The following is a 71,942-nucleotide window of genomic DNA, read 5'->3' on the forward strand; positions in this document are numbered from 1 at the left end:
GAAAAGTGCGGCCTGTGTGGCCAAACGGCGCCGACCTTCGACGGAGTCAAGGCGCCGCATGAATGTACTCTGTCCTGTGTAGTCTGTGGGCAAGCCCATGCTACCAACTCCCGCGACCACGCCGGAAAATTCCGGCAGCTCAAGGTGCATGGCCCCAAGGCTAAACGGCCAGAGGTGCCAAAAAACCAGCGACCTGGCAAGCAGCCAAGTCATTCCAAATCAGGTGCCGGCGGCGGAACGCCGCGTGGTGCTCACGGCGCCGACCAGAAGACATCGTCACCTTCTTCACCGTCGGTGAAGCCAGCGCCCGGGAAGAAGACGACGCCTCCACCGCCCAGCGGCAGAGACATTGGCCACTTCCCGGCTAGCAAGACGATTGGAGCTGCCGACGCCCAGGCATCAGCGCCTCAGCACAAGGTGAGCAGCTGGGCTGAGATCGCCTCCTCTTCCTCCCATCCCTCACCCTCCCCCGTAACCGTCTCCGCACTCGACGCGGAATAAAAAAACAAGTAGACCTGCTCCGGGCACAGAATGAGCTTTTGCTCAACAAAATTCAAAATTTAGAGTCAAAATTGGCGTCCGCCGCACCGAGCCCGCAGAACTCGGACGGAATTGAGAGCGACGTGGTGATCTCGCCAGCCCTCGCGACAGCCATCTCTGCGATGGAGGAGCGCTTAACCTCTAAATTGCGATATATGATCGAGACCGGCATAGACCAGATCTTGACAAAGGTCATATCTGCCGTCCCCGCGGTCGTCTCAAAACACATCTCGGACCACCCCCGCCTCCTCCGTCGGACGGGGCCCATTAGGGACGTATCCCGCCCTTAAAAAATCAACCGTCTGATTATTGATTCGGACAATGAGGACGGCTGCCCCGCTCCTTCCGTCATCACCCCCTTGATGGCGCAAGTAGCTGGCTCTGAGGCAGCCAATCCCTCTTCCTCCCCCCCAAGAATTTTAAATCATGGCGAGACACATTAATCAAAGGAGTTCCGCCATCTCCAATTCGGTCATGTCATCTTCAATGACACAGTGGAACTGTAGAGGATTTAAGGACCGCACTAAGCGGGCCAATTGCCGCCTCTACCTTGAAACTTTCCAGTCCTTACCAGCCGTGGTTGCCCTCCAAGAGCCAGGCCTGGGCGCCACAATTTCAAATTACACGACGTTCCAACAGGATCCCTCGTCTTGTCTTCTCGTTCACAAAGACTACACAGCCAACCTTGTGGATCTCGACCTCCAACTAGAGTACACTTATGTAATGGTGACCCTCCTACCAGTCCGCCGCAGGGACCCACCGTTGCATATACTCAACGTGTACTGCTCTCCCAAACTAAAGCGAGTGACTTTTGCGGACCTCTTTAGCCGCGCGCTAATAGTAGCGGGCCGCGATTCCCTGCTGATTGTGGGCGACTTTAACGCTCCCAGTCAGCTGTGGGGGCATCGCAAGGAGGAGTCGCGCGAGCGTAAGCTGGCGGAGCTTGCGTCCACGTTGGGCCTCACCCTCCACACGGACCCTGTCCACCCAACCCGGCTAGGAAATTCCGTGACACGGGATACGTGTCCGGACTTAACCTTCACTCGCAACATACGACACGCAGACTGGCTCAACACCTAGGAGACCCTCGGTAGCGACCACTGCATCCTTAACACTACAATAAGCACATGCCCCCTCAAGCATCTCAGAACAAAAGCCCGTATCCCAGATTGGACGAAATTCAGGTAAAATTTTCACTCACTTGATAACACACCCATTTTCGAGCAAGGCTACCCAGCATGGTCCCAACAGCTGCTGAAACACCTTTTCACGCACGAAACTCAGATCCAGCTCTCAGAGGCGGCCACGGCCGTGGATAATCACCTTCTACACCTCTGGGAAGCCCGTCGCAGCCTCGTCCGCCGTTGGCAACGCCAAATACATAACAGAAAGCTTAAAGTTCGAATTTCCGAGCTTTCCCAGAAAGCGGCAGAGTACGCGGCTCAACTCGTCGACTCCAAATGGGTGGATAGATGTAACACGGCCGCGCGACAAATGTCCAGCCGCAACACATGGCGTCTCTTTAGTGGCCTACTCGACCCAACCCAAACACGAACCGAAACACAAAAACATTTGCAGCGAGCCATTCACGCTTTCCCTGGCAACACAACTCAACTGGCACAGAAACTTCGGGACCAGTATCTGTGTACAGCCCAAGACCCCCGTGGATCTGCGTACTCTTATGCAGGCAGAGAGAACACGGAGCTGGATCAACCTTTCCAGCTCTATGATCTGCGGGCGGCTCTTGCCAAAATGAAACGGGGCACTGCGCCAGGAAGGGATAAGGTCACCGTCAAGCCTTTGACGATCCTGACCGACTTGGCATACCAGTCCCTCCACGACTACATCAATGCAATTTGGCGCTGGGACACCCCCCTGCCAATTGACTGGAAAACGGCTCTGGTCACATTTATTCCTAAAGCAGGCAAACCAATTGACACAGATAACCTTCGCCCCATCTCTCTCACCTCTTCTGTGGGCAAACTAATGGAGACGATGATGCGGGATAGGTTATCTGCATATCTTGAACAGAAGCATGTTTTTGCGAGCACCATGTTAGGATTCCGCCCACACAGATCCGCACAGGATGTCCTCCTGCAACTTAATCGGGAAATCCTTGACCCCCTCGAATGCCCCCATAATGACCGGGTAGTACTGGCCTTGGATCTTAAAGGGGCATTTGACAATGTAACACACGAGATCACACTCACTAACCTAAGCCAGACCGACTGTGGTCTCAACACATTCCGATACATAAGCCAATTTTTCATGGATCGTCTATCCTACATCCGAATACAAGATACAGAGCACGGCCCCTACCTACTCGGCACGGGGGGAGCCCCCCAAGGGGCGTTACTTTCCCCGCTGCTCTTCAGTCTGGCTATGATGCACCTGCCGGCACAGCTGGAGGGTGTTGCCGGCGTGCAGCACGCCCGGTACGCCGATGTCATCACCCTGTGGGCCACGCAGGGTAGCACAGGGGACATTGAAACCAGCCTGCAAACAGCGGCGACGATAGTAGACCGCTACGCCCGTCGCTGCGGTCTTCAATGTTCCCCTCAAAAATCAGAATTTGGGCACCTCCGGCCCTCGCAGAAGTGCACAACTAAATTCTCTCTTTCTCTTGAGAATGGTCCCATGCGCGAACGTGACGAGATACGGGTACTAGGACGCTACATCCACAAACACAGGCGGCCAGACACTACACTGGCCAAACTACGTAAGGTGCGGGACCAGGTGGGCCGCATGGTGCGCCGGGTTTCCAACAAACGCGGGGTTTACGAAGTAAGGATGCCTTGCGGCTGGCAAACGCCTTTGTAAGCAGTCGAATTCTCTATTTGACTCCTTATCTCCACCTACGGAAACAAGATGAGGATGCGCTTGAGGTCATCCTTCGCAAAATTATTAAGCGTGCCCTTGACCTCCCCATCACTACTTCGAACAACTGGCTTATGGCTCTAGGGGTGGTGAATACTTTCCGGGAGCTCCGGGAGGCGCACCTTACAAACCAATACACGCGCTTGTCGCTAACGGAGTCGGGTCGCCGCCTTTTTGCTCGACTCCATATCCAACACACCCGTCCAATGGAAGACAGGTTTCGCATCCCAGAACTGTGGAGACGTGCCCTCCACGTGCGGCCTCCTCCAGCAAACATGTCACACGAAGACCATAATGGCCGGCGCAATGCACGAGCGGAAGCGCTAGCCCGACATTATGGCAACAAAACAGGTGTATACTACGTGGACGCCTCCGGTCCTCACCACGGAGGATGGTATACGGCCGCGGTAGTTCACAACAGCAACACAGTTAACGGCCTCACCTTCAGAACCCGTAGTGCAACACAAGCAAAAGACGTCGCGATTCCTCTCGCGACCTCACATTCTGATTCAAAATACATAATCACCGACTCGCGAGGGGCCTGTCGGAACGTCGAACAAGCCTGCACTCCCTTCCTAGCCTACGAATCTACCAATATTGCATACGGGATACGGACTCCGCACACCGTTACTTCATGTGGGCCCCTGCTCATCAGGAGTTGGCAGGAAACGAGGCAGCAGACACAGCCACCCGCGCGCTCTCTCTCCGGGCTGTTTTCTCCTCCCCATCCGATCAGGAACCCGATTTTAATCCGGTCTATACATTCGACGATATTACAACATATTATCAAAATTGTCATCACCTTTACCCTAGCCCATGTAAAGGCTTAAAGAAGGCGGATGAGCGGCTCCTTCACCGCCTTGTCACCAATACATTGCTGTGCCCGGCAGCGCTAAAACAATTTGAACCCTCCTTTAGCGGCAGCTGCCCACACTGTAGTGCAGTGTCTTCTGACACCTATCACATGGTTTGGGCCTGCCCCTCCAACCGCGCTATTCCCCCCATCCCCAACCCAACCCGGGAGGGCTGGGAGGCGACCCTGCTCGGCTGCCACGACTTACAGGCCCAACAAGCCTTAGTCGGGCGCGCCCGGGCGGCGGCAACCGCCACTGAGGTCCCATACTAGGGACCTCCACCTAGTGTTTGTAACGATCGGTTCCTTACGGGCTGATCCAAACATGCCTCCTCTTCATTCTTGATAAATGTTTTCACCACCCCCACTCACTCTCCTACTTTTCCTCGGTGGATCTATGGTCCGGATACTGCATTTCTAACTTACTAAGCTCAGCCTTTAGCTTCAGTAATTTTGCTTCATTCTCACGTTCACGCTCACGCCTCTTTTCCTCTTTTTCCCGCTCTTCCTACTGTCTGAGCTGCTCTTTTTCCTGCTCTTTCTGCTGTCTGAGCCGCTCTTTTTCTTGCTCGTTTTGCTGTATGAGCTGCTCTTCCTGCTGTCTGAGCTGCTCTTCCTTTTTTTGTTCGATGAGGCTCCACGCTTCCCTGAGCTCCTCCTCATCTGCCCCCAAATCCGTAATTGCCTGAATGATCACGGGTTTTTGTGCCAAACCCCTCGTATAAATCCCCAATACCTCACATAACAGCAACAGGTCCGGCTTCTGCAGTTTCTGTAGGTCCATGATAGTTATGAGTCTGAGCTATTCCCAAAACGACTATGCAAAAATACCAAACCACTAGGATTTAAGCACAGGTGTCTACCAGTTCTAAATTTTAACACTCTTTTAGAACCTGGTCCACATCAGAGGAAAAGCCAAGCACTCACCCACACACGTGATCATGTCCCAAGACAGCTGCACTCTTGCTGGCCGACCGTTGTTGTCGCTTGTGGCTTCATATTCCCATCGCTGATCCACAGATGTTCGGTCTTCGTATCCCAACGCTGCCAACCAGTTGTTATATCTCGTGTAGCATGGCCAGTTGTTTGCATCACCAGGGGGGCTCGTCCGGGATGAGGAAACGGTCTGAAGCTTCGAAGGTTGGGGATACGAAAACAAGCAGATTTAATGGCACTTTTTTTAGACACTTATTTACATAATGAAGAAAAGGCAGAATAGCAAGGAAACAAAAAACAAAAATTAAGAGTTCAAAGCGTCGAGCGACCGGATGAGCCTCTTACCCAAGGCCCAAAGCCACTGCATGAACCTATTACCGAAGGTTAAGAGTCTCTGGATGAACCTATTACCCAAGGTTCAGAGGGTTCGTGCTCACTTTGGGCGCCGGTTAAATAGGCCAAGGCTCCGCCCTTTCACGAGGCGGCAATTCATCGCGACACAAAGATCGGCACTACACAACACAGAAAACGAAGACACCTGTTGTAGAGTCCACCCGTGGGAACTGGCGAGGAGGAAACATAAGTCTGCAGCTCTTTTCCACTGAGATGCAACCATACTGTCAGCAGCTCGTGACCATCGAACACAGGTGTGGCAAGATGGCGCCGCAGCCGCAGCTGCGCTGGCTTCCTCTGATTCGTTCCGGGTCTTTTCAGACGAGGTGAATTCTTTTCTTCCCTTGTCGTAACGTCGGTCGCTTCTAGAAGGGAAGGTCGCTGGCACTGAGTCGAGCGTGGGAAGAGCTCCCTTGACCATTTCCCAGCTAGTCATTCTTTTTGGTGGGGTCATCTTGGCAGTCAAACGACCTTTCGAAATTTCTGCTGTTTGAATCCGCCACCGTTATCATCGCGGGTCTCAAGTTGGGTCGTGACAGCCCTTAGCTTTTTTTCGCATGTGGTAGTGGATACAGTACGTTATATGGCGAGACGCTCACGTCATCGCAGACAAGAGGACACTTTCTGAGCTTTAAAGACGCATTACTCTTAAGCATGGTCTTCTTTCGCTCACACTTCATGTGCAAACTGAGGCGATGAGGGCGCGCGAGAGGTGTCTCTCGTCCCTGCCAATTCTCTTCTCGTCTCGTCTCGGGCTGGGTGTCGGGAAACGAGTTGCAAACACCAGTCGCGTTTGTGAATTAACCCTTCAAAGCAGCTTGTGGGCCAAAAAGTGTCTTCTACGCTTTTAAGGGCATTCATTGCACCTGAGCTTCTCTTCCCACTGCTCCTAGCACACTGTGAGCAACTCGTTGGCAGCCCGTGTTGTAGCCGGAACGGTCCCAGACATATGTCGAGCAAAACGCACTGTTGGCCGTGAAATGGGACTCGTAGCTTCTAGAGGGAATGGGGGAATGCTTGTTAATCGCTGGTAGATGTCATCTTGTATGTTCTGCATCAATGCTCCGCATGCTAGGTTCGCAAATGCATGTTGGCCACGCTCGTAACATCGACGCGTTCATGCGTTTCCCCCGATACTTGCTCGAATTTTACATTTTCAGGCTGGCGGTGTCTGGTGGGAACGAGAACCGCTGCTATGAGCCGTAACACTATACGCAGAAGAAATGCGTAGCGAACGCAGTGATGTGCCAAAAGAAAACAGTGTGAAAAGATGTCTTGCATTGCAAACCGAGCAATAAAGCCTAAACAGCCGTTATAAAGCTGTACATGAATAGATTTATGATTTTGGCTATCTCTGATTGATTTACGCCTTGCGTAAAAACAGTGAGCACCAAAGGTTTCAGTAAGGACGCAGATCCGCTTAAAGCCCAATGGACGAGGCGGTCGGCCGTCCATACTTCTCGAGACACTGCCTAGACTACTCTGAATCCAAACTTTCGCTGCATGGAGGGCTTGACTTCCTGTCGTCATGCTGCTGCGATTTGTTGCCTACAGAAAGCTGGCGTTTCCACAGCGGGCATTTAGGGCGCCTTCCAGAGAACCCAGAAGGCAACATTTCTACGCTGGAAAGGTTTACCTAAGATGGCAGCGATACAGAATAAGAACTTTACGTAAACAACGCGACGAATGTTACGATGCACTCAGATAATTGTGCCAACGCGTTAACTAAGGGCTTCCTTTGTCTTTATATTCGCCGTTGGTTAGGACGGTCCAAAAACTGTCCCCACCACTTTTAGCCATCGCGCGCATTTTGGCACATCCGACATGACGTTGTGGAGAGCCGCAAGCGTAAAAAAAAGACGAAAGGAGTGAAGTGAACCGGTAGAAACAGTCAGGCCAGGCCGTGCAGCGATGCACGGACAGCTCTGAGGACGGCTGCGAGGGTAGGCATCACAGCGACACCCCTCGGCGCCGAACCGCTCCGTGGCACCACTGGCGCGTCACTATCAGGTTCCGTGGGCGGCGCCATCGTGGTTGTTGTCGTTGTCTTCCTGGCGTCTTTACCAGGCTTGTCACCGGTGACCCTGCAGAGGCCCGTTGTCCCGACGCACTCCGTTTCTTCCGGGCAGAGAGAGCAGGGCGGCCCGGGCCGTTACAACTCCTGGTCAGCCACGTTTCCGACCGGCGCAATAGTTGCAAACATACATTTGTAATTCTTCCGATCTTACGTGGAGAAGTCCGCCGCTACAGCCGACGGCGTAGGAGCGTGCCCAGGCGATCTGGGTAAAATTTGTGGCTGCCTCCACCGCATCGTACTTCTCCACTTTGGGCGAAGAGTACCGCATGTTCGTCGAACCAGTCCCGAATAACGATGTTCCACGTGGACCACCGTTGCGGGTTCGACCAGTCGCAGAGCAAGTTCTGGCCCACCTCAGAAAAATTCACAGTGGCGCGTTCTTCGGGCTTGTCGTGAAAAACGGCATGTTCTAAAGTGGCGCAGCGTTGTACCAGCGCCTCGGCCACCTCGGCCATCTTGTCCTCCCACCGCATTTCGAGCATGTTGCCCGCCGCTGGAAAGTCGGCCAGATGTCCCACTGCCAGGTTTCGGCGGTAGCGGTTGTGCAGCCAGAGGATTTCGTCGGCCCAATTCCCTGTTTCGATACGAACGTTATTGCAGTTCTCGGTGTACTTCGTGGAGCAGAGCATGGATGGGGCATGGATTTGTGCTGCGCAGAAGACAACGATGAGCAGGCAGTGCCGCGGGACGGAGCATATGAAAGTTGATGAAGACGGCGCTCTTCAATAGAAGGCGCGAGAGTGGGGTGCACTTTAACACGAGGCGTGTTGGCTGCTGAATCACCACAGTCAATGAAATGTTCGTTCCATGAACACTGCACTTCGGTGCGGGGAGTACTGAGAGAAAAACACATGTCTAGAACGACCAAACTGTCCGTTTCGCAAATCCCACAGCCGTCGCGACCAGGAAAGCAAGAAATGAAGATGAAACCCTATGAGTTTAGCTGCACATGCGCAAAGCCAGACCGTTTTTAGCCGAAAGGTATTGCTAGAAATTGCGTGTTCAGAGGGAAACACGCCCAGAACGTGTTCTAGGCAAGCATTTTACCCTCTGCACATGCTGCCGTGCAAAAGCCTCCTAGCTGTAGAGTTGAAATATGGGTCAGTTGGAGCATATTGATGAACAAAAACAGTCAAATGACGGACCACAGCGAAAAGAGAAGGCAAACACACGACGACTGGATGAAGAACTGGACTGACAACCGCCTAGCTGACTCCTCTATCTGGATGTATGTGTGTGCGTCCCAGAATTTTGGTGCTTTGGAGTGCCGGGTCATGAGGCGGTGTGGTGGCTTGGAGGTTTGTGGCGTAAGCATGCTTTGAGTTTTCTTTCCGACAATATTTCCATGCAATGAAGCAAAAAAAAACGGCAGTAGCTTAGCTTTGCTATGCCAGGATATACGTACCATAAGAGGCTAACTGCCAAGCAACAACCTCGGAGTCTGAGGAATTGAGGTTTTCCACTGTTCTCCGCCGACAGGCAGCGACCCGGCTCTCTTTAACCTCCATGTAGAGCGCACTACATCAACCGCCTGTCCCGCGCATTATACACGCACGATGAGCACTCTTCGCGCATGCGCAGTAGTGCGCGGCAGTCCTAAACACAGCGGTGGGCGCACGCTATTCCGGCGCGTCTGCCGAGACTGTGACGTCACGCCTCTGGAATGCGCCGACCGGTGGAGCGCCGGAGAGGTGCGCCGGCGGCGGCGGGGGCGACGCAGATGCGCCACTCGTGACGTAAAGGGGCTGCCGCGCATGCGCAGTATGATCGGCGCCTGTGCTGCCAACCCTAGGGTTTTTATGCGAAGCATATTGCTAGAGCTACCACTCATGCCGTCGCCGTGGGACCCCTAGCCGTGAAACCACGTGACACCGTGACGTCACACCACGTGACATCGGATGAGAGAGCCGGCCTCCACCTCGCGCCGTCGCCGTGGGACCCCTAGCCGTGACGCCACGTGACACCGTGACGTCACACCACGTGACATCGGATGAGAGAGTCGGCCTCCACCTCGCGCCGTCGCCGTGGGATGGGACCCCTAGTCGTCACACCACGTGACACCGTGACGTCACATCACCTGACACCGTGACGTCACACCACGTGACATCGGATGAGAGAGCCGGACTCCACCTCGCGCCGTCGCCGTGGGACCCTTAGCCGTCACGCCACGTGACACCGTGACGTCACACCACGTGACATCGGATGAGAGAACCGGCCTCCACCTCGCGCCGTCGCCGTGGGATGCTTCGCATTCCCAAGGCTTAGCCAAGCTGAGCCTCAGCAATTTTTTCCCTAGATGTATGGAATTTGGGCATCGTTTAGGGGAAAGGGATTTTTTCTATAATCTAAGGAAATTTAATTTGCTTGGAGAGTTCTTTTTTTTCTCTCTCTCTCAAAGTAGGAACACAGAACAAGGTTTTTATTGTTTTTTCGCTACAACTGACGAAGGCCCGTACAACGCCGCCGCGCGCTCGAGTAAAGCCTCTTTCACATGCAACTGAAAACACGTTGTTGCCGAGGCTCAAAAGCTGTTTATAGCCATCGCGGCAGCTCCAGTACTCAGAGCGGCGATGTTCCAACAAGTCAAAAATTTTTCGCAGCACTGCTCTGCTCAATTTTCGGTTGCTTGCATGTATGTGAACCGGCCTTTACACGCACGTAGTCGGATGTGTATGGTCCCTGACGTGGCCAGTGGCACCCGCTGCTGTGATCTGGAGCGGCACCACCCTACCTCAACACGCGCGCCCCTTTCTCACGCTGTGCTTGGAGCTCGCATCACGACGTGAAATTACTATTTAGTAAGCATATCTGCATGTTGATTTTGATAAGTAGGAAAGAACAAGGGCGCCATTTTTTGATAAAGGAGCGCCGTGTTGGAAATCTTAGCTAGTCTAACTAGGGGAACAATTCACAATACCCAGTTCACCCGCCACGGTGGCTCAGTGGTTATGGCGCTCGGCACGTTAAAGAACACCAGGTGGTCGAAATTTCCGGAACCCTTCACTATTTCATCCCTCATAGCCTGGGTCGCTTTGGGACGCTAGGACCTCCGAAATCATAACCGATAATTCCCAGTTCCACCAAGACGAGCAAAGCGAGTTGAGGTCACATGAGGCATACAAATGCTGTAAAAATCACTGCTTCATGGTTTTATTTGACTCAAACTGTTATGTCAGCCATCCTCTAGAGCAATCGCAGCAAATCAACAAGCAGCTTTTATATAGCAGTTTCAGAACACTCCTCAAGCGACCTCCAGGCATTTTCTACGTGATATCCTTCGGATGAAGTCTAAACCGACACAACATGAGGGGGAAAAATTCATTTAACTTCACATGCCGACGCATGTTTACTAATATCTTGCGTACAGTGAAAAAGAAACGAACACATACACGATATAGAGCCTTCATTTTTAATTTCCAAAGAGCGCTACGGTTTATCTGTAGCTTCATTTAGAAGTTCTGCATTTTAGATCCTTCTATTCAAATTCATCTGATAATAGGGTAGCTGCCTGATAAAACTTGCTACTGAACTACGCATAAATATATATTTTTTCACAATTGAACACTACTTTTGGTGTCTAGGGAAATCTAGGGAATTTTTGGTTACAAAATAGCGGAGAGACGGCTCTGGAGGTTGGCAGCACTGGTCAGCGCAGACGGCACGCGAAGCTCCCTCCAAGCCGCGTAGTGTAGCTTACGCTACAAAAAATCCGGCGATAGCCAGCAGTCTCGCTGAGTGGCCCTTAATGGGATACTGAACCAAACTTTTGGAGCTGCTCTTTTACATGTAAACAAGTGCTTGAAGGCAAAAATTTATAAATCCGGCAAACATTTTAGCGAAAAAGGCGGATAACACGTTTTTTTTCGCGATTTATTGCCGTATCATTGACCCGGCGGCCGCCTGTGGAAGCTGCGACTGGACGTCATAACACCCGCGCGCCCACCATTCCCGCAAAAGCAGGATTGCCATCGCCACTGGCGGCTTTTCCATGTCTGTCGTCTGCTCACGGCGTACACAGATATGTCAAGATATTAATCGCTGCTGTCTACATACCATAACCGTATGCACGCTTACGTCCGCTTGGTTGGTTGGTAACAACTTTATTCATAGTCCTGCAGAGCTTTCGCCGACGGGGCCTTAGGTCTCCAACGTGGGGACGTCGAGGCGCTGCCTCGCCGTCGCCTCGCGGGCCTGCTGGACGGCCCAGAGTTGGTCCCCGAGGCTGGGGCTGCGCAAGGCAGCGGCCAACCGCGGCGGGAGGGTTCCGGAATTTGTACCGTGAAGGTTTTTGTTACAGTCCCAGAGCATGTGAGTTAAAGTGGCTACATTGGCGTTGCAGACCTTGCATATATTTGTCGGGTATGTACCGGGATAAAGCCTGTGGTATAGTTCCGGGTTGGGGTACGTGAGCGTCTGCAGTTGTCTGAGGGTCACCGCGTGCGCCCTGTCCAGCTTGTCGCTGGGCGGAGGGAATGTTCGGCGGGCCAGGCAGAGGGCCTTGGTAATTTCGTTGTAGCTGATCAAGCAGTCTTTGGTGCTATTCCACGGACGACGGTCGCCGGCGCGGTTCGCGAGCTCGCGCGCCTTGGCGTGTGCCGTCCCGTTGCGGTTGCGATACGTCCTCGATACTTCTCCCATGTGCGCCGGGAACCATTGAATTCTGGTTTGGAATTCTACCTCCTGCTGGACTTGTCGGTTCCTCAGGACTCGGGCCGCTCTCTGTGAGATCCATCCTTTGGCGAAGTTTCTAACCGTCTGACGCGAGTCGCAGAGAACCACGGTGCACGTCGGATCCGTGAGGGCGAGTGCCACCGCCGCTTCCTCCTCCTCTTCTGCGCGTTCGCACGCTACATTTGACGTTATGCGCGTTTAGCCGCACGAATCGACGACCGCAACCGCGAATCGCGAGCGTTCTGCGTATTCCGCGGCGTCAACGAACCTTGTCCCCGTAACTAAATGCAGGTACTTTTTCCAGACCTTACGCCATTTCTAACATTCTCACTTTTAAAACAGAAGCGCGTGTTTAGGAGGGGAAACATTGTTGTCAACAAATCGACAGCCCTCTTATCCTAAAGGGGGCAGAATCGTCACTCTAAATGAAAAAATAAAGCAAATTATTACTCATAAGCTTTCTTATGGGTGACAGCGGACGAAGCGAAACACCGGTGGCCCCTTTATGGCTAGTTAACGTGCTGAAGAAGCCAGTAACAACGACGGAACCAGTCCGAAGCGGGGTTTCATGCATCGAAGGGCGCCGCCATATTTGTCGCAGCGGAAGGGTGCCATGACGTCACGCTCTTCACCCAAGTGTGGCATCCTGGACCAAGGATCGACCACGGCGCCCAGTTACCCGTAAGGGCCAAGAACACTTGAAATTTATTAACAATAAAGTTTTTTCCATCCATCACCCGATCAAAACGCACGACAGAATTTTTTGTCGCGTATCTGTCGCGCGACAAAATTTTGTGTCGCGCGACAAGCTCTCTTGTAGTGCATTGTGTCGTGCGACAGGGGCTCGTGTCGTGGGTTCGTTCTGGCGACAAAAGTGTTTGTAGTGGGTTCTGTCGCACGACAGTCATCATTCCTGTATTTTGTAGTGTGCAGAAGGTGCCTGTCGCAGGATTTGTCGCGCGACAGGTTTCTGTCGTAGGTGCTGTCGTGCTTCAGGGAGAGTCGTGCCGCGCGACAGGGCCTGCGTGCCTCGACAGAGTTGCCTGTCGCGGGTTCAGTCGCGCGACACTACAGCCTGTCGAGGTATCTGTCTTGCGACACTACAGCCTGTCGAGGTATCTGTCTTGCGACAGATACCTGTCGTGGGTCTGTCTTGCGACAGATACCTGTCGTGGGTTCTGTCTTGGGACAAATATGTGTCGTGGGTTCTGTCTTGGGACAAATATCTGTCGAGGCAAGTGTCGTGTTAGAGGTTGCAGTCGATGGTAATTGTGGTTTTCTACAGAAATCTCGAATTTCTGTAGCGCCATCGTGGGATAGTGATAGGCGGACATTCACCAATTTCGTGTTAAATCGCTTGCACTTTGGCGAGCCACGAAGGCGATGCGACTTGCTTTGATCGATTGGCGACGATCATCGAGGGAATTAAATGAAGTGTTAATTGACAAACGCGACTCGAGTTTGCAACTCGCTTCCCTACCTAGCTACCGGCCGCACGAAAATTGGCGGGGATGAGAGGCGCCGCTCGCAATCAATCTTCCCTTCAGTTCACACATGACAGTGTGAACTCAAGAGAAAGCATATGCACCAGCGAGAATGCTAGCGGTGCCTGTGAATGAGGCAGTGCTTGCGGTAGTGGCATGCTGCGAGCCACCCGAGCGTCTTCATTCCATCCGGCGCGAGCATGACGAATAGCGCTACTGAAGGTCAGTGTACTCGTGGCTGCAGTGACCTGTGCGTCTCGCAACATACTGTACCCACTACCACATGCGGAGAAAAGGCTAAGGTCACATATACGCGTCGCTTAACGTCACGTAATGAGAGTAACCTGATGGCGAAAAAGCTGGAAGATTACTCGCAGTAATCGTCCTGCTATCACAAAGGCAGCATGTAAGTTACGCACGCATGACCTGTTGCCGGTATAAATGATCAAGGCGACTCCCATATCAAGTTTCCACGTTTCAGTTTTTAGCCGCGCATGCTGCAAGATCATCATAAAATATGAAATATATATATATATATTCTTACGACTTCGTTCATTGCTTCCATTGAAAATTTCATGACAGTGATACAACCATCTCGCTAAATATAGAGAACAGCGTACGAATCCTAAGGCCCAGTACAGCCTTGAGCGTGTTTGAACACGGACGCCTAGAAAGGGCGCGCGCGTGGACCGTTGCGTCGCGCCTGCGCTGTAATTTCCCGGAGGAGCAAGAACCCGAATATTTGCCAGTCGACGTGGCGTTACCCCGCGACGCCAAGGATTGGGTGGCGAGTTCTGCGACATGAAGTCGCGCCGCAAGAATTCGGTCAGTGAGTGACTTCCCCATGAGGATGTATTAGTTCGGGGCTCCCCCTCCGTGACCAAGGGGCTTAATTAACTCGCGCGAACTCTGTGACTCCCTACTGTAAACGTGCGTTTAATGTCCATTCACACTCGCAATAGCAAAGGCCATGCGGCCAGCAGTCGCTTGCGATCGGGCAGCAGCTCCACGACACTTCCTCACACCTACAAGAGTGACCTGCAGCTCGCCTGCTCGTTTGATTCTCACGTGAAATGAGAAGTCTTGGGACTGACGTCAGTCGATCGCGCGCTTTGGTTCAGTCTCCTGCGCCCTCGCGCCTCGTCCTCTAGAGTGTTCTGGTCCCTCACGCTCGGTCCACTAAAGTGTTCTGGTCCCTCGCTATTAACAGTGTGCTACGACAACCTGAGCGAAGAGTAGAATGTCGGGGCGGTTTTGACGTGCGCTACTGCCGTGCAAGCGTAAGGGCGCTCTTCTCGGGACCGGCCTGCCAGCCTGGAAGCCGGCGTCAGAAAAATTCACTGGTATTGTTTGTTCACGTCCATTTACTAAGCTCTGGGATAGAGTATCGTTAGCCAATATCGAGTTGTTGGTAGAAGCGATAACAGCAAAACAAATTTTCTCCCACAGCCGCTTCTGCTGCCCATTGCAGCTCGCCTGGCTTCTGCTAGCTCTGCTCCTGAAGGGGTCGCGGAACCGAGCTTATTTCACTATGACGCGGGGCTCACAGTAAAACGGTGGCGAGGGTAGCACCTCAGTGCTAGCCAGTTCCGAATCGCACTCAGCTTAGGCGTCGATGTGCAATCGGCTAAGCTTAGCGACGACAAGGGTAGCTAGAGAGCAGCGCGCAGTTCGTCGGCCGGCGCGCCCGCGGGCGGCGTCGTTGCCGAAAGCTCGGCTCGCTCAATGATTGCCTCAGTAGCTCGCGAACTGAGCAGGCAAGGCTGGAAAATCGAGCAGCGAGCGTCTGTCCTGCGACTGAGCGAGACTTTATTCTCACGTTTGCATGCAGCATAGGTGAACAAATTTAGCACACATATATGCATCGAATATCTGCTGCCTTACAGCGTTTATTAAGCTCGTCCTCGACGTCACCGTTAGCGCGGAAACCGCGCATATCTTTATTTCACTACGAGACATGGTTCACAGTACAACGTACAGTGAAGAGAGTAGCACCTCAGCGCTAGCCAGTTCGAAAGCACTCTCAGCTCTGGCATCGATATGAAACCTGCCAGGCTTAGCGACGAATACGACATCCAGGGAGCAGTGCAAACTTGTCGCCCGGCGCGCTCGCGGGCAGTGTCATTTCTGAGAGCTGAGCTCCCGCTATGCTCAGCAGCCAGCGACTTGGGCTCGCAAGGCTGGAAAACTGAGCAGCTAGCGGCTGGACTGCGACTGAGCCCACGTTTGCAGCACAGGTAAACAACTTTTAGCTCACATATACGCTTGGGATACCGGCTTCGTTGCGGCCACCTTAAGGTGATTCTTACGCTCGTCATCGAGGCCATCGTCACCGCTCGTGACGCACTGGCTGAGAACTACAATTCGAGTGCGTGCTAAAACAAGCTGCTCGTATTTCGCGATCGTCTGAACTCGAAAACACAGTTGCTTCTATCGGCTTCCATGTGGGCTCTTGCTCAATTGTGAAAGTACACCCCGGTCAAAAAATCCTTCAAAGTTCCTTCAGGGAGCCAACAGGATTCTTGACTGTCACCTCTACATGCACCTGATGGTCCTGAAGGAATCTGCATGGATGCTCTGTTTGCAATGGCGCGACTCTGACGGGGCTGAAGGCATCTCCATTAGCAGCTCTGTTTGCACCGGCGCGGCTCTGACGGTTTGAAGGCATCTCCGTCAGCCGCTCTGTTTGTACCGGCGTGACTCTGATGGTGCTGAAGGCATCTCCGTCAGGAGCTCTGTTTGCACCGGCGCGTCTCTGATGGTGCTGAAGGGATCTCCGTCAGCACGTCTGTTTGTACCGGCACGAGCTCTGACTGTGCTGAAGGCATCTCCATTAGCAGCTCTGTTTACCGGAGTGACTCTGACGGTCCTGCAGAAATCTGCATGCAGCTGCTCTGTCTGCGGGCGACGTAAGCTTCGACCGTCACCGGCATAGCTGCGAATCGCTTCGGGAAAGTTATAATACTGGCAAGAAGCTTAATTGTACGTTTTAATCGGTTTGTGTAGCACACACCTTGTACCAGCACAACCGCTCACCGGTGGAGATTTATTTGGCCAGAAAGCAGCTTACGAAATTAGCGGGGACATATCTGAAACACACGTACGTATGCTCAAACACATACAATATTCGTGCAAATTGCATGATTCTTGCAAGCACGCATTAAGTATATGTGAGCTGCGCGCCCTTCCGATAGTGCCTGAAAATTCTTTGCACGGAGGCCATGAATCGCTGTAGAGCTCGCGTTCTCGATCATATGCTTAGCTTTCAAGGATCATCCGGCCGGCTTCACTCGATCCTGGCTCATTTTCGGCAAAACTGTACACATATCATATATCAATATTGGACGGTAAACGTTGTCTCGTAGTAAACTTGACAACTGATGCGTACCAACCAAGCGGTTCGCATAACTGAAGTACTTCTGCGTTTCGTGCGAAGCATGCAAAGACGGCCGGCCGCTATTCGGCTTTGCTGACTTTTCTTCACTCGTCCTCGGCGCAGACGATTCCAGGCGCACGGCATAAACTACGGCCAGGTGAAAAAAAATGTGTGTTAGCTGCGCAGTTAATTTTAATCTAGGGAGAACCATCAATTGAGGCGAATGAATTTTTAAAAGGTGCTGCACAATTAATTCTAGCTTAACGCGTTTGTGCGCGTTGCGCGCAAAAAGTAGAGCAAATGTGGTATCGGTACGTAGTACGTCGATCATACTTCATACTCAAAACTGATTATGTTCGACCTTTCCGCTATGCATATGCTGCGCACCGCGTGCAGTGAACCCGCCCGCTATCAGGGCAGATCTGCCTATCTGATAGCCAGTACACGTACGCATGTTTGTGTGCGGCATACACCGGCCAGGAACTGCGCCAGTCGGAATTAACTTTTTCTACTACACAAAGCCTTCCCTCGATCCTCGATCATCCTTTCAGCAAGGTGGAGACGCTGCATGCATGCTCGATCGTCCAGAGCTTCCTCGATCGGGCAACGAAACCAGTGCCCATATTCTACGCGGGAGCGCGCGCCCGCACCGATTTTCGTAGTCACGAGGAATTCATACGCCAGCGCACCTTTCAGTCGGGGATTAAGGTGACTGAATGCAGCCCACAGCGCTATAAGCGCGGCAAAGACGTGCAGCGAATTGCTCGCGCTGAACGACAGCGCAAATATTTTTTTTTTTCCATGGCGCGACGTTTCTGTTTAAATAATTTTCACCAAGCAGGAAAGCGCCCTGCACTTGCATTGACTGTTGAAGCCAAGCGCAGTGAGTACACTGAAGTCCCCTCGAGGCATCTGTGTTGTCATGAGAAGCCGCACAACTCATGTGCGGCTCTCCTTCAGTCTTTATCTCCCAAACTCCCCTCCCTACGCAGAGTAGCATGCCAGCGATATTGAAACACCGGCTAAATTCTCTGTATTTCATTAAAGAGTCTCTCTCTCTCTGGCGATGTGTATCGTTGAAAACATTAAACTCGCCCACCTAGCACCGCGATGTCAAGTGAACATATTCCTTGACGCTGGATTCATGATCTCTATGCAGTTAATTCCCAGCCCCCTTTATGTCACACTAAGTGAATGGGGATTAACCATCACATCACACCAATTGGCCAGCTCCACTAGCTGGAGGACCTTCTTTGAAAGGCATTTGCGTAAAAATTCTTCGTATCACTAGGGTATACGGCAACTTAATTGACAGCAGTAACAGAATTTTGGTTCCCGGAACACACCCATGGAACATGTAACGCTGCATCAAAAATAAGTGCAGCCAGTTTTGAGGCTTTGAGGTTTTGAGGATTGTTCTCGCAATCACTCTCCGAAGGTAACATTCCAGACGACTGGGAAGTGGGGAAGGTCGTTCCCGTCCACAAATCAGGTAGTACTGATTCACCTCTTACTTATCGCCCCATTTCATTAACAAGTGTACCGTGCAAAATCATGGAACATGTCATTTACTCTCAAATCATGCAATCTTTGGATTCAAATAATTTCTTCCATCCATCACAGCATGGATTTCGCAAGGGGTTCTCCTGCGAAACTCAACTAGCCATTTTTCTACATGATATTCACGCCAACCTTGATACTAACCTGCAAACTGACTCCATTTTCTTAGATTTCGCTAAGGCATTCGACAAAGTACCTCATCAACGCTTGCTTCTTAAACTCTCCCAGTTGAAGTATACATCCGAACATAATTGCATGGATTAAAGCTTTCCTCACGCATCACTCTCAGTCCGTCGTCATTAATAACCAACTTTCCAACCCGCTTCCAGTAACCTCTGGCGTCCCACAGGGTTCTGTTCTCGGTCCTTTGTTATTCCTCATATACATTAATGATTTACCCCAGCATGTCTCTTGTCACATCCGCTTATTCGCCGATGATTGCGTCATTTATCGCTCAGTGACTAACCATTCTGACCAAGAATCCCTTCAGGCAGACCTGCGCCATGTGCAAGACTGGTGCTACCAGTGGATGATGATGCTCAACTCTAACAAATGCAAGTGCATGTCCTTTCCCCGCCGTCGAAATCCTCTTGTTTTCAAATACACAGTCTGCAATTCCCCAGTTGACCTCGTCCAGTCATATAAATACTTAGGAGTCACCATTTCTAATGATTTATCTTGGCGTTTGCACGTGACTAACCTGATATCATCTGCTAATAAAACACTAGGTTTCTTAAAACATCACCTACGGGAAGCCCCACAACACGTAAGACTACAAGCGTACATCTCATTCATTAGAACTAAACTTGAATACGCATCACCCATCTGGAGCCCTTATCAAGAATATTTAACACACGCTATCGAATCTTTTCAAAACAGGGCTATCAGATTCATGCACTCCTCATACTAGTACGATGTCAGCATATCATCCCTCAAATCGTAGTCAGGTCTAGCTAATCTTTCTAGTCGCCGTCGCATAGCCAGTCTTGTCCTGTTTCACAAGTTCTTTTATTCACCAATAAAACAAGAACCATACATTTGCGCACTTCCACAATGTAGGTCCCACCGCATCGGTCGATCATTCTCTTCCAAGTTTTGCGTCCACGTGGCCGTACCACTGTTTTTGCCAACTCATTTTTTTCTCGTGCAGCAGCTGACTGGAACGGCCTTCCCCATAATATTACTGCCATAACATGTTCATCATCATTTTCAAGCACTGTTGATTCCTGCATTTCGTAAACCCCACCCCTTATGTAACACCCTGGAAAAGGGTCTTTAAGGAAAATAAAGTGATGTGATGTGATCTACAAACATGATTTATTACACACACTAGGCCACAACAACAAAGCAGAGGGAGTAATAAATGTTGGACAGGAACGTGCATTATTCTTTACACTTAAAAGCAGCAAACATTTTAAACACATGAAAAAACAAGGATGACAAAGCATCATACTATCAGGCTGCAAGGCCAGGTATATCCTTATGTCTAGAGACCAGATTTTAGGCAAATGCCTATTTTTTTCAAGGCATCATAGGCGCACCATTTTTACATATGAGCATGAATTAGGCGTTCACGACATGTTTAATACACATTTGATGGTGCCATAAATGCCTATTTTGGGCGTCAGCGCCTATAAATGCCGATTTCCAACATTGGTGCCTAAAAATGCCCTATTTTGAAGAAAATGGCCCTGATATATGTTGTGGTTTTGTTTTCAGATTCTCTTTGTTTTCGAATCCATTTCGGTTTTGAGTTGAACCCACACATGGCAACATTAAATGACTTCGTCACTTGGGTGTGGTGAACACTACTCCAACGCCGACTGTGTAGACAATGTCAACCACATCAGCCAAAAATATCGAAATAACCTTTTTCCTGTTTCTGCCGTTTTGTAGTTACAGCTTGTAAACTCTGGCCATTAAAATGGTAGTTGACCAGATGGTGCTACATTTTGGAAAGTACATGAAGTACGTAAGTTTCGTCCACATAATTCCCAGTGGGTTCGAGTTGACTGCAAATTGTTCCATAAGCTGGTTGGATAAAGTTTAACTGGATAAAATTTGCCATATTGGTAATCTGCCTTATGATCATTCCTTGTGCCTCATCTGCATGTCATCCTAATCAAATAGCCTTTGGCGGCAGTTTTCTTGGAGTAGGCCGCACTGGACAGCTGAGAGCCGTGCCAGTCGTGCGTGCATACGGAACACATTCATGCACTCAAACAATGTTTGATGCTTGTATGAATATCACTCTTTTGGCGTCACTCCTATGTCATATTATCTCAACCCTTCAATCGAAATGGTTTCCTACAAGCACACTTCTGTAACATCTGTTGGTGTGGAGCGTTCCTTTTCAGCTTACAAGCTTGTTCTCAATGAGAAGAGGCACAATTTTGAGCCCACCAACATGGAGACGTTGCTTGTGTGCTGCTGCTTTCATGACTTTAGCAGTGATTACTATATGAACGGTGTTTATTTATTATGAATCCCCAGTGGATGTACGTAGGCCCGTGCTGAACTATATAATTATTTTCGGCATATAAAGCATCACCAGCACTAAGCGGCTACATTTTTAGCATCTCGTACTTATGGTTTCCAGACCCTTTTAATAGCAAGCACCATTTTAAGTCCGCGTGACTTCCGACACTTGGAGCCACTAACTATAAAACGCAGTTTACACAAATGGTGACACATTTATTAATGTTAAAGCACCGTGCATGCCTGCAATAGATAAGTTTAATTCCTATGAGGATGACTCTGAACACATGTCGGATGCTTTAAAGTCACATTTGCGTCAATTGCTAAATGCATGGCCTCTTGTTTTACTATTGTGCACGACAAGCAAATTGTTTGTTTCCAGGTATGCCAACGCATTTTAAAAGGCTTTGTAACCATCTCTTTTGCTCTGCTGAAGCATGCGTGTTGTACGAAAAGCTTCACGACAGCTTTAAAAAGAGTGCTTCTAAGGTTCGCACACAATGGTTAAGATCTCAAATCATTCCGGCTGTTTTTACTTTATGGCAGATATTGCGTGCTGATGTTCGGATCTGATAAGTGCAATTTTGATGCAGTTTATAGTGCCTATTTTTCTTTTTAGGTGCCTAAAATCAAATCTTAACCACCTATTTTTGGCGCCTAAAACATGCCTTCTTGGCGCCTAAAAATCCGGCCTCTACTTATGTCTTATAAATCCCATCAACAGACTTTGTCAGCATACATGGCAATGTGTTCTCTCTTGCATTATTTGCACTAAATACTTTGAAGCATAAATGTTCCAAGAATAAAAGAAACTTTGAGATTGGTGTAATATTGTCACGTAGTTGTGATGGCTGCAGTTTGGCAGTCAGGTAGACAGCAAAACGGCTTCCAAAGAAACACTGTTGGGCTGTTTCACACCCACAAAGAACTCAACGACTCGGCAGCGGTGTAGCAACAAGCGTGCTTGGCGGTCGTCGAAGACAATGCCTGCCGCTTGTGGCCGTGCTGAATTTATAACTGACGACGAACTTTTGACAATGTGACAATATGGAGCAACCTCCCGTCACAATCTGAAGATTGGTGTAATTGCTGCTAACTGCAATGAATTTCATGGCCACAAGTTTGAAAAAAGTTAAACACACTGAAGAGCTACCTTAAAGGAATACAAAAATAAAAATACACTGAAACTACCTTCATGAACTGCACATCATACATCACTACCAGATCAATCTCTTTCCTTCTGGTTGGGCACTTCACACAAGTATGAAACATTATTAATACTAAAGAAAACACATTGCAGAGACACATCATCAAGGGAGTGCAAACAATTATTCTGATCAGCCGGTGGGTGCTGACACTGCATGATATGTAGGACATCAAATACAAGTGGTGAAACAAGAAGCCTTTGGGAGTGAAAATATATACAGCCTGCAATCTCATAAGTTCCAAGTACATAACAATATGAGCCGTCTACCATTTTAACATAACAAGAGCTGGTCTTTTTTGGAGTCAAATAATCCGAACTGTGTATAATAATGCTGCCAATTTGTGCTCGAAAGTACCTAGACATCTGAGGAATGCAGCCAAAGTGTGAATTGAAAATCATTTTTAGCTGCTCGGGAAATGAAGGAACAGGGTGTGGCACACCTAGAGCACATGTCTGGTAGCTGTTTGTGTGCTAAGCGCCAATATTTTTCTTGGCAAAAGCCAAATGAGCTGGGAGCTCCAAATTTCTTTCTGAGCTTCGATAGCACTGCTGCATTATGCACCGTTCAGCGACCTGCATAGGCACCAGCTTGGCTGCTGACACAAGCCGCAGTGCACGGCCAATCCCATCTTCAAAAGGAACCGTGGACACACCCCATAATGGGCCAAACATGCGCGTAGCCTTAGAAAGGTGCAGCAGCTGGTGAACATTATATGTCATAGCTGCCTCACCATAGAGCCTCGCTGCTATATCCCTAGTAGCACAGTATGTAACTGCAACGTTGCCACAACATTGCCAATGTTGTACTATGTTGCGCTAACATTCTTCAACATTAGACAATGTTGCTGCAATGTTACCAAGCAACTTGCTGATAACGTTGCTCTGAAGTGGTCTTTTCACATTGCAGCAATATTGTCAAATGATGAATAAATGTTGAACCACATACGATGGCATTGCTATAACATTCATGCTATAGGTTAATCTGCCCTCTCTGGCTATTTCTGAAGCCCAAATAGAAAAGTCGGTACCAATCACTTCCCCTCACCGTGAGAGTATTAATTTGTTTATTAATTTTTACTTCGATTGCAAGTTTGCATGTGGTGTGTATGCAAATGGTGACACTAAGGTAGAAAGATATATTTCTATCTGAAATATTTTTAAACAGCTGGAATTACTTTGTTTTTAATTAAACAGGCAGACAAAATTAAAACCGCCGAAGAAATTTAGTTCTGGTTTCACTGACGCCCTGCAGTCTAATGGTCCAAATCCAAACCGCGGCTACTCGCGGCCGCGCCGAGAGACAAATTCCAATCCTGCGGCGTGCGCTGGTCCGAGAACTCGCGTGTCAGCGGCAGTCATGGCAAGATTTTCACGTTTTTTGTTCTTCTAGTACAGTTTTTTGGCGGTCGTCGTGCCCGCACTGCTGTGTTTCGTTGTGGTTTCACTGGAATTCAGCTGAAACAACAAAGGCTTGCCCAGAGGATGACCTCAATGGTGAGTGATTTCTAGACTTGCATTGTTGTGCTGTGACCTGTGTTGGTTGGCACAAAGCCAGTAGTGTATATATGCTACCCATGCCCTGCGTGATAGTTTGATAAAGTGCTACATTCGTTGTATCATGAAGAGAATGAAGTGTTCGCTAATCGAGGTGTCATTTCGGCAACGACGCCGAAGAACAGCAGAGACTGTTCACGACGAACTAGAAAACTGTTTTCGTCAAGGGTACCCACGATGGTGAGAGCCGGCTTTTGCGGGTACGCATCACGAAATGCTACCCTGTTTGGCAGTTGTCAGTCTTGATAATGGTCATGGCAGCAGATTGTGCGCAACAGGAGCAGAACAGTTTGAAGATGCCTTTTCATCGCATAATGTTATTTTATCCTCTTTATCAGCGCCGATCGAGGACGCAGTTGAAAGCCGCAGTTCTCACTTGTCAGATTTTAGCACCGCTAGCAGCATCCCTGACATAGAAAGTGCAACGTAAGAGTTGTCGCGAATTTCTGACAATGAGGAGTTGGTGGGTTATGAAGATAGGATGACACCTGAGCCTGGTTCCGCTACTCAATGTCTAGAGCACGACTTGCGCGTGTGGGCAATTAATAGCCAATTGCCTGCTTCTCACCTGCATTCCCTGCTTAAAGTGCTGAAGCCATACCATCCAGAGTTACCCACGGATTCTAAAAAATTACTAAAGACGCAGAGGCATAGTGATCCAGCAGTGATGAGCGATGGTCATTACCACTACTTTGGAATTTTTCGTTCTCTGGAAGAACAAGTTGTGCATGTTCCTTAACGTCTGCACTTTGTGCGAGGGCATTACACCAGTTCTCATGCATTCTACTGGAAGATAGCATAGATCCAGCGACATTGTAAGCAAGGAACCAGAATTTATTCTTTCACTTAACACTGACGCTGCTGCATCATGCCAGTAGTGTAGTATTTTCCCTCTCATTCTTAATCAGATGTATACTCTTATAACCAACATTTATGGGACTGTGCCGCGATTTGCACCAAGGGTAAGAAAAGTGAAATATTCATTGGAATTCAATCATCCTTCATCATCATAAGCCGGACTATACTCGCAGCAGGGCGACAGCCTCTCCCATATTCCCCAAATTAGCCCTTTCCTGTGCTAGCTGCATCCACTTGACCCCTGCACCCATCATCAGTTTGTGATCTAGCTTATGTAGCCCACGAAGAATCGGCCGTTAGCAACTATGCCTTTCAAATTGTGCACAGCAGTGAGGCTGAAAAAGACTATAGGCTGGGCCTGCCCTCTTCGCTCAGTTTACTTTGTCGGCCACCTGCCATGGCACAATTGAGGGAAGACAAAGGGAGTGATGTGCAACCACCTCCAGCCGCGTCTTCATCTACAAACGCCCTTGTGGTTTTAAGCAATTGAATGGCCGTCCCCATGGCTGACACCAGTAGGTCCGCTTGTAAGGCAGGATTCAAGCCAGACAGCAGCACTGGCCATTGCTGTGAGATGCGGGAATGGGAATTTTTGTTTGTATATTATTTGCTTGCTTTTGAGGAATTTTAGTTGGCATGAATAGTCGATGTCTTTTTTGTAATGAATGCATTTTTAGCCACTTTCAGAACAATTTGTTGCTCAGGCTGTTAAAATATGCTCGCGCTGCCAGGGAAGGGCGGATTTTTTTCTCACTATTTTGGTTTGAGCCAAGTGACTGGACATAAGTTCTTTGTACAGAGCTGTCCAATGTCTGTGCTCATTGAGGATTGTAAAAGATTTGTTATTAGACGTGTGCCCACCAAGATGCTTATATTAGGAAATTTTTGGTTCTTTCTTTTTTTTGCAGGGATGCAGCTTTGCTTGTCACATCATGAATTAGAAGAGACCATACCATCATTGTGAGCAGCTGGAGGCTACCAGAAGATAAGCATATTTTAGACGTGCTAAATTGTTCAGGCAGATGTTGAGAGTACTTTAAATTTGTAGTTTTCCAGTGCAACGGTGCATGACCAAAGAAGGGAAGAAGGATACTTGAAGAAAACAGCGCAGCAACAGGGACAAGAGAGAAGATGAGACAGGTGCTGACTAGCAACTGAAGGTTTATTGAAAAGGAATGCATAAAATATACTCTCTTCACAACCAAGAGCGTGCATGAGCTGCGCAAACAACACTGATAACCTGTCAACTTCAGTCATGGTGGTCAGGATACAATAGTTCACAATCATTAACAAGGACGGATGGCCGTTCATGGCTGTGAACTGTTGAATCTTGACCACCATGACTGAAGTTGATAGCTTATCAGTGTTGTTCGCGCAGCTCATGCACGCTCTTGGTTGTGAAGAGAGTATATTTTAAGTGTTCCTTTTCAATAAACCTTCAGTTGCTAGTCAGCACCTGTCCCATCTTCTTTCTTGTGCCTGTTGCTGCGCTGTTTTCTTCAACTTGCCGTTTTACTGAAGTTGGGAAGAAGGATAAAACACAGCACTCACTGACAACTGGTTATTTAACGGCGCAGACACTGCTTAAATGCCTTCAGACCAGCGGAGCAGGAAAAAAACAAACTTTTCACACCTTTATCATCAAAACTATGAAAGAAACATCATTTCTGTGTTATATGATACAACTGAAGTATTGCTCGCACATTGTGAACCAGCTTTTTTAATATGATGCGTCTCTGTCCCTTCACAAGTGGCTTGCTTCTGCTAAGGATCTTCACACTTGAAAATCTCTGTACAATCACTGCAGTGCTTGACAAGTTTGGAACCTGTCCTCATTCTTTAGATCTCCTGCATGCAGTTTGCATTTACGGGCCTCTAGCATTTTGCCTCCATCGAAATGCAACCACCGCGGCCAGGATAGAACCCGTGTCTTAACAGGCCAGCAGCCGAGCACCATAACCACTGAACTGCCGTGGCGGCTCATGTATGTGTGTGTGTTCCGTAGGGCTGGAAAACTATGAACTTAAATCAGTGATGCTAACCAGGCCAACAACTAACTCTGCTGTTCATAATACCTCTGCTCCTTGTTTCTAAATGGCCAATTAGGTGGCACTGCTACTTTGTTTATTTGTTGCAATTTTGTGCACAAAATGAATGTCTTATATTTGGGAAACACAAAGTCCAGGTGGTGTATGTTTGCAAGGTGTGCTATTGTTGTGTAGATAGTTTACTGAAGTGTTTTGTATTTCTAACATGCCAGTTGAGAGGTGTGTGTGCATTTTCATGCTATGGTAATGTGCCTAGTAACTGTTTAAAACATTAGCTCTGGTTCTTGTTCCTGAGTAGCTCACATGTGTGCTGCTCATCCCTTTTTTCTTAGCTAAGCTACTTCATCAAATTGCATGTTGTAGGTGTCACCATGCATGTATATCTTAGAGCTTAAAGTAAGTGCTCTTGGAAGTCATCTTAAGGTGAATTCGCACGGTGGACTGAATTGCAAATCTTGAGGGTGAACTGTGCATTATGTGGCTTGACGTCACGAATTGACGCCAACCAATTGGTGTCTGCAGATGGAAAGAGGAGGGCGTTTTTTTTCTATTAGGACAAGATCTGCTGTTTTCATCTCATGTGTGAATGCTTTCAGCATGCGGACACTGCCTTTACTTTAGGTGATGCTAGAGATCTTTTTGCGACCTCATCCGTTGTTTGAATATACCGTAAAAACCCGCGTATAATACGAACCCGAATATAATACGGGGCTAAGATTTAGAGACGCGAAATGGGAAAAAAAGTTTCACCCGCGTATAATACGAGTAACACAAGCTCATAGAAGACATTTATTCAAATCGCATCCCGCACTTCACTTCAATTACTTTGTTCTTCAGTAGCGCTTTCTTCGAACATTTCTTTGTCCGACAAATCATCCCAAATGTACTCATCTTCCGTGCCATCGAGGGCGTTCGAGATGCCGCACTTCTTAAGCCCGCTTCAGCCGCCCGGTTGGCGTCACTGCAGGCTCACCTGAGCGCATCCACTCTGCGTAGCACCGCCTGACTGCGTCCTTGAACGGTTTGTTTACACAACCATCAAACGGCCGCGAAAGCTTTGTCGCATTCCGCTGCACGCGAAAAGGGCTTCTTTCTGTTGTGGCCATCCACGAATGCTTCCTTCGACGACACCAAACTGCCTCCCGGCCGCACCGTTGCCGATGTTCTCCGCAGCCAAAATCGCTTGAAAGTAGCCGAGTACTGTTTTCGAGACCGTGACATCGTGCTCTCTAAAACAATATCCACTTCACGAAGCGTGCCTTACATGCTAGCACGTGTGTTGTCAACAGGCGCACGGCACACCGTGACCCCCCGGCGCACCCAACGGATCAACAAAGAAACGACGTCGTGACGTCGTTTGTCGAGAGTAACGAAGCCAAGCCGTAGCCACGCGCCAATAGCGAAGCGAAGCCATAGCCACGCCGCAAAAACGAAACCAAAACATCGAGCAACTTCGAAAATTTTTGTTCGGATCCGCAAATAGTACGAGGCGGAAATATAGGACGCTAATTATGGGAAAAAACCTCGTATTATACGCGGGTTTTTACGGTACCTTTGATGTGCATTTTGGTGTAAGGACATGAACTCTAACTATACCTAATTCACAGAACTGGCCCCAGCAATGACATCCATCAATGGGGCTAGTGGCAGTGGGCCAGACGAGTTTGGTGAGCGAACCTTCTTGTGATGCATGCCATTTTTTATTTTTCATAATCAAATCGGCCTAAGAAAATGTTCACTGCAAACAAAGGATTTGTCCAATGAGCGCCTGTTAACCCTGTCCTGTGCCACTTGAGGGCGCCTTATCCCCTGAAACTTCTACTCTCATCCTTCCACCATCTCTGCTGTGCCCCTAACTTTGACTGTATGTGCTACATTGACCTTTCTTGAAATTGGTTACATACCCTTCCCAGGCCCCATTTCTTTCTGTACTTTTTATCTCTACTTTGTGTCGCTCTCCTACTCTACTGTGTGATTACATCTATACCTTTCGATAGCTTGCCGTCCTGCCTTCAGTTGCATTTCAAGCCTTTTCATTAAGCTTCATGTTTCTTTCCCATAGTTATCTAATAATTAAAAGCTTTTTAATTGATTGACATCCCCTTTCTTATGAATTAACAAAATATATTAGCATTATTCTGGTCGTCTGGTACATTCAAAGTTGTTAGGCATTCTACCGTGTACAGGTTGAAAAGTTTTCTGGCACAGTGTTCCTGCTGTCCTTCAGCAGATGCGCAGTTAATTGAACCTGACGTCTTTTTTTTTCTTTTTGCATTGCCTATGATACTTGCTGTACTGTACCTTTCATTTTTGGCAGGATATGCGATTTTTCTGAACTGCTCTCGCTCCGCAGTGTTCTGCTGTGTCTTTAAGGCTCGTTTATGGGGGTTCAACGTCCCAAAGCGACTCGGGCTATGAGGGACGTGGTAGTGGAGGGCTCCGGAAATTTCGACCAGCTGAGGTTCTTTAACGTGCACTGACATCGCACAGCACACGGGCCCCTGGAACTTCGCCTCCATCGAAATTCCATTGCCGCAGCTGGATCGAACTCTCGTCATTTGGGTCAGCAGCCAAGCGTTATAACCACTGAGCCACTGCGGCCACGGTTGTCACTTGTCACTTAGCCCTCATTATTTCACCAGTTATCTTTTTAGCCATCAGTGTTAGTGTAGTTTGAAAGGGTGTGCGCTAAAAAAGACGTACACAGGGAAAAGATAGAGACGACAGGAAAGAAGCGCAACTTCCAACTTTAATGACAACAAAAGAAGCCAGGCGCACATATATATCCGCTGATAAACAGATATGAGCTGCGTGATGGAGCGTGACCCCATCAACCAAACATAAGACAGCGCAAAAAATGCATATCTAAGTGACATTAAAAGAAACCCAAGAAAGTGAACATATCAAACACCTGCCGAGGTAAGGTAAAAAAGTGGGATTCGTATCGGCTGACAACAATGCATAACAACATGGGAAAACAGAGCTGTATGAAAGACGACACTGAAAAAGAGGATAACACCATAAAAAAGGCTAACAACATGACGAAATTTTTAACAAAGAACAAGTGAAAGATGGAGATAAAAACCGTGTAAAGGGTGGTAAATAAAGGCACATTGGAACATCTAAAAGGACACTAAAACATAGAGAGGCGAACGGGTTAATAGTCTAGATGTACCCATCCAGAAAGGCAAGTTCATTTCTAGACAGGTTAATGGAAGGCGTGCTAACACACTTGTCTTTCCTGAGGTGAATAAAAAAGGCCTCGATTACTTCTCTTTCTGTCTTGTCCTGAGCCTTAGCTAGAAACTTGGTTTCATTAAACTTGGGGTAGCAGTTCTGGCAACTGCTGCAGTGTAACGGAAGGTTACCTCCAGACCTGTTCTTCATGGTGACGTTGTGCCTGCGGGTGCGCTCATTGAAACATTTCCCGGTTTGACCCACATACACTTTGCCGCACGTCAAGGGAATCTCGTACACAACATTGGCAGTGCATTGTGTGTACACGGTTTGATGCTTGATATTACAGGCCTTCTTAACACGCTTCCTGGTCACCATCGGACATAATTTCGCCAGTTTGCAAGTAGCCGAAAAAACCAGCCTAACCCCGTGACGAGACGCAACTTTCTTTAAATTGTGTGAAAGACCATGCAGGTAAGGTATAACCTGCACAGGTTTCCGTTCTGTTTGATGTTTAGCATGCTCCGAGTTTTTAATTTTTTGCAAAAGGTTTTCAGACATGTTCGTGACCAGATTTGCAGGGTAACCTGCAGCAGAAATTCGGTCGATCTGGCACTGGAAACTTTCACCTATCTTGTGGCCGCAGGATTTTTCTAATGCAGATTTCATGCAAAGAGATACTATGCCAAGCTTTACCAGCTTGGAGTGGGCACTATCATAGGGCAAAAGTGACTTCTTTGAGTGCGGCTGATAAGACCAACACACATGATCATTTGTAAAAATAAGCTGTAAGTCAAGAAACTGGAGTCGATCATGATCTGCTCGTTCATGCGTGAATTTTAGACCCCTCGATGAAGAACAGAAGGTAGTGAGAATTTGGACTACAAGTGTATCAGAAGCACAGTATGAAGGTGCGTTAAGAAGGACAAGATAATCGTCGACGTATCTGAAAATACGTGTTATCCCTGTGTCCTTCAAGCTAGCTTCAAGGCGCCGGTCAAATGACGCCAGAAAAATTCCGCATAAGACCGGTGCGACTGAGGAACCTATACAAATTCCGGCTTTTTGCAACTAAAACTCATCCTGGAAGCAAATAACAGTGGAATCCAAATAAAACAATAGTAGGTCCAGAAATTTTTCAGTTGTGACACCGGCAGAATTTTGAAACCTGACTTCGCCAAATTCTTCCAAATGTTCACGAACAGCATCCAACAACCCGTCGTGAGGCACAGAGTAAAATAAGTCCTCAACGTCAATTGAAAAACCAGTTGTGGCCGATACCTTGCCTCCCTCCAGTACCTGCACCACTTCCTTTGAGCTTCGAACGCGGTAAGGGTAAGCGCCAGCTATTCTGTCCAGTTGGCACCGAAGGAAGTCACCCACAACTTTTTGCCACGTATCCCTTTCAGACACAATGGCACGTAGTGGACAAGCAGGCTTATGCGTTTTACCTGAAAAGAATATTTCGAGGCATCCGGTCTCAGCTCCTTTGACCGCCTCGGAGCATGCTAAACATCAAACAGAACGGAAACCTGTGCAGGTTATACCTTACCTGCATGGTCTTTCACAAATTTAAAGAAAGTTGCGTCTCGTCACGGGGTTAGGCTAGTTTTTTCGGCTACTTGCAAACTGGCGAAATTATGTCCGATGGTGACCAGGAAGCGTGTTAAGAAGGCCTGTAATATCAAGCATCAAACCGTGTACACACAATGCACTGCCAATGTTGTGTACGAGATTCCCTTGACGTGCGGCAAAGTGTATGTGGGTCAAACCGGGAAATGTTTCAATGAGCGCGCCCGCAGGCACAACGTCACCATGAAGAACAGGTCTGGAGGTAACCTTCCGTTACACTGCAGCAGTTGCCAGAACTGCTACCCCAAGTTTAATGAAACCAAGTTTCTAGCTAAGGCTCAGGACAAGACAGAAAGAGAAGTAATCGAGGCCTTTTTTATTCACCTCAGGAAAGACAAGTGCGTTAGCACGCCTTCCATTAACCTGTCTAGAAATGAACTTGCCTTTCTGGATGGGTACATCTAGACTATTAACCCGTTCGCCTCTCTATGTTTTATTGTCCTTTTAGATGTTCCAATGTGCCTTTATTTACCACCCTTTACACGGTTTTTATCTCCATCTTTCACTTGTTCTTTGTTAAAAATTTCATCATGTTGTTAGCCTTTTTTATGGTGTTATCCTCTTTTTCAGTGTCGTCTTTCATACAGCTCTGTTTTCCCATGTTCTTATGCATTGTTGTCAGCCGATACGAATCCCACTTTTTTACCTTACCTCGGCAGGTGTTTGATATGTTCACTTTCTTGGGTTTCTTTTAATGTCACTTAGATATGCATTTTTTGCGCTGTCTTATGTTTGGTTGATGGGGTCACGCTCCATCACGCAGCTCATATCTGTTTATCAGTGGATATATATGTGCGCCTGGCTTCTTTTGTCGTCATTAAAGTTGGAAGTTGCGCTTCTTTCCTGTCGTCTCTATCTTTTTCCTGTGTACGTCTTTTTTAGCGCACACCCTTTCAAATATGAATATGTACCAACTAGCCCGTCAAAAAGCTTTACTACTGTTAGTGTAGCAGCCGATCAACTCTTCACTGAGATGTGTTTCTCATAGTATTAATGTTTCTACAAGTTTTAATACAGCATAACCCTGCTGATGTACTCCTCACGGGACTAAAAAAAATTGGCTGTGGCTTAGCTCAGCTATGCCAGACATACGTAGCGAGAGGTAATGGACCTTCAGAGGCTAGGCGAACTCGTCGAGCTGCATCTTCACGGCGTCGGTTATTCAGACGTTCTGCACGTTCTTCCTCGGTCTCGTCGCATTTGCCTTGTTTCGTTCCAACAGCTAAGCTTGGTTTGTTTCAGCCTCTCCGACTCGCTCTCCATCTCTGGCCACAACAGCTTCAACGAACCGCCCTCTTATACAGGCCGCTGCTCATTCATTCATAAATCTTTAATCACAAGGATGACCTGAGGCCCAAGGGGGAAGTGGGTTGGTTAGGTGAAGGTGAGGGTGTCGGTCTCTGACATGAAGTCTAGCAGGGCACTGAGCTTGCGCTTGGCGTCGGTACTGGGGGCTGTCCAGTCATCGTATGTCTGGATGTGGTAGGCAGAGGTGTAGCAGGCGCAGAGGCTCGCAGTGCCAGGACAGGTCCAGATCAGGTGGTGCAAATCAACAGAGTCAGCAGGGCAATCGGGGCAGCCGATCCTGGTTCGGTGTCATCGACTCGGGATGTCTGGGGTGTACGCTGCACCGGCTCGCACCTTGTGAGCGAGAACTTGGGCCGGGCGAGAAAGTCCAGAAGGAATGGATGGAGTAATGTCTGGGACAAAGTCCCACGACAAACCCCTCTGCTCTTGTTAAAGGCGTGTGATGATAGAGTCAGGTATTATGAGCGGGATGGGAGAACGATAAGGGTGGTCCGAGTTGGTCGGCTCACGTTAAGGCAATGCCGACGGTCTTCCTCTAGCTGCGCGCCAGCAGCCTCGTGGGCAGTCCTGTTCCCGGTCCCTTGTGCGTGATTTCTGGGTGTCCAGTGAATGCATACGTAGACCTGGGAGGTCTCTTGCTGTGCCTACTGCTATCTCTGGCTCTCCTCCTCCTCTGAGGTTGCACCAGATGGCGCGGCTCCATCTGGCAACGGTTGCTAGGCAGCGGCGCAAGAAGCGGTGTGACCACGGTGTGACCACCGCCGCAGTGAAAATGCTACTTTGCGACCAATAGCTCTTGCTGCAAAAAAAAAAAATGCAAGAGCGAGGAAACATTAGAGGCAGGAAGTAGGACAAATTGAAAAATGAGAGAACTGAAGATCTAAACACATTTATTGCAGTGCTGGCACTTGAAAAAATCATGCAGCATTGTCTGCTGCATTTTCTTACGTCCGGTGAGGACTACTCATTTCTCCAGAATTTACGGGGCTATGTGGCTGTTGCGATCATTGCAAACATACTTTCTGAGAATGTCTAATGCCGCTACAGCCAACATAATGGTTGGTTCCAGCGGAGGCTAGCCCTCGTCCTCTTTGTTGCCACTGCTGTGTGCATCCAGAAGTCACAAAAGATGTGATGAGGTGCGGAAGGACAAAATCAATCGCGCCAGCCACACTAACACTAGCAGCACAATTACAAAGAAACAAGGATAGGTGAAGAAAAAATTAGCTGTGGTTTAGCTCTGATTAAACATGGCGAGAAGCGGTAGCTTCATGTGGCTGCGCTTTGCAAAGCTTTGTTTGTTTCTAGTTTCTCGGCTTGTTGAAAGATTGTTGTTTCTTTGGACTTTGCCGCACGTAGCTACGTGAAACTACTGCTTCTCACCAGGTTTAACCGAAGCTAAACCACAGCTGATTTTTTCCTATACCCGTGGTGTTAGATTTTCTGCGTGTGGAGCGCTAATCTTCCTCTTTGTATTCTTCGTTTTCCTCTTGTTATTCCTCTTCAAACTCCTCTCGAAATCGCCTGTCACTGATCAATCATGAATCGCTCGAATCACAAATTACCATGATATTGCATGAGCGCCTGTGTAACCTAGCAGTTAGTATACAAGAAGCACATATACAGGGTGTCCCAGCTAAAAGTAACGAAGCTTGTAAAAAAGAGGATGATCCCTAGCCGAGTGAGACCAACTGAGGGTTGTTGCCAGTCGCGTGTCCTAGTCTGTAGTATTTTTTTTTATTATGCAAACATGATTAATTAGCAGAGACTAATTAGCTAACTTTTTAATTATTGCCTACAGGAAGAAAGTGTCAATGCAGGAGTTGTAGATCCCTTTGAAAAATAACCGTTTGCCGTGTTTGCAGCCAAGTACCACTGATACAGCTTCTTTTATTTGACTTAAAAGAAAGCCCGCGAAATACAAAAAGAGCCACGTGATAGGGAAGCAGTTTCAGCGCTCCCAGACGACCAGCCAAGCAAAGACATTCGCTTATCTTTGCAACGTTGTCCCGAACGGGGTTCGGCGTTTTGTGATGGTTGCGAGATATACGTAATTAACTCTCGCATCGGCGCTAGGGCGACCGTTTCTTCAGCGCGTGACGGTGCAAGTTAGCGGCACGGCCACATTCCTATCACTCGAGGCGAGGTTACGCGTGAAAAAGCGCTCCATGCGAGCCGCGCTTCACTTCCTTGAAAAGCAGCACCCGCTCACTTTCCATGACGCATAAGCAGTTCCTGGTGCATATCTCGCCACCTCCTCAAGACGCCAAAAGCTGTACGGGACAGCGTTGCAAACATAAGCGGATGTCGTTGCTTGATCGCTCGTTTGGGAGCGCTGTAACTGCTTCCCTATCACGTGGTTCTTTTTGTATTTCGCGGGCTTTCTTTTAAGTCAGATAAAAGAAGTTGTATCAGTGGTACTTAGCTGCAAACAAGGCAAACGATTATTTTTCTATGGGATCTACAACTCCTGCATTGACAATTTCTTCCTGAAAGCAATAATTAAAAAGTTAGCTAATTAGTCTTTGCTAATTAATCACGTTTGCATAATAAAAAATACTGCAGACTAGGACACGCGACTATCAACAACCCTCAGTTGGTCTCACTCGGCTAGGGATCATCCTCTTTTTAACAAGCTTGGTTACTTTTAGCTGGGACACCCTGTATATCTCCAGTTTTATTGAATTGTCACACCGTGGGTCTGAAGCTTAGTGGTTAGCGCACCTGGCTCTCGCCCAATGGACCTGAGTTTGAATCCCACTGATTGTGAGGTTTATTTGTTTGTTTATTTTATTTGTGGCAGACTTGAAGGTCATGTTGCGTACATGGCGATCTCAGCCGTGCACCTGTAGCAGTGAAGCTACTGCTTCAAAAAAGTGCAACCACTGTGGATGATGATGGCACAGCCTGTCTGAATGCCGTCTGCCTAACACAGTGGTGCTAGACATGCCAGGCCAAGTAAAGCCGCTTTAGAAGTTAACATATGACTGCCACTGTTTCTCATTTAGGCTGGCATGGGGTGTTATTTCACAAGTATTACTGTGTAGGAATGTGGCCGAAGTTACAATGCAACGAACAGCAGGGTTTATAATGCATGGAACCCTATTATCATCATGCCAGATCTAGACCACTACAATGTGTAGCAGCCAGGAAAATGCAGCACCCATCAACTCAGCAGCGAGGTTCTACTGTGCAAAGCTTTCACTGTTACCTTGAGAGCAAAATACTTAATTTTTTTCATTTACTTGACAGCCCACAATGTCAAACTGAACTCAGTTTGCTTTTGCTTATATGTGCTGCTGAGGTGCATTGATATTTGTGTACTTCCTTTTCTTGTCAAAAAAGTATGCTCAGCCGAGGAGATGGAGAGCGCCGCGGACTGCCAGCTCCAGCTGCCTGGTGGGCAGGACACTGTGATAGGTTCTGCTAGGGATGATGGAAAGGTGATTGTGCGTGTTCTTAAGTCATATAGTGTATCAAATACCATAGTAGAGTGAGTTAATGATTCTTAATTAAATTGGGGCTGGTACATAGTGAAATGGGTACAGTTTAGAGGATGATGCTAGCTTACAGTAGAAACTTATACTAGTCCCAGTAAGTGTGCCGAAAAGGGTAGTGTGCAAAGCATAGATGTGTTTTTTCAGACAATATCATGTAAGGCACAGGTCAGCATTTCTAATTTGTCATTTTTGTACTTCATTACCTGACGATGCCATAATGGGTCTGCAGTTATTCTTGTCCTGAGGAAATTCTTAGTACACAAATAATTTTTGATCATGAGGAGGCTGCCTTGTTCTCTCAGGTATGCCTAGTTGTTGGTATGTGAAATTTATTCTCATTTCTGAAGTTTGTTTGAATTGGGGCAGAGAACATTATTTCAACTTTTGGCGGTATTTGACTCGGAATGAAGAGAAGCTAGAACTGTCAGAAGATTGTGCTATATATTTCATGTTGCACGCAAGCAATTTCTTTTTTTTTCGAATTATAAGGCTAGAAATAAAAAATCTACTGATTTTGGACACTGCTCGCTGTAAAAGAGTGCATTCATGCCTACATAATTTTTATGTTTTTCAGCTGTTTGTTTTAAGTTATGAAATATTTAAAATCCCTTGATTCATTGCTGTTAATGTGTACAAATGCGAAATTCTCCACGTTTGCTGCAGGTCTATGCAGGCAGTGGGCTCTGGATGGAGCCTGGTGCCTGGCAGATGCTCCTGAGAGCACCAACAGACTCAATGTTCTGCCACGGTGCTACTCAGGTGTATTGGACACCTGATGAGCTGAAGAGCCGCAGCGTGACTGGCGTGCTTTCAAATAAGTGCCGGTCTCTTGGCAGAACAGAGGCGAAACCGGCACTTACACCGGAAAAAGTCTTCTCTGAAAGGTGCTAGTGCTTTTTTTTTCTTTGCTTTGAGTAACACCTAGGCAATCAAACTTTGCTTCAGCCAAATACAGTCCCGCTCACTTACAGAAAGCGTGATAGTCATGGAGATCCTGTTCATTGTATCCGAGGTTTGTAACAACTGCAATGTCCTTATTGCATCCAAAACTGCAAAGTCGGGCAAAAGTGACGTTTAGTTTTTGCAAGGTGTGTTATGCCCATACGTTTCTTCATGCAGGCTCTATCACAGCACTTTCAGAGATCTCCACACTGTTTGTGTGGCTCTCGCTAAGATCCGTTCTGCCAGTAACCTGATTTATCTATTTGGTTGTGAAATTAGCGTTCTCAACGACTGGTGGCAAGTCATTATGCGCGTTCTCCGATCTTGCTACGACAAAGATAGTGCAATTGACATATCTGCACAGAATGTATGAATAGCATTGCCCGTTGTTTCGAGTAATCTCTGTCTTTGGTTTTCATGCAAGCATCTCAATGCATCCAACAACACACAGCAGACGCGGAGTGGGTAGGCCCATGTGTCGTCAGCAATCAGAGGTTGCCAGACAAGCAGTCAGTTCGCAAAGGAAACGAAAATCGTTTTAAAGATATCTGCCGCACGGAATCAACTGAAAGTTTTGGGTATTGTAATTTAATGCGTTGGGAATTAAATGCTACAACAAGGGTATGCACGAAAGTAGGCTTCATGGCCCCTTTAATGGCGAACATTCGTTTCTGTGTTTTTACAATGAGAGTGGTAATTCTGAATCTCACTTTTGCATTTATCATGTATCTAGTTGTGTTCAAATGTGGCCTATTTTGTGTTCTATTGTGCAGCTCTGTTTCATATCTACATGGGAGACATACCAAAGGAGCTTGCAGAGAAGAGACTGAAAGCCGTGCGCATGCACCTCTCACAGAAGCTGGGGGATGTGCAACGAAAAATTGGAGGTCATGATGTATAAATTTATTTTGCCACTTACCTATGCCGAAGCCGTCAGGCGTCCCCGCCCAGAAACGTTCGTTTCGTACCAGCATCCACCCCAGTCGACACCATTTCGTCCTGCCTGGCCACCACCACAACGTTTCCGTCCATGGCGGACACCGGACAACCTACCGATTTGTTATGTCTGCGGCATTCCTGGCCATGTGATGCGTCCCTGCCGCCGCCAAGTGTTGTCCCCTGCTGCCAATACTGACCCTCGAGGTTACGCCTACGCCCCTCCCCAGCCTTTTCACCGCACTTCGCCTACTGAGACCACTGCTTCCTCCGATCTCAGGCCGTCTATTCGCCGCCGTGCTCCATCTCCGCGTCGTCGCTCGGTTTCCCCGATGCGCCGTCGTCCCTCTTCGCCTTCGGAAAACTAGTGCCCGCAGTTCCGGAGGCAAGAACTGCTTGCTCGTCACCAAGCTCAAGACCTCGACTTTCTCCGACAAATTTGATCGCGGTTTCTGTGGAGGGCACCGATGCTTTCGCGCTTGTTGACACCAGTGCTGCTGTATCTGTACTAAGTGAGAAATTGTGCCGCCAGTTACGAAAAGTGATGACTCCGCTATATGGTTTTATGCTTCGCGCCGCTAATTCGCAACTTATTGCGCCTTTGGGGGCATGTACAGCCAGAGTTACTATTCAGGACGTTCTGTATATTGTTGAATTCATCGTCTTCCCATGGCCGTCTCACGACGTCATCTTAGGCTGGGACTTTCTCTCCCAACATGACGTTGTCATCGACTGCGCTCGTTCCGAAGTCGCCCTTCTTCCCTTCGGCGACGACTCTGTGAACGCTTCCACTAACTTGTGCTCCAAGCTGACTGTGGCTGATGACGTCATGATCCCGCCGTGCTCTGCTGTGCTCGCCTCTGTTCATTGCGACTCTGGATCCAACGGCCCTGTCATCTTCATCCCGTCCGACTCCTCTGCTTCTCGCCACTGTCTACCCCTGCCTTTCGCCGTGCTTGCCGTCTCAGCCGGCTGCAGCGCCTTGCCCCTGACGAATCCATTCCTGTGCCCCTCCACTCTTCTTCGTGGTGAATGCTTGGGATGTGTCCAGCCTTTCGCTTCCGTCGTCGCCTGGGACCCTTCTGAGGACGACTCCTGCCGCCTGCAAGTGTCTTCACTTACTTCCTCCTCACCGTCTCCTGATCCCGTTCCCGAGGCCGTCTTTGTGGGCTCAATCGACACAAATCTTTCGCCACCGGAGAAGACCCAGCTTGCGGCCCTGCTAGATAAGTTTCGGTCATCGTTTGACTTCTCTCACCACCGTTTTGGTCGCACTTCAGCTGTTACCCATCGGATCGACACTGGCGCCCATTCGCCGTTGCGCCAACGCCCATATCGCGTCTCGGCCACCGAACGCCAGGTTATCGACACCCAGGTGAATGATATGCTGCAGCGTGGCGTCATACAACCATCACACAGTCCTTGGGCTTCCCCCGTCGTCCTTGTCACCAAGAAAGACGGCTCTATCCGCTTTTGCGTTGACTACTGGCGCCTCAACAAAATCACCCGAAAAGACGTCTCTCCGCTACCCCGCACCTCCACCAAGATGTAACGGCCTTTATTGACAGTTGTGAAGGCCGGTTAGAGCGGGCAAGGACAGGTCCGGTCCCGGAACAGTTCACGCTCTCGTCTCGCGCCGCGCGTCGGCTCTGCTGCTTCAGCTGCCGATCGTCGTCTTCTCATCTCGCGCCTCGCCTCGGTTCTGCTGCTCTGACTGCTGATCATCTTCCTCTTTACAGGTTTCTATTTATAATAAAGCTTTCGTTTCCCCTAAATCTGGTTGTCAGTATATATATCGTAGGGCATTACAGACCCTTTTGGCCAGCTTAATTGGAAAATATTATTAGTAGCAGGCGCTGCCTTTTTGCAACAGCTTGCGATGCACTAATCGAAGAAGCTATGTTATCATGCGCAATGTGCAGCACACATTTCTGAGTGATGAAAAAACTTATCTATGGTGCGCCATTAGGACTGGCGTCCCTCATTAGGCCTAACACTATCCCGATACCTGCAAGCAGGATCTGTGCCAACAGGCCGACGCCATTAGAACCAACAGGTCTGACACCGACAGGTCCATCACCATCAGGTCCATCACCATCAGGTCCATCACCAACAGGCCCGACAGGCCATCACCAACAGGCCCGACAGGCCCATCACCAACAGGCCCAACAAGCCCAAATTACGGGTTCCTTCAGCCTTCAGACCGATAGGCTGAAGGAATTTTTGACTGGGCGTGCGAACAAGATGCGGCGAGTGCGAGCCGCTGTTGCATATCAGCTAAAGTGTGACGCAACTATCGGCGTAGTTTCGCAAAGCAGTTGATATCAAAGTTATCCGCTTGTACGGGTCACAGTTAAGCCCTCAGTTTCGTGTAAATCTCCGTCGAGCATGCCCGCGTCAGTCAAAGTAATGCATCGCAGCTGCTCTCAGTCCTACCGGTCACGTCCAACATATCCTTGATATGCACCAGCTTGAGGTACGGTGCATTTCTTTGCCCGTTTTGTCGCAATTAAGAGATTTTAGCTGGCAGCAAACGAAATTTCATTCCGTCAACAGCGTCGTCTGCGCCGTCGTCTGCTCCGTCGTCTGCTAGAACATCCGGGGCACCCTGGGTGATGGGATCACAGGATCGCAGCTTCTACAAAAGTATTTAAAAGCGCTTTAGTGTTCGCACGTAATAAAAAAATAAATTTAAAAAAATTGAAATATTTTTCTTCTGAACATAATTTAAATATTAGTAGTAAAAAAGCGCATTTGAGTTGCAGTTTTTCAACGACGCAAAAACAAGGGCAAAGCCGCTGGCGCCGGCGCCATGTCAGTGCGTGCGTTGCCTCGCGTTTTGTGTTATTTGGCTTTTCATGGCATTGTTTGAGTGCTTGTGCGGCGGACATGTGTGAAGAACAGAAGTGTGTTTTGGAAGCCAACGACGAGTATTACGCCCAGTCAACATCGGTGAGTTTGGACGGGCAAAGCCATGAAGAAAGGCAGCGCTACGACGTCTTGTCATCTGGAAAGGCAATGAAGACGACGGCGCGGTTTTACTAAGCCTGGATGAGCTGCATGATTGGTGAGTACCGTCACCGCTTCTCTATTACTGATCTGTATTCACACGCGTTATTAGTGTGCGGCTATATAGGGATGGCAGTGGAGGCAGTCTGCGTGCGGTTGCCTCAGCTATAATGCGTTGCCTGAAAAGAACGGACGTATAGTCTGCGTGACAAGTCTTGCTTCATAGTCTATGTCTGCGTTTAGTACTCAGGTGCCGTGGTAAATAAAAATGCCACCAGAGATCACAACAGAGTTATGCGGTCGCTTGCTAGCGCTGCGAAAAACTACAGACAATGTTTACTACATTCAACTGGCATGGATTTGTACTGCGTAGAAGACGACGATCAGTGCCGCGGGTGAGAGCGCTTTTGCGTGGACAGCTGAGAACAGGCGAGGGAACTGACAACGGGTGATTTTGCTCGCGGCTGGTATCCATCGGATGGATTTGTGCTATTTAGAAGATTATTATGAGCGGCAGTGCTGCGCGATGAAGCACTCGCGCTAGGCGAACTGCGAACAGACGACGGATGGTTTTGCTCGGTGTTGGTGCTCATCGGATCAGTGCTTACTTCTTAATATTCGTCATGCAAATTATTTTGAAGACAGTGATCGCATGTGGAAGGCTGGCGCATATGTACTAGTCATTTGTAAACTTTTTATCTGTGCTTCCCCATTGGAACAGAATTTGGCAATATTATGTCAGTTAGGTCGTTCTTGTGTCTTCCCTGAACTGTAGGCGTCCATGCTTCCTCTCCTTCAGGGCACTGAACTGTTGGGGATGCAACTGCACACTTATTTGGGATTTCAAGCTTTTTGCTGTATGCCTCGCTTATGCGGCCCGCTTTCAGGTCGTTCGCAATTGGTGATGGTTTGTTATTCATTTTCACTTTCTCTTATTTATTCTTGGTTGACTGCCGGCAGCAGTTCTCCGCGCTCGGAACTGTTCCCAGGCACGGAACCCTACCCACAGACCTCCCTGCACCTCACTCACCAGTGTTCTTCGGTATTTTTTTTTTGCTCTTGCCCCTACTTGCATTACCACTCGACAAATGTTTTGCTGTTTTTATTTGTGTGCAATTTGTTAAATGCACTACTAATTTTCGTATCATGCTCAGTTGTGACGTGAGATATCGGGCTCCTTGGTATTGAATGCATGTCTTTTGCATTTTCTCTTCTCATTTATGCAAGGTAAACTGGTTGACTGGGTGCTATGTTCAATTTAAGAATACATTAGACGCTGGTGCAAGGCACCCTAATAGTAATTAACTAAAGCCTGCGCATGCTATATTCGAATCGTTGGGCTGTTTTCATCATGCATAAGAATAAAGCGGTATTCCAGCCAGCTCATCTTTCAATGTGGTTATGACAGTCATGTAAATGTACTCAAAGAATGTGTATGGGTGTTTCACATACAATCTCCTTATTTATTTTGTTATGGGCCACCTCATTGCTTTTTGTGTTCCTATATTAATACCTCATTTTAGTTTCTGAAGCAGTCGACAGTTTGTTTTGTCGTCATTCATGACATTGTCACTGGCACTGACAGCTGTTGGTCGGGACGTATTTATCTGCAGTTGCCAGCTGCCAGCATCTGCTGGGCCATGCGTGCTTCCTGCCTTCAGCTGTGCCATCCCTCCAAGCCATTCATGGTAATTATCTTTTTCAGTTACGCATACCTTACCTGCCTGTTTTGAAAAATATTTTCAACATAGGCTCACTGCTGTGTTTAAACATGCATGCAGACTCTACATGCACTTTACAGCAGTACCTCAGCTTATTACATGAACTGCAAATTTGTACGAAATATAGCCGCTCATGTAGCTCTTGACACTGCGCTGTTATTATAAAGTTGAGCCTGCTTTAGGTGCAGTGACTATTCCACACCTGTTGCCTTTTATGCATGTGTGTCCTCTAAAAGGGCCAAAATGTTTGTTTATCTTTTAAAAACGTTGTGCTGTACAATAATACTTGAATGGTATTTCTTGCTTGTACACTGAAATGTCAGTCAGTAAAGTAACATTGTATGATGACACCAAATCTTGCGTGGCATAGCATCCTTGCAGCGTACTTGGCAAGCTCCTGTCAGCGCAGATGTATTGCTGGTTTATTGCTGTGGCATGTGGTTATACTGTACAGTTTGTACCTCTACGTTCTTGAAAGTATCCTTGAAAATTTTAAAATTGGTTTTTGAGCCAAGGAAGTGACAGAGTAACTGTCTCACATCTTGATAGGCACCTGAACAATGATGCAAGGGAAGGGATAAAGGAGGGAGTTAAAGAAGAAAAGAGGTGCCGTAGCAGAGGGCTGCAGAATAATTTTGGCCACCTGGGGATCTTTATCCTGCACTGACATCAAACAGCATGCAGTTTAGCCTGTGTTCACTTGGGCCCGCATAAAAAAAAACGAGCAGACCTTCTTAGAACTAACATTTCATTGCACCAGCTACTTTGTAGTTATGACTGCAGTGACCTGAAATCAACGGTTGTTTACTTTGCACAACCCACATACCCTGAACAAGATGTGATGATGCTAGACGAGGTGACCCTCTCTGCATAGCAGCAGGTTGGTTCAGGAAATGCGAAGACTCATGGAGAACCGCTCAGTTATATTTGATTTCATGTTATTGTAGTATTAATGGTGAGTTGTAGTATAAGTGATGAATTCTTGCAAATGATTGAGGACATCAATACTCAGTGTGAAAATGAGAGCTAAATCAATACTTAATAATCAGGAAAGAGGCCTTTTTATGAAATGCAGTAAGGTACTGGAAGTCGAAACAGAATACACCTCGGCCAGGTCATGCACAGATATAGAGCATTTGAAAGAAATGGTTGGGAGAATAAGAAAGGGGTTTATTGCCTTAGGCATGCACTCAGAAGTTACGAGCAGCACCTTGCAGTATGCTCAAAAAGAAATTTTAAACTGCTTTGCCTTTGCTAAGCTGTCGGGAAAAGTGGGGTACTTTACAAAGGGCTTAAAATTGAGAACAGTGCGGTGAACCACTCAGGAAAATCATAGGGTTAATGATAAGAGATTGGGAGAGAACTGAGTTGGTTGGAAATAAATGCGAATTAAAATCTGAGCGGGAATCATAAATGGACATAGGCAGGATATACATTTTTTAAAGAAGCTGGCTATCCTTTTGGATAGTGGAGCGGTTACTCACAGCAGGAAATTGTGCTCTTCTTGCTTTCATTTTATGGACATATGCTTTGTGTTTTACATCTCTTGGCCTGCCATAGGCAGCATATGCTCATAATAAATTTTTACCTGTCTAATTATGTCGCACAGGGAGAATTGAACTATATAACCTCATCAATGCACACCCTCTCTGAAATGAACTTTGTCAGCCCCGTCAGTCACCACATTGATGCATGTCACCCCAAATGGGAGCCGTCATGGTGGCTGAGTGGTTATTGTGCTTGGCTGCTGACCCGGAAGAGGCAGGTTCGATTCCAGCCAGTTTAGATTCCAGCTGTACTAGTCTCATTTCAATGGAGACGAAATGCTAGAGGCCCAGGTACCGTGTGATGTCAGCACACCTAAAGAATTTTCCAGTCCTCTACAATAGCGCCCTGTATAGCCTGCGCCGCTTTGTGGCATTAAACCCTTTAAAACCAAGTAAAGTAATGGATACATCATTTCCAAAAATTGTATAAATTTATTATTTTCTAAACGTTAACAATTTTCTGCAAATGTTTTCCTTCGTCTTTCCCTCTTATTTCCTCCCTCATGCTGAGTAACAGGTCAGTGATTTTAAGTAAATATTTTGTTCATTTCATTAGCAAAGTTTCTCTGTCTCTCTCTATTGCTTTGCTTTTTGTATCTGCAGTATAGTATTATGCAGAAATATGTCAAGATTAGATCCAAGAGATATGGCCTAGATTTTAAGTTCTATAGTCAACCACACATAACTTATTACGCTATCAAGGCTTTTTTTTGGCATGTGCTACCTGGTACAGAACTGATGTGGCCTACAGCGGTAAATATTGTTTGAATGTGCATAAATTGAATAGGAAGGCAAATTTCCCATTTGACTATGTAAATAGATTGGGCAATCATGTGCTCACAAAGCTCATAAACTTTTCTGTTTCCAAAACTTTCTGTAAAAGGCACTGACTCACTGAAATACACTACAGTTACTTTTGCCTAATCCTGATATTATTTACTGAAGATTGGTTTGAGGGAAAGTCCACTGATCTCGAATGAGTGCACGGCAGCTTGTCTTTGTCCAAAGTATTTGGAGAATAATGAATTTTGTTACCTGGCAGAGATAAAGCAAGGATGGCAGTGTTTTGTAATGTCCACAGGGCATTCTTCCAAAGCCCAGTATGCATGTAATTCCTTCATTTTGTGCAACATAAAATGTCTTCCCTTTACACTCATGGTTGAAACAAAATGCTGAATACTTCACCACTCAAAAAATGAAGGCCATTGTGCTGCTCTACAAAATATCAGGCTGCAGCGGTTGTTGCGAGGCAAATTCACCAGGTTGTCATCATCATCAGTCTAACACCCAATGCAGGGCAGAGGCCTCTCCCATGTCTCTCCAATTAACCCTGTCCTTCGCCAGTTGTGGCCACCGTGTCCCCACAAACTTCTTAATCTCATCCGCCCGCCTAACTTTCTGCTGCCCCCTGCTACGTTTGCCTTCTCTTGGAATCCACCCTATCACTCTTAAGGACCACTGGTTATCTTGCCTTTGCATTACATCTCCTGCCCAAGCCCATTTCTTCCAAATAACCCACGTTTTTTTCACACCTATTTGTCAGGCTCCGCGTTTTTTTCTCACCTATTCGTCAAGCTGCAAGCCACTTGCACGCTCTACAAACCTATTTAAAGTACATTATCCAGCATTGTTGGCATGGAGTGTGTAGTGCTAAAACAAAAAATAATACAATAGCTGATGATCTGCTAGAGCAACAGAATTCCAAGAGTTTGAGAAGGGCAGTGGGAGAACTAGCAAGGCGGGATAGCGAAATTAGACAAGCAGTGGACACGGATCCTGCAACTTGTAGAGGACATGCAAATTGGAGACTTGTGGAAGGGGCTGTAGTCTTGAGTGCGCCTAGCCGGCCTTGTGATGCATTGTATAGGGCCCTTTGTTTTTGAGTAAAACTGGTTTCTCCTGATTGTTGCATTCCAGAAAGATTCATCAAGATTGGGTTAAACCCAAGTTTCGCGTGCAAATGTGCCTGTAAGAAAGTGTAGATTGATAATGCATGAAGCTAAAGAACCACTGGAGAGTAGTGGATACGTCTCGTATTTCTTCATAGCTATATTGTTTAAACAGTGCCGGCTATTTTAATTCCTTTTTAATGCTTATTGCTTGTCGAGTTGCATAAAATTTTAGGATGAATTGAAAACTGCAGGTAGGTTTAATTACAATAATTATACCCGTATTTCTGAAGCTCTGTTCGAAGAGAGGTCCACATTTTGTGTGCATGCTTTGAATTTGATTATTTTCACACTGCAAAATGGAGGACAGGTCTGCTGTGAGAGTTTTTTTGCAATGAAGCGAGAGCAAGTGGTGCGGAATGCTCGTTACTGTGTCGCCCTGCCAATATTTCTAGAACCCCTGGGACCACTGAGCTTGTGAGTATCTATGACTCAAAAGGTCGGAGCTGATTGCCCATTCCGTGGTTGTCTGTATTAACCGGTGCAAGGCCAAGGGCTCATAGCTAACAAGCATATGACACCATAGAACTAGATGCAGTCAGGCTGGGACTGTGCAGTATGTCAGTGTTAACGAGGTCGTGATAAACGAGGTTTACTCTGCGAAGCTAGTGTGAAATAATAATTGTTCTTATGGAAAATATCGTTTTTTCTTAGTCATTGCAGCAATACAAGCATATCAAATCTGATATCTCTCACTCATCCCTCTATGTTTCAGTTTCAAGGGACCAAGAGTTGCGTGGAAGTCGTGCAAGCCACAAAGTTGCGTGCGGCTTGAGCCAGCAATCAGGAGCAGGCTGGGAATTTGCGAATTGCCAGTGGTATTCGCTCAGTCAAGCAGGCTTTACTGTAAGTACATTGTTTTCGCCATACCATTTCTTTGAAAAGTACGCATTGAGCTTGAAGAGGACAAGCTGTCGGTCTAGTTGGTCTGATCCTTTGTGGTTGACAGAGCTTAGAAACACAGACTGGGGTCAGAAAGAAAATATATGAGGGCACAGGTGCTGACTACAGATTTATTCCAGAATCACCGAAACACTGCATATATAACCAAAACACAGGCGCCAACAGGTGGCAATTTTATGCACTCGTGGCAACAATAAGTGATATGGCCAATAGTGGAAAACAACACAAACTAGAAACAGAAACCAAGACTATAGAGCAGGGAAGGATGAAACCATAACAAGGTTAAAGGAATAGTTTTAAGCAATTCATTTTTAAGACCACCAGCACGTGAAACAGTGGAACGGTTTGACCAAAATTTTCAAGTACTGGTCTGATAACACGGAACTAAAACACTACACGCAAACACATATCAAGGGCAGTGAAATAAAAGTAAAATGGCAAGAAAAAACATGCCGTGAAAAGAAAATGGTTTTTGGCCAACAAACAAGAATTGGTCTACAAAGGTGAAGTGAGCTAAAAAACTGAAAGAATAAAAGGGGAATAAATGCACGTGAGCAACAAAGGTGAAGCCAAGAATTAACATGGCTACAGGAGGAAGATGAGCTACTGTAAAAACGAGAGAGATAAAATATCAAAATATGAAATTCAATTAGTATTAAAGGTAAAAGCAAACAAAAACGCGAAAATAGAGGAGTTGGCAGAAAAGTCAAGGCATGCAAGATGTTTTTAAAACCAGGGCTAGGTCAAACATCCTGAAGAAAGGCAATCTTTTTTTCTGAGGGTGTTCTTGTCCATTAATCCTCGAGCCTCAAAATCCCGGCGGCTCCCACCAGTTCGTCATGTCGGCTTATTCTGGTGCTTTTTTAACACAATGGCACTTTTTCGAACATGGGTGGCATGGCTTTTTTCGGTCACAGTTTTGGCAATGGACTTGCAGATTTAGGACGTGCTTGTAGGCCAGTTGGTTGGAAATCGTTAGAAAAACCGCAAAACAGAATGGGACAAAGGCAGGCAAAACACAAGGCGGTACGACAACTGAACATTTATTGAAGAAATGAGTGCTCATATGGATCAGTTGCGCATGTAATCTGCAAACAATCATTGCAAAAACAACCTAGGGAGGGAAACAAATTCCAATTCTTTCTGAAAAATGGACACAGAAGGCGTGCTATCCCACCTATCTGGCTTCGACCTCAGGATGGCAACAGCCTTGAGAATTTCTTTCCAACTGGCCCTTTATTCATCCAATAATAATGTGCAGTTCAGTTTAGGTTAACAGTCTTTACACCTGGGACAGTGGACAGGCAGGCAAGGTCGTCCGGGCCTACCCAAGGAATGCTAATACTCTTGCAAGGGAGTGTTTCACCATCTACCAATTTGGCCGGTATAAAATCGACCACAGCCGAGAGGAATCGTGTACACCACCCCCGTTGCACTTGGCATGAGGCATTCAAAAAGTACCGCCAACGGGCATGTTGTACGAGATTCCCCTCAGCTGTGGCCAGTTTTATATCGTCCAAAGTGGTAGATGTTTACACATTTGTTTGCAAGAGTATGCGTGTTCCTTGAGTAGACCCGGAGGCATTTGCCGTCCCACTCACTGTCTCATTGTAGACTGCTATCCCAAACTGAACTGCACACAGATTATTGGATGAAGAAAGAAGCAGTTGGAAAGAGAAATTGTCGAGGCTGTTGCCATCTTGAGGTCAGAGCCAGATAAGTGTGTCAGCACGCCTACTGTGTTCATTTTTCAGGAAAATTAGCGTTTCTGTCTGTGTTTCCCCCGGTTGTTTTTGTTTCGTTTTTGAGCAGGTGATTGTCATATTTGCTCAGCTCTATGGTTGCCATTGAATTTTTTGTGCCTCTTTACGATTGTTTGCAGATTACACACGTGACTTGTCTATATAAGCACTGCTGTTCAATAAATTTTCAGTTGTCAGTACATCCTTGTGTTGTCACCTGCCTCTGTGTGATAGTTTTGTGGTTTTGCTCTTTCCGACTAGCAGATTCCCGAGAAATGTACCCGATAAATCAATCTTATGCTCCCTTATCCTTTCATTGATGCCAATGTATTGATTAAATGCCCTCCGCGCATGGCGCTAAGGGTTTTCTGTGCTGCGTGGTGCAGCGTCTTTTTTTTCATTTAGGATTCCGCAATTGCAATAGGTGCTAGGGGGTCAGAAAAGGCAATGTCTACTCCTGCTTTCTCTCCAATTTTCTTAAGGTTCTGTGAAATTTACCTTTAGAAAATTCGAGAGATAGAGTAGATGCTTTTTTTGCTGCCGCCCCCCCCCCCCATCACCTATCACACCTCTCTAGGATCGTCAATGAAAAAGAAAAAAGAAACAGGCTGCACCGCATTGCACAGAAACCCTTAGTGGCATGCACAAGAAGTGCTTTCTCAATCCCTTTTTCTTGCTGCAAGGTATACATTGGCATCAATGGAAGGCTAAGAGAGCATTACACTGATTTATCGGGTACATCTCTTAGGTACCTGCAAGTCCACTGCTGATAATGGGACGCAAAAAAGCCATGCTGCCCAAAGTTCGAGAAAGCCACTGTGTTAATAGAGCCCCGTAATAAGCTGACGCAATGCAATGGTGGAAGCCGCAGAGATTTTCAGGCTCCGGGGTGAATGTAAAGAACACGCTTGGTTTTACTCGGAGGATTGCCTTTCTTTGTGGACGTACTTGATCTAGCCCTGGTTCTACATGTGTGTTACATGCCTTGCCTCTTCTGCCAACTTCCCTCTTTTGGTGTTTTTCCTTGATTTTTGCCTTCATACTGGTTATTGAATTTCACTTTTTTATATTTTATCTCTCGGCTTCACTGTACGTCATCTTCCACTTTTAACCATCTTAATTGTTGGCTTCACCTTTGTGGCTCATGCGCGTTTTTATTCCCCTTTTATCCTTTTAATTTTTAGCACACTTCACCTTCGCTTGTTGCTTAATTCTCGTTTGCTTACCCAATCGCCATTTTGCTTCTATTGCGTGTTTTTTCTTGCCATTTCTCCTTCATTTTTTTTTTCACTGCGCTTGGTCTGTGTTTGTGTATAAGGTTTTTTAGTTCCATTTTATCAGACCAGTTCTTAAATATTCTTTCGGTCAAACCTATCCACTGTTGGCAGTCTTTTAGATATGACTTGCTTATAAATTTTTCTCTCACCTTGTTCTGGTTTTATCCTGTGCTGTGTCCTCTGGTTTTTGCTTCTAGCTTTTGTTGTTTTTCCACTACTTCTCATATCACTTCTTGTTACCACGAGTGCATAAATCGCTGCGTGTTGGTGCCTGTGGTATGGGTATTTATGCAGTATATCGGCAGTTCTGGGAAAAGTTTTAAGTTCACTGCCTGTGCCATCGTCTTTTTTGTTTCTGTCCCTTGTCTGTATGTCTGAGTGCTGTCAACCACAATCGGTGCATTGAGCTGACTGCTCTGCAGCTACCCATGTGTATGCAATGAAGTGGCTTCAAGAATAATGTACACAAAAAAATTGATTGCTTAAAATTTCTGGCATGTTTTTTAGGAAAACATTTGGCATTTAAAGGGCTAAGAGTGCTCTGAAAATCTAAAAATTATGTGCTTCTTGGGGCCTTTCCTCAAATTTCACATCACCTTGTAGCGTGATGCAAGATGTTCAAGTTGTTACCCACAGTTTACTTTTTTGTTGCCCACTTATTGGCTGCCACCTTCTTTGGGAGGCAGTGTCATGGGGTTTGGGAGACAATCTGATTCCTGTGTGTTGGCTGAAGCTGTCTAAGCTTTTGGATGTGGGGAGCAGGTTCACGGTGCCAACTTTTGGCTGTAACTACAGTTTGGCCATGACTGTTAGTCCTTTTCTGTGATGCAGTGTCATTTATGTAATGCATAATTTGATGATGAAGCAGTCTCAGGGGTTGCGGTGCTCAGCTGTTGACTTCAAAGACACAGGATCGATCCTGGCCGCGGCAGTCGCATTCTGATGGAGACAAAATGCTGGAAGCTTGTGTACTGTGCGATGTCAGTGCACGTGAAAGAACCCCATGTGGATGAAATTATCAGAGCCCTTCACTATGGCATCCCTCATAGCCTGAGTCACTTGGGACATTAAACCCCATAAATCCAAACCCATTTTGGTACTTCTCAGCTTCGCCGCTGGCCTCTGCAGGCCAGCGAAACCTCCCACAAGTTGACGAACGGCAGTTTTTACACCATTCGTAAATGCCTACATAGACGCTACATCATTGGTGGCAAAGGTTGCCAGATGTGCAAGCGTTTCCGGTAGTTTTTCTCTGTTGCTTTCGTCAGGCAGCTTGCAAAAGATGTTTTACTAGGCTAATAAACGGTGAGGTTCTTTGCGTTCTTAAGGTGGTGCAGCGTGATAAAACAGACACTTAATAGCCATGCCATGCTTTTTTGTAGCCAAAGGCAATTTTTCGCCTTATTCTCATCATGCTTCCTCGAGGGACGGCAGTTGGAAGGTCTCTAGAGCAGCTCCTTGTCTGAAGAAATGCCGAGTGGCATTCTTCAATCCTAACTGCCCATGAAATGGAAGAGCAGTTGTTTTCTCCACTCCACAGAGTGGAGACGGAGTATCGAGTTGAGGCGCATTTCTGAATTCGGCGGTGAGCCTTTCATAGGCAACAGATATGCGCAGTAAGCTTTGTTTGCTGTTAATCTTCCAGTTAAACACCAAATCCTCCTCATTCCTCATCAGTGCACACACTGTGTAAGGAACTTTGTCACTCCATTTGTTACCACTTTGATGTATGCCATCCCTAATTCAGGGGCTGTATAATTTTTGAAATTTTGTTGAAATTGCTTGAAAACCTTTGCAATTTCCTGCACCTCTCTTTTTTCCCCAAGTCCCAAACCTACGCAGAGTGCAAGTGGGTTTTTAAACTCCAGCTAAATTTTGTTATTCATCAAAGGGCTTTTCTCTCTACTGCTTTGCTGGGTGTATCTGAAGTATAATGTGTGAAGCTTTGCTCCCAGAGCTATTAGCCCGAGGTAGTAATTTTAGAGCATTGCGTTGCGTTCTCAGCCTGGTTGCGTTTTGAGCCTGAGTTGTGCTGATTCCACGGATAGAACCCAAGTTGGCAGCCTCCAATGCAGCAGTGTATCCCAGTAGTTGCCATGGGAGCCGAGGTGGTTAGATAATGGAATAAAATAATAGCAGGTGGCAGTGTGATGCTCGAGCACCACAGCTCGAAACTAAACTATATCGATCAGTATATGTATATCTGTCTGGCAGGCATTAAAGTCTGGCTGCTTAGTCACGACATTCCTGTAAAATTAGTGGGTGAACCGTGAATAAAAACAGTTCAAAAGAATGGGATCTGCATTGGATCTTGCATCGCTCCATTGCTAAGTGACATGTTCCTTGCTAAGCTTGACAGGGCACTCGAACAATCACTCATGAGCTCAACAGTTGCAAGAGTGTTCCGATATGTAGATGATTACCTAATTTTACTAGATTGTGACCCGGCTAGCTTCGCTGCGGAAGTGAATGACCTGTGCGCGATATTCTGTGAAGTGCTTTCGCCGCTGGAAATTACGCATGAAGTGGCTGTGAATGATCGCATTAAGTTCCTTGATCTGACCTTATATTTTACTGATTTCCATGTATGCTGGGGATTTGATCCTAGGGGTAAAAAGCCCTTACTTCCATACAGCTCAGCCCATTCGAAGCTTGTTAAAAGAGGCATTGTGGCGTCATGCTTTCAAAATGCCATGCAAAAATCCTGCCCACACAAGTTTGAATTTAGTTTCTCCAATCAGGTTGATAGGCTAACAGACGCAAAATACCCCCTTCATATTCTGGCATCAGTAGCAGAAGGGATATTGAAAAAGCTGAAGGAGGGCAAAGCTGTCCCCCATTCCAAACAAAAAAATCCGGCAGTAATACCTTATGTTCATGTTGTGTCCCACAATTTGAAGAGAATAGGCAAAAAGGCTGGAGTAGATGTTTTTTTTTCGGCTCCTGTCAGACTGAGTGGCTTGTGTGCGAGAGTTAATCGCCCGGATAAAAGATCGGAATCTGGTCATAATTGCAAGAAAAACCACAGGATGAAGTATGTGCCATGCCAAGACAACGTGGTGTACTCAGTCCCGTTGAAGTGTGGTGGGTCATACATCGGCCAAACTGGCCGGTGTCTTAATGAAAGACTTAAAGAGCACGCAAACAATGTCAAGAACGCGGCCCGCCACATAGGTACTCACTGTCGTGACTGTTCATGTTACCCAGAATTCAAAAACAGCCAAGTTGTTACCAAACACAAGGATAAGCTTACACGAGAGATTATTGAGGCATCTGAGATCATGAAGCTGGGTGCGAATTGTATCAGCACTCCTTCTGTTGCCATCTCGGTGAAAAAGCACAACTTCCTGATTTCAAATGATCGATGTACACGCGATACAGCTGCATGCGCACAATGACTGGGATTGATACTTTCTGCTGCTCTCTGTTTCTTTGTTTTTTCTAAGGTGCAAAAGAGTATATATATGCTGTTAGCATCTTGAATAAACATTTGTTGTCAGTTCAGCGCTGTTTGTCCCCTTCTTCCCTTGGCCTTGTGCCGTTGCGCTGCTTCACTAAGATATGTCAGACCAACTCGCCCACCAGTTCATGTTGTACTAATAATTCGTATCTTAAAGGAAAAAAGAAAGCGCAATGTCCACCTTTGGCACGATTTCTGCAGTGATGTGCGTTCTGCCGGCTGACAGTACACCGCTTGCTTGGTGTTGTAGGCCTAACATGTGCTTTACTCAAGGTGTAGCGAGAAGCGCTTTTGAACTAGCCACCAGCGATCACAGAAATGTCTACTCTTTTTACCGCCTCTACAATAACTTTATGGTGGTATGAACGTGCAGTTTTTATTCCCGCAACGTCTTCGTAAGTGAAGCGCGCGGAAAAACGGGCCAGGCGGACCGCCTCGCACTGATAGATGCGGGTTGCATGCACGGACTCATTCTGAGCCGTTGGCAGAACAGTCATTACAGGCCATGATGCACTTGGTCACACGTTGCATGCACGTCTGCATCTTGATTTCTATCTGGAAACAGCTTGGTTGACGTCACTTCTGTCAGTAAAGTGCTCTGCATGCCAATGTCTCTCCCATTCCGGACGGTTCCCGCCAGCCATCGTATGAAGCGGTGTGTGCATATTCTTCAGTTGTATAATTGAGGCTTTAATGCATTATTGCTATGGGTTTACGTCGGGCCCGTGCCAATTTGATGTTAAATGTGGATTGTTGCATGAAAGGGGAATGCATAATCAAGATTCCACTGTATGACTTTTGTAACATTTGCATGCATTTGTTGTGTATGCATACTATATATATCACTGTTCTTTTTCTTCACCTAGGACAGTCTGAACAAGAGAGACCTGCTGAAGAAAAATTCTGTATATATGTAAATAAATAGTCGATTTGCTCCAAGTGAGGTGTTTTTATACCTGGCTGTACTGCAGGAATGCATCGAATGTTCAGAGTCAGACTGCTGCTCTGCAGCTGCATATTAATTGACAAAGTGTACTTGGTAATGACTACAGGAATACAACACACTACACAAATGCACTACAGAAGGCAGACTACAGAGATACGACACTACAGAATTACGTCACTACAGAAGACAGACTACAGAAATACTACACTACAGAAGACAGACTACAGAAATACTACACTACAGAAGACAGACTACAGAAGTACGACACTACAGACTACAGAGGACAGACTACAGAAATACTACATGCCCAAAATACGACAGACTACAGAACTTTTCTGTCGTAAATTCCTGTAGTGCGTTTTGACTGGGTTGCAATCCATTCGCGCCGGCCGGCAGTGCTTGACGCGCGCTCATGAAACATCGAAAATAAAACCATCCGCTGAAAAATCTGCGTAGTGACGACCAGATTTCGGTGTAATCATATTTCGAGAATCTATTTTCAGCGTTTTTGCTCAATTTCCAGATTTTGCTTCAGCATCCCTTTAAAAGACGTCTTTTCACGCGGCCGCGGGATGGACTCGCAGCAGTCATAGATATTGATTGAATTTCTTGTTCTTTTTTTCATGGTTTGGCCTTTAACACAGCTCAAACGCAAAACTAGGGACCTGTCGACCGAAGCACGAGGTGCGGTTGTGAAGTTCAAAAAATGCTGGTGGTTTAGCATTGCTAAGCACGAAATAAAGTGTGAAAGCACAGTTTTTTTGCAGGTGGACACCCCCGCCTCGTACCTGAAAGCGCGATTGAGATTTCTACTGACCGAGGGAACCAGTTATGCGTGCCTTCATCTTTTGCACTGCAAATGCCATTTACCTCATGTACGCCGGTGGCCTGTGCTTTAGTGCCGCTTTTCTGCGGCAGTTCTGTGTTGCTCCAGTGCCGTGTTTGTGCACGAACATTGTCCACGACAACGCATGCAGCGCACATCTCACTTTCAGAACCGACGTATAGCTCGAAGCGCGAATATTAGTTTGACAGCAGTATTTGTGGTCGAAGAAGACGACTTGCAGTGCACAGCTCAAGAGTGCGTTGCAGTTTAACACAAAGCATGTTCGGCTGTGGCTGTAGTCTAGGGCTCACACGGAGCGGCCTGCGAAGCTGATCAGTTCGCGCCGCCACGGGTTCGAATCCCAGTCCTGGTTATTTCTTTCCATTTTAGTTTCATTTATTACTCTCACTGAGCATAAAGCCCGCATACACTGTCAGCATACAAACATCCCAAGATCTAGCTAGGGAATAGCTCATCGAAATAGTGCTGTCGCATTAAATGAACATAAGAAACTCTCCCTACAATAACTACACAGCAACACGCCAAACTCCAGAAAAGGAACTCGCCACAGGGCGCTCGGCTGCCGAGCCAGAGTACCCGGGTTCGAAACCGACCGCGGCGGACGCGATTCGATGGAGGCGGAACGCCAAGGCGCCCGTGTGATGCGTGATGTCTGAGCACGTGAAACATTCCCAGGTTGTAGAAATATCCCGGAGACCTCCACTATGGCCCCCCTTTCTCTCTTTCTTTTCTCACTCCCACCTTTTTTTTCCTTACGGCGTGGTGCAGGTGTCCACCGAGATATGTGAGGCAGATACTGTGCCATTTCCTCTCCTCAAAAACGAATTTGCCCATTTACCAACTCGCCTGCCAGAGGAATTCAGCAGAATCAAACGGTCCATGGCTTTAAATCAATGAAATGGCCTTTAGGCACCGCAGGAACGAAAGCCAGCTTTCGGGGACATGGCTGTTTAGTTCGGCAAACTGCCAGCCTGAACTCCTCCTCTCTCTTTGATTTTCCCCTTTCCTTCCTGGCATAGCCGCACGCGGTTGGCTTAACCTTTGTTTGGACACGGCCGGTCTCGACGTACGCGAGCGAGAGAGCGCGTTCGTCGCGTGCTCAACGCATGCTCAGTGGACGGATATTGAGAAAGGTGCCTATACTCCGTCTCACAAGATGTTTGCAGAACTACGAAAGGTAGAGCTCTCTCGTCCAGCCACGAAGGCGCGCACTACATTAGTGTGTTCCTACGCACCCGTCGCCCTGCCAATTACTGGCAAGTGGCTCCATCCATGTGAAAGAAGCCGTACTAGTATATAGCTTCTTTCTACCTCTAGCAGGTGGCGCTTGATGTCTTTTTAATCTTTACGCCGAGACCCTACCTCGGGATATGGCTAAACGAAGGGCAAATATAAACAGAAAGGCATGAACAGTCTCTTAGGGCAAAATGACCAAGAGACACCGGGATCATGAAACATAGGGCATTATGAGGGTACAAAAGATATGAAGAACTGAGAGGTATTGGGAAAGGAATAATAGTGCCGGGGCTTACATTCGGAAATGCGGTTCTGTGCTTAAGGGCAGAAGTTCAGTCGAGATTAGACGTAAATCAGAGAGCTGTTAGAAGATTAGCACTAGGTGCCCACGGCAAAACCACAAACGAGGCAGTACAAGGGGATATGGGCTAGGCATTTTTTGAAGCACGGGAAGCTAAGAATAAAATACTATATGAAGAACGCCTGAGGAAATTGGACAATAACAGGTAGGCAGCGAAGGTATTTAAATACTTATACAGATAGAGCGTTCACTCACAGTGGCGGAAAAAAACTAGAAAACTCACCAGTAGGTATGCCGGTCATGAGGACGGAGCTAAACGCCAGGTTAAAAACGCGGAATTTAAAAATTGGATTAATTCAGTGAAAAAGAAGCATAATGTGAGAACTATATTGAGAGAGGAAAAGGCGGATAAGGAAATAATTTTTCTATGATAACTCAAGAGGCAGTGCCCTACTCTTTGAAGCCTTGTCAGGGTGTAAACGGAAAAAAAAAACCAGTCACACAAGAAGAGAGACAAGGAGAGTGTGCACACCACGAGTCATCTGAGAGGTTCCGCCCGAATAATCTATTGAAGAAATTTTGCGCCGCCTAGACCGCAAGGATAACCCTGAGATTCGAGGCGTCCGCAGGCTGAGCAAAGGTTCCAAGTCGATCTTCATTCTCTTTAAGGAGAAAGAAGTGCCAAGACGGTTTTATCTCAATGGTACTGCGCACACGTGCCAGCTGCACCTCAAAAAATGCGAAGTATGCGTCGCCTGTTGCCGACTCTGGCATTGCGATGACGTGTGCCCATCTCCGAAAAACATGAAGTGCCGTGGCTGCGGCCTCGGGAACCCGTCACGTGAGCACAAATGCGAGCTGAAATGCCTGCAGTGTGGCAAAGGCCACGCACTAGAAGACCCCAAGTGTCGTGAACTTTTCCGCATTCGCTACGAAGTAAAGAATCGCGAATGGGAGATGATGGAGAAAGCAGCGACGACTGGTGAGCTACATGAGAGTCGACAACGCGAACCCAAAGTGAGAGAAGACTTCTAAACCGGGAAGACTCTTTGCCTAATCTGGACACGAGTGAAGACAGACCACCGCCGCCGCCAAGAGCGCGCTTCGATTCTGGTGCCAGGTGCCAGTCCAAGGGGCCCTCGAGCTCAAAGGATCCTGCCAACCCACGGAGACGCGGTAGGAGCAAGGAGCGTAAAGCCCCACCTCGATGGATACTTCCGAGGCGCACCGGCGAAGCGCCTACGCGCAAGGGCGTAAGCTTGCCCTTACAAAAATGGATATCAACTTTCTTTAGAATTTGTGTTAACACTCTGTTGACTATAGTAACCTTGTATTAACTTTTACATTCTATCAACAATTGTTCATACAACGTTGGTAGAAGTTACTTCTTTGTATGTACTCCTGTCAATAGAAAGTGACTAGAAAATAATTTTTACCTTCTAAGCAGCTTTGTTAATACAAACTTGGTAGTCTGTTACTTCTTTGTATTTACTCCTGCAAATAGAACGTTACTAGAAAATCTGCGTGCAGTTTGACACACCGATAGAACTAAATGAAGAAATTGCATGGTGTTCGAGGTGATTAAAACTATCTTGTTCGCATAATCGTGACATCTTGACTGATTGCATGATGGAATCTGTTGCAGCTAGTAAACAATGTCACTATATCGAAACGCGACCACCATTATTCGCAGCAAATGCGTTTGGAATCAAATCAGGATATCGGAAAATGTTTTAAAACGGAACATATATTCCATTTTAATACTTTATGCACTTTACGGACTGTTGTGAGCAGAAATACTCTAGAAACTGACAAACATTTTTAGTCATCCGAATAGTTGCCTCAAATCATGTACTGTAGGCGAACATTTGAAAGCTATTAAAACAACCTTGAACACGAAACAAACAATACAGGCACATTCTCTTAGCCAAGCATATTCTATTAACATTCGTTGATAGGAAGTTCATGGAATATCCTTACTGGTTTCAACGTACTGCTGTCAGTACAAACACACTAGACACCGACAGAACGTTTTATCCTGGGAATAAATGCCTAAATTAAGTACTCTAGCCTAACACGTCAAAGCAACTAAAGCAACCTTGAACACGAAACAAACATTTGCAGTCACATTTTCTTAGCCGGGAACATTTTATCAACATTTGTTGATATAAAGTTCATACAATTTTCTTACTGCTTATATACTGCTGTCAATAGAAATATACTACAAACCGAGAAAGCATTTAGGTGATGCGAGTAAAAGCCTAAAATAATCATGTACTGTAGCCGACAACTTCAAAGCGGCAATTAAACTAACCTTGAAAGCGAAACAAAACTTCGCAATCACATTCTCATAGCCGAGCACAATGTGTTTTTTTTTGAAATTTCAGTTGAATTTTCTCAATACTAGCCTTACTGCTTTCGCATATTTGAGTGCGGCAAAAAGGGCAAAGTTCATAATAGAACATCCATCCCGAAATTCAGAAATGCGCCTTGAATTTAAGACATTTAGTGACACTTTTTCATTCTATGAAGAATTGTACGGAAAAAGTTAGAAGCAAACGAAATAATTTTGGTACAAGGTGAATAAATTCAGAGAATACTCAAGTATTATTGCCTCGCGCATCAAGGAAATTAAAAGAACTTTCAAAGCAAAAATAGGAGTTAGTGACATATTGAGTTACATAAGCGCTATGATGACTTCTTTACAGCGAATTAGTTTCAGTGGTGGCTCATTCTACATGAAAACAATGCTTTCTGCTGCGTATTCGGCCTTAAATTCTGTACTCAGGCAGTCATTAATCAGATCTAACGTTTCAGAAGTAACAAAGTTTCAGCAGAGCTGTACAACCACTCTGCCAATTCAATAACACGTTGGTGTTGCTATTATTGCAATTCTTGATAGCTCACATTTTAACGTGCACTCGAACAGTAATGTACCGTAGGACGGTGCTAAAACACACTAGTGTTAATAGCGTTTCGCTCTGAGGTTACAGAGGGATAATTGTTGCGAGCTAGAAAAAAAATTCAAGTTTAGAATTGCACCGATGTGTTTCTATACTCATTGAATGACACTTTCTCGCTAGCTCAAAAGGCGCCCAAGTTATATCACCAGCTTCAGGAGAACTCCTTGCTGAACCTCCACCGCAAGCCCACCTTGTTCCCCTCACAACACCCTGCACACTGCCCGCCATGCAAAAGTGCCCGTTACACTTTATGCCACTCCACGTGGGAGCGCCCAATTTAAACCCTCGCACTACCCTCCCCCTCGAGCGACCAGCAATGGCTGATCGCACGGGACTGAAAACCCCGCGCGAAAAGGGCCGCACAGCTTTGCGCTCTTACTAAATTCTGTGTAACGTGTGCAGGCTTACAGCTTCGAGAACTCAAGGTGCTTCGTTCCTCAATGACTGTACATGCGAAATTTGTGGCAAGGCAATATTAATTTTTATTCATGTTCGGCGGCCGATGCTATAAAGAGAAGTATAGAGAAACAAAACAGGTAACAGCGGCTCGCTGTACTAAACTCCGGTAACAAGGGCTTTGCATGAGGAAGTTGCACGGCCATTGGAGCACTTTAAGCCCTCATTCTTGACTTGTTACATTTTTTACTATTATTGAGCCACAGAGGAGCTTCCAGTATGGAAAAAGCTAAGGTGAGAGCAGCCCCCGCTTTGAGCACCGCTAAAGCACCGGAGCAGTGCCTCTTCCGCATCTTAACTTGCATCTCCTTCAACGCAAACACGGTACGAAGCTGTGGCGAGGGAAAACGTGGCGATAGCTGTATTTTCTGTCTTCCCCTAAAGCAATGACTAAGGAACCCTGGAATAAAGTGTTGGGTTTTAACGTAGTCATACCGAGGAGACGCGCGAAAGCATGTGTTCATTCTTCGCCTTTTCTTACTGGCATCAGCGGACGTGAGGCCGAGCCGAGAACCACGAAAGGCAGCGGCAAAAATCAATCAAGGCAGCGCACAAAAAGACTACGGTAGCGCGACTGTCGGCGGCGCTCGCTCGAGCAAAGAGCTTCCAAGGTGTCCAATGGCGTGAATAAACACACACAAAACAGAAGCGATGCTACAGCGCGGCCTTGAAAGTTTCGCATGTCATGCTAGAGCGGCGTGCGAATGCTCGCGTTCCCAAGGCACACATACGTACTTATACTAAATGGCATGAGCCAAGATCTGTACACTAAGCGACACAATATGAGAAAATTAAAACCGAAACCATTAGTGTTCCCCAACATCATCATCATTCCTGAATCTGCGACGCCTTGCGACGCAGTTACGGGGAGCTCGGTTATAATTTTAGAACTAAGTAGTTAGTGCAGCCATGTACGGCTGCGGCTTCCCGCATGACCTCAGCTGCGTCGCCTGTAGCTGCCCGCCTCTGCGAGCTTTCGTTCGCAGCGCCACCAGAAGCAGATGGTTGTGAGTTGTTGCTTTTTGTCACCTAAATTATTATCAATTTGCTGACTTTGTAATTGAAACAAAATATTTTGTCATTTAATGCACAAGTTTGTGACAAAAAGAGCTTTACCAATGCTGTTTTTAAGCATGTAACCTTAGGCGAATTTAGCGCCCCCTTCCCATTCGCTCGTGTAGGAATGATGCGCCTCAGCAATACTATTGGACGCGCGCTATACTACCTTTTTAAAAACGCTGAAACGACTCTTTGTTGGCGAGTTTCGACGGTTATAGCTGTGGGTGCCATTTCTTCAGATTGTTTGTGTTGAATGTGCGGCCTCGTTAGTGTTGTGGTAGTGTGACTGAACTCCGAAGGTGACAGATGGCTCCTGCGCTGCGGAAGACGTTCTTACGCGCATGGAGTTCTCAAAAACTGCTGACGTGCTGCACTCAAGACCACGCTGGAGCGGCCATCACCCGGTGCCTGAGAGAAAAAACGGCTGCCTTGATTGTTGACGAATGTAAGTACAGAGCTGGAAAACGACTTCTGCGATGTGTCGGGAGGATGCGCGAGGGCTGCGAATGAATTTAGGGTTGATCTTCACATCTTGTTCTCAGTGAGGTGCAAAATGCGAGCACCACGCGATCGTTTGCAGAGAGAAGGTGTTCCGAACCCGCTCGCTTGCCAGCTATGCAACTTTTAACCCGCCGCCTTGCGCTCTTTGCGTCTTCTCCTCGGCGGAGATGTTGTGCAGTAGACCTTGATTGCGCGGTGAGAACTATGGGGTGCTGCTTGATTCGTTATTCCGACTGAACAGGAGCAGCGCGTGAAAGGGAGACCATAAGAACGAAAAGTGCTTGTAGTGGCGTGCGTCTTTTGATTCTGCTGCCTGAGTGTTTGCTGGATAAGGAGCATTGCCCGCTCTACGTCGCAGTCACATCAAGTGCTGTGGTTCGTAATACCTCTGGTCAACGAAACGGCGATTAAAAATAGCAGAACCATTCCATTGCAGTGCAGCTGAGGTAATCGCACAATGGAAGGTTTGTTGTCATTTTATTTGAATTACGTTCTCTGCATTTATGTCATTCCCCCATTTTCAGTCTATCCTTAGTCGCTTTGGGACGTTAAACCCCATAAACCAAACCATTTTCAGACTGAAGCGATAAAAGTATAACGTGATTCGCGAATAATAGCTTTAAGAAAAGTATGACAAGCATTGTAAACCATTTTTATGCTAACTATTGGAGGCATAGGTAATTAATCATTAGCCTCCACTCATGAACACATTGGACTGAACAGGTAGATGTTGTAATGGTATGTGGCTTCTGTGATGATGTTTATGAAAGCATGACTCTAATGCAGCCTTTCTTCAAATGCACCCGCAGTCAAGCCCTGTACAGGTGCTCCACCTGTATCGGCACGCTGCTTTTGCACCAGCTTTCATACGTCATTGAGCGAATGCTACCTCAACCTGAGTCAAATGGCATCAAGACCTGCGGTGCAGCCTATTAGCCATGGACACTGGATATCAAGCATGTGCAACTTGTAAAAAGATAGGCACACGAGTGAGTATCCCAGGCTTTCGTTTTTTTCCTTGTCTGCTTTTAGCCCGACAAAAATATTCTGGTACAGGCTCCCTCTCTCTTTTATTTATTTTTCATCTTTTGAAAGAGGACCAAGCGGAAGGGAAAAGATATTGCAGGCATTATGAAAGCACTTCCCTAGTGAAGCGCATTGTGTTATAGTGTGAAATGCTTTTTGATAGGTTTTCCCTCATGCCTCTCATGCTTGGGAATCTTGACCTCAGTACATACTAAATAAATATATTATGTCCTTCACGACGTTTATACTGCGGCCTAAGAGCAGCGATTAAATTTTTATAGGTTTACTTCACCCGTACCTACCTCTTTCAAGGTATGGCATGTTTGAAGCGAACCTGTGTTGTGATAACTCTATGGCAGACATAGCGGAAATGGCAATACATAATATATTAGTGTTCAAGTGGTGCACTCTGCTTTAGAAGCATAGATGTGGCTAGCATTAATAATTGGTACCCTACCAGATTATCCTTCCATTACATGAAACCCTGTAAAGCTTATATTGAAGCTGTACAGAAGAAAGACGTTTATTCGATATGTCATGAGCATTGCTGAGCTTTTCTTTCACACTTGTCACAACTCACTGCACTGTACAGTTGAAATGCATTTGGAATCCTTTGAATATTTGTACAATCTATTTTTATTCATAACGACGTTTAGTTACTAGTTGCATAACACTAGCTCAGCCAACATCAACAAATATTGCGGTGATCTTAACAAGACCCCTTGCTTTACTTGAACCGATGCGTTTGATGTTGCCTCTCTCCCGCGCCATCAAGGTTTGTAATAAGCTGTGTAAATCACTTCATTTACTTTCTCGAGGCATTTATTGCTGCAATTAGGGACAGGTAACTGCCTGTAAAGAACAAACTAAGTACTCATATGTATCTTCTTTCGAGCACTTGTTTACTTGTTACCCTTGTATTCTTAATTAAACAGATATGAGCAGGCTTTAGCACTGGAGAGATGTGCTGCGGGACAAATACAAAAACTACCCTTCCAGCTGTTCCCTTAGGGGCATGTCGCTGAGGCTGTTATCGCTTGTAGTTCTATGCAGCTTTACTTACAACCATTGTCTCTGGCGCAGTGTGTAGTTTAATATTTTGATTCATTTGATTTAGAGTGTGCCACTCTGGTGCCATAAGAAACTTGCTCACATCTGTAATCTTTATGCTTACATTTTCCTCCATCGCCTGGTATAGCTTCAAGTGATAGAAGCTTTAAGAGAAAGAAATGTGCACGTTATATTGCAATGTGTTTGTGCCACTTCTTTTGAAAACAAAAGCTGGCTTAATTTTTGTACAGAGAAGTCAAGAAACGAAATAATTTTCACATTTGATGGCCTGCATGTTATCTTCACAAACCTGGAATGGCTAAATATCTCTTTGTGGTTGTCTAATTAGGCATAACATGGTAATGTCAGTTCCTGTGAATATCATTCAGTTTTCGAATGTGAGTGTAGAATATAGCACAACAGCATGTTGTAACTTTTTCTTGTTCAAGGAAGCATTCAATTTAGTTCGTCTTGTGACTGCTGCTTATGCTCTTACTCAGCAGCCTTATCAGACTCACTCGGAGTGCTACGTTTTGGTGCATATTTAACTGACTGTTGCCTCTCCTTGTTCGATTCTAAAAGAAGATACTATAACTCTATACCTCGTATCGTTTTCTTATGCAGTTCTCTTGCCGCTGCATTCCACCAAGGAGGAGGCTAACTGTTGGGGCTGTTGATGCACACGTTGTATCACTGGGACGCCACCGCTTCCTGCTGGGGATGCAGACAGATAACGACAAGCAGGCTGCCTGATACTGAGGACAGTGTCAGGATAGCACACCAACAAAGTCACTTAAGCAATCCTGTACTGACGCATGTTTATTAAAACCAGCTCAAAGCTTGACAACTACATCGATGTAGACATGTAGCATATGTTTGGCATCTTGTTTGATTTTAAATTCACTAGTGTTTGCAGCGTTTAATGTTGGTCTTAAGACAGTGTAAGCATTGTTTTGCTGTGAGATTTTTAGCTATTTTAGAGAGGTGTGTGTGCATGCGTGCACAGTTTTTTCCACAGATTTGTTATGTGGCTCAAGGAACTTTCATGTTACAGAAGAAGTTATTTCATTCCTGGGTTGTACAGGAAAGTGAGCAGTATTTATATACTCCAGGTGTTTCAGGGAACACTCAGTAGTTTTCAGAAATATGGCTTTTGCTGCATAGTATTACTAGTGGTAGCAGACACCAGAAAGCGGGTGAGTTGTATTTAGTAAGCTGGTTAGATAATTTCTTGTAATTAACTTTTAACTAACACAGGTTTGCAACTGGCTGAAATTAGAGATTCCTAGCTGGTCATTAGTAGTAGCCATACAAGTTTTAATAATTTGCAAAACATAATTACCCTCGCCACTGTGGCTCAACAAAATTTGGCTGCATCGTGCAAAAATACATACACTTTTGAAAGCATACAGGCAAAGCAACCCCTTAAGTACACGTAACTGCTACAAATCTCTCTAATTGCAACTAGACACCTAACTCTGGTAGTTAAAAGGTTCATTAATAAAAATAGTTAAACAGCTTACTACATAAGACAATTCACCAGTTTTCTGGTGCCCGCCATCACTGGTAATACTATGCTGAAAAAGTCATATATTTATCTAAAAAACCTATTTTTTGAAAGTTACCTAGTCTTCCCTGAAACACCTGGTATATATCTATATATGAATAAACAATTAAGCAGGATATAATTCATGATGTTTTGGTTGGAGGGCCAGCCGTTTTTATTTGAAGGACACAGCTTTTGTTTCGGATGCCGTAGTATACTCGAAAAAGGCTGGTCCTCCAGCCGAAGTGTCGTGAATTAAAACCTTTTATGTTTTTCAATTTCTATGTGTCAATCATTGTTACTAAGAGGGAACTGAAAGGAACTGTGCCGAAGACAATACTGTAAAATGTTTTTAAGTATCTGCACGTCGTGTAGCCCTTAAGTATGCTTGTGCGCTATAAAAGGATGTAATGATTTGTATTTTGCTTGTATTATTTTTTAGGCATTCTAGGATACAGTGTTCACAAAATGATTTTGAAGGAATGAAACAATGTTGATAAAAGTCGTACAATGTAGTTAACGCACATTTTTCCCAATTTTGATAAGTTGATGTAACAATTTTACTTTCTTCGCACTTGAGTCTTTTGAATAACGGTGGCCAATTGTCGGATTAATGTAGGTATGGTGTTGGTAGACATTGTTGGTACGTGGTTGATAGGAAGTGTGAAGAATTTCTATGTACTTGAGTCTTTTGGATAACGGTGGCCAATTGTCGGAAGACCGTTTATAGGGTGTTGGTAGAGATTGTCGGTAAGGAGGTAATAGGAAGTGCATAGAAACAGTCGATAAGGGGATCATAGGAAGTCTAAAGACTTTCTACGTACTTGAGTCTCTTGGATATCGGTGGCCAATTGTCGGAAGACGGTTGATAGGTTGTTACTACAGAGAATAAGGACATTCAAAAGACTTTCTGTTCAATGTTGATAGGTTCTATTAACATTTGTCTAAAGAATTTCTAAAGAATTTCATTAAAAATTTTTGTAAGGGTGAGCCTGTCTGCGCATGCGCGAGGCGCGAGCAGGCGCGAGCAGGGCGCAGATATCTGTGTATGTCAGATGTCGGCGCCTGCGTACCGGCGCAAGCGCGCACGTCGGAAGCGCAGTGCGGTTGATAACAATGGCAGGACCGCGGGGCTCTCGGGGACTCTTTTCTTCGTGGCTGGAAGCTCTCTCAGCTTCCCCAAAAATTTTCCCGGAACCCTCGTCGCTAATGTGGTGTTGGCCGTCTTAGTAAGAAGAGTCGAGTCCGTGCCGCCGTCTGCATGACCGAGAACAAGACCAAGACGCTTTATTGGACGGACACAGCCTATATATACATGAGATAACGTCACAAGACAGAATCCAAGACAATCCACAGAATCGAAACAAGAACTGAAACAAGTACTGAAAACACATGAACCACAATACAACATACTCCCTTCCTTAGGGGAAAAGGTTTCACAGATACATTAAAAATTTACACACAAACAAGCCGGCTCGCTAGGGGGAGCGAGCCAGCAACAGGAGCATGGAGGTGCATGTCACTTTTCGACGCCCATCGCGGCGTGTGCTGGGCGCGCAGGAGCTTCGCGGGTACGCTTCGGAAGTGTCCATCGAGGTGGGGCTTAAGGGTGTATTCTGGGGAACGTCTCCCAGGAAAGTAATCACAGAGATCAACGGGACGAGAAAAATAAAAAATTAAAGGAATTGTCGAATCGCAACGGTTCGAAATCCAAACCTTAAACTAGAGAAGCAGAGAGTCCTTCCTCCACAACAACCCATCAGACAAACGATCTCCCCAACGGCACGTCAACAGCCTCAGGGAGACGGTAAGATGGTCACAGAGGCTTCCCTCCCGCCACTCGTGAAACGCAAACTTCAAGGGAACGACCCTCTTCAGGCTATGGAGAAAAGCATGCAAAATCTGGAAAGGTTAGGTGCCAAATTGAATGAAATCCAAAATCAAGCTGGCCTCGGGGCAGTTCAGACGTACTTCACAGGAAGCTTTTTGGTGGCTTTAAAACATCGCGGCCTCGCACTCTTTCCGATGACAAGCGGGTCTCCTTTGTCGGTACCGTCCATGTTGACGCACAGCAAGAGTCAGCCTTTGTTTGATGTGGTTGCCGCCGTGGCATGCCTGGCCCTTCAGGGCGTTGTTTAGGCAACATTTGGTAGAAGAGACCGCCCTAATCGGCGTTGTAGGCGTCGCTGGGGGCATATTTTTCCAGAATGTCGAGCACGTGTTCAGGTTGCCAGTCGCCGACTACAGCCATGCTTATGCTCCTCGCTTCACCGCTGAGCACTTCTCCGACGATGCCGTGTCGTTGTTTGAAGCGCGACAGCCAGCCAGTACTTGCCTTGAATTGGTTGTTGGCCAGCAAGCACGCGAAAGAGCGAGCTTTTTGTTACTCACGGGAATATTCTTCGCCCGCAAATCTAAAAACCATGCGAAGAGGGCCTCTTCCATTTTGCCTTGAGGAGTAGTCTTCAGTGTTTTTTTGCGCGAGAGATTCCCCGACGAAGTGGCGCGGAGGATGTCATCTTTCCCTTTCAATATTGAAGAGAGAGTACTCGCTGGAATGCCATGTGCTGCACCCACGTCACATTTCTTCTGTCCACTTGCCAGAGCACGAATTATGTCCGCTTTATTGTCCAGGGTAAGCCTTTTCCGTTTCTTGCAGGGCTCCATCTGCTAGTCAGGAAGGTTAGCGGCGCGCTTGTTCACACACACCACGCCCGCGTTCACGATAGCGAGGCTAGACTGACTGGTGGCCAAGTAAGTTTACCTTGACCAAGACGTGCGCTCAAAGGCACGGGGAAATATCCGCACAACGACTACGGCGCGCGGACACAGAGCACAACACACACACGATTATGATGATGTAGCCTTCCCTTTGTAACGGGTGGGCGACTACCAAAGGTGCCCTGGCTGGATAAACACACATATAAAAACCCCACTATCAAACGCGAAGCGGCAAACACACACGCAAACACCGACGAAACAGTACTCGTCTAATGTCGCCCCAGCGTCCACCACTCTGTCAATGGGCGCTTCGTCGCTGCAAGTGCCGCACGGTTTGCCGCATCCGTTGTGCAGCCCTCGTTCGAAGAACGGAAACCCAGCTCTGGCTAGGGTGCCTCGATGCGCGCGCCCCCGCTCGAGCGGGGGCGCGCGCATCGAGGCACCCTAGCTCTGGCGAAAGCGTAGCGCCCTCGTGCGGTGTCGTTGGCAGCTTCTCGCAAAGTAGGACGATGTGTTCCGTTGTTTCGTCGTGCTCACCGCAGGCTCTGCACTGGGTGTATTCGACTGTAGTGTCGAAGCGCTTGCGGTACACAAGCGTTGGCATGGCACCCGCGCGTGCCTCAAACAACAGGCGGCTGCCTACACGGTTGTAGTAGAAGCTCTCCACGCAGATGTCCTGCTTGGCTGCCCGGTACACTTCCAGCGTCGACTTCCCCTCCATGGCAGCCCTCCACGCCTCTCGCTCCTGCGCACGCACTTGGGCATCAACTGCTTTGGCCCATTTTCTCGCGTTGTTGGCTTGTACTTCATTTCTGAAGAAGCCGAACTTGCGACGAAGGTGTTGGAGCAGCTTCACCCATGTAGTCTGCAGGCAGTTTAGATTTACATAGTCAAATACTCTGCGCGTCCCCCTATTTTTGTGCATGAACAGCACAAACATGAACACTCTGAACTGCAACAGCGCCGTCTACGAAATGTGGCACGAAACACTTTTTTTGACGCTGGCGCCATCTGGTGAGCTCGACTCAACAATGCAGCTCTTGTTTTGCGCTGCGCAGTTTGCAAAAAGCGGGACGGAGGTGCTCCACGCTGTTTCCACGCTGTGCTCAATAAATTTTGGGGTGCTCTCTACAAAATAGATTAAAAACTAACACTTTTTCACCTTTATTTCTCGAGAAAAGTGTCGTTAAATCGGGACTGATTACAGAATCGGTTTCGTTATTTCGGGTTATTCAAAGCATTCAACACTATGGGCGTCTGAGGATGAATTATAATATCCTCGTTAAATCGTGACATTCGTTAAATCGGGCTTCGTTCAATGGAGTTTTGACTGTACTTTAATACAGCAACCAGAGAACCCTCCTCAACTGGCAAATTTGCGACCAAATTCCTTAACTTCATGTGTTGGGAAATTGATAGAGGGCGTCGTCTAGACCAGACTGGTGAGCTTCACGGTGTAGGCCGATTTGTGGCCACATGAGATGGTCGGGTTTCGACCTCACTTATGCACACAGGACGTCATGCTCTAAATCAAACAGGGCACTCCTACCTTCCTCCATTCCCTTACGGAGCGGTTCAGGTGTCCGCCGAGATATGTGAGACAGATACTGCCCCATTTCCTTTGCTCAAAAACCAATTTACCCATTTATTTAATAGACTCAAGAACTAAAGATGCGAAAGCCATTTTGGGGCTGGACCTCTCGAAGGCTTTCGACAACGTGAAGCATGAGGCGGTCCTGGAAGGGCTGAACAAGGTTCATGTAGGTATCAAGACATATTAGTGCATTCGGGACTTCCTGACGGGCAGAACTGCCTGCATGAAGTTCCAAACGCTGGAATCCCCCGCAATTGAGCTAGGGAGTACGTGTACGCCCCAGGGATTGGTGCTGTCGCCCCTACTCTTCAACTTGGCTACGAGAGAGCTCTCCGAGCAATTGGCAAAGCTCGAGGGATTAGAATTTATTATATATGCGGCTGATATCACCCCTTTGGGTCAACCGGGGAAGTGATGAGGCCGTCGAAAACCTGCTCCAGGCCGGCACCGACATCACAGTCGTGTACACGGCCGAGGGACGCCTTGCGTGCTCCCCGCGCAAATCAGAATTATTTATACGTAATCCGAAGCACTTAAGGTGCAAGCCACAGTCGGAGATCAAAATTTAAGCAGCGGTTAAGGAGGTACCAATAGCTGAGCAAATAAGAATTTTAGGCCTAATTCTCCAGTCAAACGGACATAATGGCGAGACTGTCAGAAGGCTGGAGAATCACGCGATGCAGACCCTGAGCGTAATTAGGCGGGCGTGCAGCTGGGGCTGAGGGTTAAAGGAAAAAATTTGATTAAGCTGGTAAAGGCGTGCATCTTCAGCTGGCTGAGCTGCGCAATGCCGTTTCTAGATTTGATAGCGGTGCACGGAAAAAGAAAAGATTCAGGTTCTACTCAAAAAATGCGTAAAAAAGCGTTGGGTCTGCTGATGTGCACATCCATAAAGAGACTGATGGCTCTACGGGCACACAACACATGGCCAGAATTGGAGGAGCCGGTGGGAAGGTTTCCAATGAGAGTCTTAGCATCACGAGGACAGGAACAGCCATTCTGACTAAAGTTGGATCAAAACCGGATAGCGGTCCCACGCAAAAAAGTGGAGGTCGACAGGGAAGTCACACAAAATCTGATGAGCGCTCATCCCTGTCTACTTCTATGTCCGTGTCTTTTATTGCGCCCCTGTGTCCTCCTGAAAAGTTATGAACCATACAATACATGTTCTTCTAATGAGTTCCCCCTTCCCCCCTGCCAAAAAACATCCACCGGGATTATAACATGAGGTGGCATATATTGACGCGGCGCGAGGTAGTGGTAGTTTTACGGTGGCAACGGTCGTCAGCGGCCGGGGCAATTCCTTGACAGCTGCCACAAGGCAACATGTACCCTTAGCGGCCAAAATTCTAGGCCAGAGAAAGCTGGATAGGAAAATTCTAATGATTTGTACTCCGGCGCACGAATGCGTCCCCGGCAACAAGACGGGTCTCGAGCTGGCTCGAGATCTGCCACCGTGCCGTAACAAGGTCCCTCGATGACCGAGGGAGCGGAGAGCACATGCTGAAGTATAGAGAGATCACGCAGCATTATAGGTTGGAGCGTAAACTGCTACCCCCTCCGGACCCGATATTATACAACAGACAAGAAGTCACCTGGAGGCGACTGCAAACTTATACGTATCCGCACGCGGTTATGGCTAGCCACTTGTTGCCAGGTGTCAAGAGTGATAAATGTAATC

General features: G+C 46.9%; 2 protein-coding genes and 1 long non-coding RNA gene across 4 annotated transcripts; 2 read left to right on the forward strand and 1 right to left on the reverse strand.

Annotated features, from left to right (window-relative positions):
* Positions 1-7,843: 7,843 nt before the first annotated feature.
* On the reverse strand, positions 7,844-8,305 carry LOC149361518 (antigen 5 like allergen Cul n 1-like). The gene has a single exon (XM_089568105.1). The coding sequence runs from the start codon at positions 8,303-8,305 to the stop codon at positions 7,844-7,846; it is 462 nt and encodes a 153-aa protein (XP_089424231.1).
* Positions 8,306-28,418: 20,113 nt separating this feature from the next.
* Positions 28,419-38,437, forward strand: LOC149361519 (uncharacterized). Its single transcript, XM_089572696.1, has 4 exons — positions 28,419-28,579; positions 36,375-36,472; positions 37,193-37,413; positions 38,245-38,437. Exons 1-4 carry the CDS (start codon positions 28,534-28,536, stop codon positions 38,363-38,365), a joined length of 486 nt encoding a protein of 161 aa, XP_089428822.1. The 5' UTR covers positions 28,419-28,533; the 3' UTR covers positions 38,366-38,437.
* Positions 38,438-41,227: 2,790 nt separating this feature from the next.
* LOC149361520 (uncharacterized) lies at positions 41,228-47,478 on the forward strand. 2 transcript variants are annotated; one of them, XR_016288963.1, is made up of 4 exons: positions 41,228-41,474; positions 42,377-42,458; positions 43,030-43,104; positions 47,349-47,478. It is a non-coding gene; the product is annotated as an uncharacterized LOC149361520 (long non-coding RNA). The 2 variants fall into 2 exon arrangements; XR_016288964.1 differs by having other exon boundaries at positions 42,380-42,458.
* The last annotated feature ends 24,464 nt before the right edge of the window (positions 47,479-71,942 follow it).

Source organism: Amblyomma mixtum, chromosome 2 (assembly GCF_055824585.1).
Source record: "Amblyomma mixtum isolate Tamu chromosome 2, ASM5582458v1, whole genome shotgun sequence".
Classification (NCBI taxonomy): Eukaryota; Metazoa; Arthropoda; class Arachnida; order Ixodida; family Ixodidae; genus Amblyomma; species Amblyomma mixtum.

Excerpts from the sequence above, each read along its gene's own strand:
- LOC149361519 (XM_089572696.1), top strand. The coding sequence starts at position 28,534 with ATGACATCCATCAATGGGGCTAGTGGCAGTGGGCCAGACGAGTTTG. Across the intron at positions 28,580-36,374 it reads CAGTGGGCCAGACGAGTTTG|TATGCTCAGCCGAGGAGATG; the intron begins GTGAGCGAACCT and ends TTGTCAAAAAAG. Across the intron at positions 37,414-38,244 it reads GAAAAAGTCTTCTCTGAAAG|CTCTGTTTCATATCTACATG; the intron begins GTGCTAGTGCTT and ends TCTATTGTGCAG.
- LOC149361518 (XM_089568105.1), bottom strand. The coding sequence starts at position 8,305 with ATGCTCTGCTCCACGAAGTACACCGAGAACTGCAATAACGTTCGTATC.